Genomic DNA, 72,089 nt, shown 5'->3' with positions numbered 1-72,089 from the left:
AGTCCTCCCGTTAGCCCTATACTCAACACATCTGTTATTCCTACTGAAATGAATTACCTCACACTTCTCCACATTAAACTCCATCCGCCAACTCGCGGCCCAGCTCTGCAACCTTTCTAAGTCACCCTGCAAACTATGACACCCTTCCTCACAATCTACCACACCTCCGACTTTGGTGTCATCAGCAAACTTACTAATCCACCCAACTATACCCTCATCCAGATCATTAATAAAAATTACAAACAGCAGTGGCCCCAAAACAGATCCCTGAGGCACACCACTCGTAACCGAACTCCATGATGAATATTTACCATCAACCACCACCCTCTGTCTCCTATCTGCTAGCCAATTCCTGATCCAATTACCTAGATCACTCCCAATCCCATACATCTGCATTTTCTGCAGAAGCCTACCATGGTGAACCTTATCAAACGCCTTACTAAAATCCATATACACCACGTCAACTGCCTTACCCCTATCCACCTCTTTGGTCACTTTCTCAAAGAACTCGATAAGGTTAGTAAGGCACGACCTACCCGCTACAAAACCATGCTGACTGTCTCTAATCAATTCATTACTCTCCAAATAACTATAAATCCTGTCTCTAATAATCCTTTCCAAAACCTTACCCACCACAGAAGTAAGACTCACCGGTCTATAATTCCCAGGGAAGTCTCTGCTCCCCTTCTTAAACAATGGGACAACATTTGCTGTCCTCCAATCTTCCGGTACTATACCAGAGACCAACGACGACCTGAAGATCAGAGCCAGAGGCTCCGCAATCACCTCTCTTGCCTCCCAGAGAATCCTAGGGTAAATCCCATCCGGACCAGGGGACTTATCTATTTTCAAACCCTCTAAAATATCCAGCACATCCCCCGTATCAATTGCAATACTATCTAATTTACACCCCTGCACCCCAGTGTCCTCCTCAGCTACATTCATGTCCCCTTGCGTGAACACCGAAGAGAAATATTGGTTCAACGCCTCTCCAATCTCCTCCGGTTCCACACACAACTTCCCTCTACTGTCTGTAACTGGCCCTAATCTTGCCCTAACCAACCTTCTGTTCTTGACATACCTGTAAAACGCCTTAGGGTTCTCCTTAATCCTATCAGCCAAAGTCATCTCATGTCCTCTTTTAGCCCATCTTAACTCCCTCTTCAACTCCCTCCTAGCCAATCTAAAGCTTTCTAATGCACTACCTGAGCCCTCAAGCCTCATCCGAACATAAGCCTCCTTTTTCTTCCGAACCAACGAATCAACTTTTTTAGTGCACCACGGTTCCCTGGGCCTACCAAATCCTCCTTGCCTGACAGGGATATACCTATCACAGACCCGCAGTAGCTGCTCCTTGAAAAATCTCCACATCTCGGACGTTCCCAGTCCCTGTAATCTCCTAGTCCAACCAATGCTTCCTAATTCTCTCCTAATAGCCTCATAATTACCCTTCCCCCAGCTGAAACTACTGACCCGAGGTTCACGCCTATCCCTTTCCATCACTAAGGTGAACGTAATCGAATTGTGGTCACGATCCCCAAAATGCACACCAACTTCCAAGTCTAGCACCTGGTCTGGCTCATTACCCAGCACCAAATCCAATGTAGCCTCACCTCTAGTCGGCCTATCTACATACTGAGTCAAAAAACCTTCCTGCACACTTTGAACAAAAACTGACCCCTCTAACGAGCTAGAGCTATAGCAATTCCAATCAACATGAGTAAAGTTAAAGTCCCCCATAACAATTACCCTATTACTTTCACTCCTAATAAGGATCGTCTCCGCAATCCTTTCCTCAACCTCTCTAGAACTTTTTGGAGGTCTATAAAAGACTCCCAACAGGGTGACCTCTCCTCTCCTATTTCTAATCTCCGCCCATACTACCTCAACAGACAAGTCCTCATCAAAGTTCCTCTCTGACACTGTGATACAGTCCTTGACCAATAATGCTACCCCACCCCCCCTTCTACCTCCTTCTCTACTCCGGCTAAAGCATTTGTACCCCGGGACCTGCAACATCCATTCCTGACCCTGCTCTATCCAAGTCTCTGAAATGGCCACAACATCAAAGTCCCAGGTACTGGTCCACGCTGCAAGTTCATCCACTTTATTGCGAATACTCCTCATGTGCCTGTCTAAGTTACTCTTAAAGGACTCTAGCGTGTTTGCCTCCACCACCTTACTTGGCAGAGCATTCCATACCCCCACTACCCTCTGTGAGAAAAACCTCCCTCTAATATCTGTGTTCTACCTCTACCCCCTCACCTTAAGTCCATGGCCCCTTGTCCTACGTGACTCTATTATAGGAAATAGCCTACCTCTGTTTACTCTATCTATACCCTTCATAATCTTATATACCTCTATTAGATCCCCCCTCAGTCGGCGTCGTTCAAGGGAAAAGCGCCCCAATTTCTTCAATCTTTCCTCATACCCCAGTCCTTCCATACCAGGCAACATCCTGGTAAATCTCCTCTGCACTCTCTCCAGAGTCTCCACGTCCTTCTGGTAGTAAGGCGACCAGAACTGTACGCAGTACTCCAAATGCAGCCTAACCAACGTTCTATACATCTGCAACATTAGGCTCCAGCTCTTATATTCTATACCCCTTCCTATAAAGGCTAACATACCATAGGCTTTCTTCACCACACTCTCCACTTGCACTGCCACCTTCAAAGACTTGTGCACTTGCACCCCCAGGTCTCGCTTCGACTCTATACTCCTTACAGGCTTACCCTTTATCATATAACTTCCCCCTACATTATTCCGGCCAAAATGCATCACCTCACATTTATCCGGATTAAACTCCATTTGCCACATATCTGCCCAATCAACCAGCCTATCAATATCCCGCTGTGTTGCGAGACACTGCTCCTCACTGCCCGCCAATCCAGCCATCTTGGTGTCATCAGCAAATTTGCTGATCACACCACCGACTCCCCCTTCCAAATCATTTATATACACTACAAAGAGAAGGGGTCCCAGTACCGAGCCCTGCGGCACCCCACTAGTGACAGACCTCCAGCTAGAAAAAGACCCCTCCACAATTCCTCTCTGACTCCTCTTTGCAAGCCAGTTCTCTACCCATCTAGATACCTGACCATATATCCCATGAGCTTTAATCTTCTGTACCAACCTACCATGAGGGACTTTGTCAAACGCCTTACTGAAATCCATATAGACGACATCAACGGCTCGTCCTTCGTCAACCGTTTTTGTCACCTCCTCAAAGAATTCTACCAGATTCGTAAGGCAAGACTTCCCCTTGACAAAGCCATGCTGCGTATCCTTAATCAGATCGCAATGCTCCAAGTGCGCATACATCCTATCCCTAAGAATCCTCTCCATCAACTTACCTACCACTGGTGTTAAGCTCACTGGCCTATAGTTACCTGGGCTATCCCTCCTACCCTTTTTAAACAACGGTACCACATTCGCTATCCTCCAGTCCTCTGGGACCTCCCCTGTGTCCAAAGAAGAGACAAAGATTTGCGTCAGAGGCACAGCAATCTCATCCCTCGCCTCTCTAAGCAGCCTAGGATAAATGCAATCAGGCCCCGGAGATTTATTGGTTTTAATGCCCTCTAAAAGCCCTAACACTTCTTCCCTCGTTTGAAGGAACGAAGGAGTGAAATGCTAGATTCCTTTCTGGACGCCAACGAATGAAGACATTATTTTGGGAAACGCAGCAAAACGGCATCATCTTTTCAAACTATGGTGCGGGTAGTCAACTTCTGAGGTTAAGAAAACAATGTCAGATGCTCAGACGTTGCATCATCCAAACAAATACACAGGTTAAGGGAACATTATTCAAAGGCTCAGAGGAAGTACGGTCAATCTCACTCTGGAATTCTGGTTTATTGTAAGTGTTCATCCGTGTTTATTCGCTGATATTCAGATGGAGAATTCCAGAAAAGGAAGGGAAGTGTCACACATGAAAAGTGCAAATGTAGCTGGGGAAAATCAATTTGATGAAAAATAAATGACTAAAAATGGAGTTGGGGGTAAGGTGTTAGTGTGGATAGAGGATTGGTTGTCCAATAGGAGGCAGAGAGTTGGTATCGATGGGTGCTATTTTGATTGGCGGATGGTGACTTGTGGAGTGCCACAGGGATCAGTGCTGGGGCCTCAGCTATTTACCATTTATATAGATGATCTGGAGGAGGGGGCTGAGTTTAGGGTGACGACATTTGCTGGTGACACGAAGATGAGTGGAAAAGCAAATTGCGTGGAGGGTGTGGAAAGTCTGCAGAGGGATCTGGATAGGCTGAGCGAGTGGGCGAGGACCTGGCAGATGGAGTACAATGTTACTAAGTGTGAGGTTATCCACTTTGGCAGAAATAATAGTAGGAGGGATTACTATTTAAAGGGCGAAAAGCTGCAGCATGCTATGGTGCAGAGGAACCTGGGGGTCCTTGTCCATGAGTCGCTAAAACCCAGTCTGCAGGTGCAGCAGGTGATCAAGAAGGCGAATGGGATGCTGGCCTTTACAGCGAGGGGGATAGAATATAAAAGCAGGGAGGTCTTGCTGCAACTGTACAGGGCATTGGTGAGGCTGCAGCTGGAGTACTGTGTGAAGTTTTGGTCGCTGTACTTCCACAAGGATATTTTGGCCTTGGAGGGAGTGCAGAGGAGGTTCACTGCTGATACTGGAGATGAGGGGGTTAGACTATGAAGGGAGACTAAAGAGACTGGGTCTGTACTCGTTGGAGTTTAGAACGATGAGGGGGGATCTTATAGAGATGTACAAGATAATGAAAGGGATGGATAGGGTAGAAGTAGACAGATTCTTCCCGCTCAGAAAGGACAGCAGGACTAGAGGGCACAGCCTCAACATAAGGTTGGGAGGGGCGCGGTTTAGAGTGGAGTTGAGGAGGAACTTCTTCACTCAAAGGGTGGTGAATCTCTGGAATTCTCTGCCCGTTGAACTGGTTGAGGCCACCTCGCTAAATATTTTTAAAACACGGGTAGATAGATTTCTGATAGACAAGGGAATTAAGGGTTATGGGGAGAAAGCGGGAAAGTGGAACTGAGCCACTTCAGATCAGCCATGATCTTATTGAGTGGCGGGGCAGGCTGGAAGGGCTAGATGGCCTACTCCTGCTCCTATTTCTTATGTTCTTACGGCCTTACCCGTTAGCATCACCCTCCATCCTCCCCAGGCTACACACTGCGGCCATCCCCTCCGGGTTACACATCGTCTGATCTCACTGGCTCCATGCCCCCGAACTCAGTTTCCATCCTTCCCGGGTTACGCAATGTCTGAACTCGCTGCCTCCGTTTTCTCCAGTTTACACACTGTCTGATCGCCATGTCTCCATCCTGCCCGGATTGGACACTGTCTGTTCATATTGGTACCATCCTCTTGTGTTTACAGACAGATCTCACTGCCTCCATTCCCACCCTCCCCCCATTACACATTATCTGATCTCACTATCTCTATCTCCCTGGGATTACACTCTCTGATCTCACTATCTCTATCTCCCTGGGATTACACTCTCTGATCTCACTATCTCTATCTCCCTGGGATTACTCTCTCTGATTTCACTATCTCTATCTCCCTGGGATTACACTCTCTGATTTCACTATCTCTATCTCCCTGGGATTACTCTCTCTGATTTCACTATCTCTATCTCCCTGGGATTACACTCTCTGATCTCACTATCTCTCTCTCCCTGGGATTACACTCTCTGATCTCACTATCTCTATCTCCCTGGGATTACACTCTCTGATCTCACTATCTCTATCTCCCTGGGATTACTCTCTCTGATCTCACTATCTCTATCTCCCTGGGATTACTCTCTCTGATCTCACTATCTCTATCTCCCTGGGATTACTCTCTCTGATTTCACTATCTCTATCTCCCTGGGATTACACTCTCTGATTTCACTATCTCTATCTCCCTAGGATTACTCTCTCTGATCTCACTATCTCTATCTCCCTGGGATTACACTCTCTGATTTCACTATCTCTATCTCCCTGGGATTACTCTCTCTGATCTCACTATCTCTATCTCCCTGGGATTACACTGTCAGATTTCACTGTCTCTATCTCCCTGGGATTACACTCTCTGATTTCACTATCTCTATCTCCCTGGGATTACACTCTCTGATTTCACTATCTCTATCTCCCTGGGATTACACTCTCTGATCTCACTATCTCTATCTCCCTGGGATTACACTCTCTGATTTCACTATCTCTATCTCCCTGGGATTGCTCTCTCTGATCTCACTATCTCTATCTCCCTGGGATTACACTCTCTGATTTCACTATCTCTATCTCCCTGGGATTACTGTCTCTGATTTCACTATCTCTATCTCCCTGGGATTACACTGTTTGATTTCACTATCTCTATCTCCCTGGGATTACACTCTCTGATTTCACTATCTCTATCTCCCTGGGATTACTCTCTCTGATTTCACTATCTCTATCTCCCTGGGATTACACTGTCTGATTTCACTATCTCTATCTCCCTGGGATTACACTGTCTGATTTCACTATCTCTATCTCCCTGGGATTACACGCTCTGATTTCACTATCTCTATCTCCCTGGGATTCCTCTCTCTGATTTCACTATCTCTATCTCCCTGGGATTACTCTCTCTGATTTCACTATCTCTATCTCCCTGGGATTACACTGTTTGATTTCACTATCTCTATCTCCCTGGGATTACACTCTCTGATTTCACTATCTCTATCTCCCTGGGATTACTCTCTCTGATTTCACTATCTCTATCTCCCTGGGATTAATCTCTCTGATTTCACTATCTCCATCTCCCTGGGATTACACTGTCTGATTTCACTATCTCTATCTCCCTGGGATTACACTCTCTGAACTCACTATCTCTATCTCCCTGGGATTACTCTCTCTGATCTCACTATCTCTATCTCCCTGGGATTACACTCTCTGATCTCACTATCTCCATCTCCCTGGGATGACACTCTCTGATCTCACTATCTCTATCTCCCTGGGATTACACTCTCTGATTTCACTATCTCCATCTCCCTGGGATTACACTGTCTGATTTCACTATCTCTATCTCCCTGGGATTACACTCTCTGATTTCACTATCTCCATCTCCCTGGGATTACACTGTCTGATTTCACTATCTCTATCTCCCTGGGATTACACTCTCTGATTTCACTATCTCTATCTCCCTGGGATTACTCTCTCTGATCTCACTATCTCTATCTCCCTGGGATTACTCTCTCTGATCTCACTATCTCTATCTCCCTGGGATTACACTCTCTGATCTCACTATCTCTATCTCCCTGGGATTACTCTCTCTGATTTCACTATCTCTATCTCCCTGGGATTACTCTCTCTGATCTCACTATCTCTATCTCCCTGGGATTACTCTCTCTGATTTCACTATCTCTATCTCCCTGGGATTACTCTCTCTGATTTCACTATCTCTATCTCCCTGGGATTACACTGTCTGATTTCACTATCTCTATCTCCCTAGGATTACACTCTCTGATTTCACTATCTCTATCTCCCTGGGATTACTCTCTCTGATCTCACTATCTCTATCTCCCTGGGATTACTCTCTCTGATTTCACTATCTCTATCTCCCTGGGATTACACTCTCTGATTTCACTATCTCTATCTCCCTGGGATTACTCTCTCTGATCTCACTATCTCTATCTCCCTGGGATTACACTCTCTGATCTCACTATCTCTATCTCCCTGGGATTACTCTCTCTGATTTCACTATCTCTATCTCCCTGGGATTACTCTCTCTGATCTCACTATCTCTATCTCCCTGGGATTACTCTCTCTGATCTCACTATCTCTATCTCCCTGGGATTACTCTCTCTGATTTCACTATCTCTATCTCCCTGGGATTACACTCTCTGATTTCACTATCTCTATCTCCCTGGGATTACTCTCTCTGATTTCACTATCTCTATCTCCCTGGGATTTCACTCTCTGATCTCACTATCTCTATCTCCCTGGGATTACACTGTCTGATTTCACTATCTCTATCTCCCTGGGATTACACTGTCTGATCTCACTATCTCTATCTCCCTGGGATTACTCTCTCTGATCTCACTATCTCTATCTCCCTGGGATTACTCTCTCTGATCTCACTATCTCTATCTCCCTGGGATTACTCTCTCTGATTTCACTATCTCTATCTCCCTGGGATTACTCTCTCTGATTTCACTATCTCTATCCCCCTGGGATTACTCTCTCTGATCTCACTATCTCTATCTCCCTGGGATTACTCTCTCTGATCTCACTATCTCTATCTCCCTGGGATTACTCTCTCTGATCTCACTATCTCTATCTCCCTGGGATTACTCTCTCTGATTTCACTATCTCTATCTCCCTGGGATTACTCTCTCTGATCTCACTATCTCTATCTCCCTGGGATTACTCTCTCTGATTTCACTATCTCTATCTCCCTGGGATTACTCTCTCTGATCTCACTATCTCTATCTCCCTGGGATTACTCTCTCTGATTTCACTATCTCTATCTCCCTGGGATTACACTCTCTGATCTCACTATCTCTATCTCCCTGGGATTACTCTCTCTGATTTCACTATCTCTATCTCCCTGGGATTGCTCCCTCTGATTTCACTATCTCTATCTCCCTGGGATTACTCTCTCTGATCTCACTATCTCTATCTCCCTGGGATTACTCTCTCTGATTTCACTATCTCTATCTCCCTGGGATTACTCTCTCTGATCTCACTATCTCTATCTCCCTGGGATTACTCTCTCTGATTTCACTATCTCTATCTCCCTGGGATTACACTCTCTGATCTCACTATCTCTATCTCCCTGGGATTACTCTCTCTGATTTCACTATCTCTATCTCCCTGGGATTACTCTCTCTGATTTCACTATCTCCATCTTCACTCTCTTTGCTTTCTGGGAAAGTCGGAATTCGCCATTTTCTCCCCAGAATTGGTCCAGGAACCAGGCCGCTTCTTAAACACGATTAAAAAAGCTGAAAATCCTCCCTGCTCAGAACCGAGTATAAATATTTGCATCGCTTTCTCACCCGGACTTTCTACCGCCGAAACTTCTGGAAAGAAGCAACTCTGCGACTGCGCGTCGTTGTTTGTGAGGTATGACTGCACGCGCTCGAAGTGCCCGGCGCATGCGCATACGTAGAACTGCTTCTTCGTCCGCCCTCCCCTCCCCCGCTCACAACACGCAAAGGGCCTGCGCAGTGCGCGAGTCTTGGAGTTCCTTCCGTGCTGTCCGTCTCGCGCACAGGCGGTTACAACCCGAGCGCGCCGCTGCCTGGACAATGAAGAGGGCGGGGCTGCAATCTACACCCTCTCCCCATTTGTTGTAGCGGCTATCAATCACCTGCTCCCAGCCAATAGGAAGGTCCTTCTCATCAGTGTGCTGTCTTGACCCCAGTGAAAGGTTCTCATCAGTGTGGATGGAGCAGACTTTAAACAAGGAAGAATTAGCAATTGGTGCTCAGCTCCTAATAACACTCACATTGGCTGAAAAATGGCTTTCAAAAGAACTGGGGATACAATTCCTTTCCTTTACTGAACGCTGCTGTACATCCTGGCAGGTTAAATCTGTTTGTCACAGTCAAGAGTTTTTTTCTTTCCTCAACCATTGAATTGCTGTCCAGATGTTTCACGGTACTTCTGGGTGACAAAACCAGATCCTTCACAGAATATTTACCTCGGATTTACCCCACACATCTTCACTTGTACGTCACATTACGACTTTCAACTTGGTCCTGGTAGATTGATCAACACAGATGTCATCATCTACATTAGCGTGCAGGCTTAGATATTGAAGAGCTGCCTGCCAGTCACGAGACATGTCTTCACATATAGGAACCCAGGAAAGCAGTCAACAATATATTTCACCTTCACGCTACCAGCGCCAAGATGGAATTGGATATCACCCTGGTGGTCACAACAGTATCAAGGCCCCAAACTTGTTCACCCAGATGTATTTCTTGATAGAACCCTTGGCTAAAAGCAACACCTCCTCAGGACTGCAGAGGAAACCTCCAAAACACTCCTCTGTAAAGTCGTTCCTTCCTCATTGGGATCACATTTAGAGGAATTTAGAGTACCTAAGAGTAGTGGGCGAGAAGAGGATTGGGAGAGGTTTAAATGTCAACAAAGATTGACAAAGAAGTTGATAAGGAAGAGTAGGAGAAACTATGAAGCTGGGCTAGCGCTTAATATAAAAAAGGATAGCAAGAGTTTTTATAAATATATAAAAAGGAAGAGGATGGCTAGGGTGAATGTTGGTCCTTTAGAGGATGAGAAAGGGGACCTAGTGGTAGGGGATGGGGATATGGCTAAGGTATTGAATAACTTTTTTGTTTCTGTCTTCACGGAGGAGGACGTGAATAATTTGCCGGGTGTTAGCGATAGAAAGATGGTAGCACTGGAGGGTCTTACTGACATTACTGTTACTAGAAAGGCGGTGCTCGACAGACTGGAGGGGCTGATTGTGGACAAGTCCCCAGGACCGGATGGAATGCATCCAAGGGTTCTGAAAGAAATGGCGGTGGTGATAGTGGATGCCTTGGTGGTTATTTTCCAAACGTCGCTGGATTCCGGGGAAGTGCCGGATGATTGGAAAACAGCTAATGTTACGCCGTTGTTTAAGAAGGGTGCCAGGCAAAAGGCGGGGAATTATAGGCCGGTTAGTTTAACGTCTGTGGTAGGTAAAATGTTAGAATCTGTCATTAAGGAGGAAATTGCGAGGCATCTTGAAGGGAATTGCTTGATAGAGCAGACGCAGCACGGTTTCATTAAAGGGAAGTCGTGTCTGACAAATTTACTGGAGTTCTATGAGGATGTGTCTAGGGCGGTGGATAGAGGAGAGCCGGTGGATGTGGTCTTTCTAGATTTTCAGAAGGCGTTTCACAAAGTGCCTCACAAGAGGTTATTGCAGAAGGTCGAGGGACATGGAGTTGGGGGTAGGGTGTTAGCGTGGATAGAGGATTGGTTGTCAAATAGGAGGCAGAGAGTGGGGGTCAACGGGTGCTATTCGGATTGGCGGATGGTGACTAGTGGAGTGCCCCAGGGGTCGGTGCTGGGGCCTCAGCTTTTTACCATTTATATAGATGATCTGGAGGAGGGAACCGACTGAAGAGTGTCGAAATTTGCTGATGACACCAAGATTGGGGGAACGGCAAATTGTGCGGAGGGTGTGGAGAGTCTGCAGAAGGATCTAGATAGGCTGAGCGAATGGGCCAGGAAATGGCAAATGGAATTTAATGTTGGCAAGTGTGAGGTGGTCCACTTTGGTAGGAAAAATGGTAAGAAGGACTATTACTTACGAGGCGAAAAACTGCAGCAGGCGACGGTGCAGAGGGACCTCGGGGTCCTTGTGCATGAGTCGCAAAAACCCAGCTTGCAGGTGCAGCAGGTGGTCAGGAAGGCGAATGGGATGCTGGCCTTCATAGCGAGGGGGATTGAATATAAAAGTAGGGAGGTCTTGCTGCGGCTGTATAGGGCATTGGTGAGGCCGCAACTGGAGTACTGTGTGCATTTTTGGGCGCCGCACCTGCGCAAAGATATTTTGGCCTTGGAGGGAGTGCAGAGGAGGTTTACTAGGCTGATACCGGAGTTGAGGGGGTTGAGCTATGAGGAGAGGATGAATAAACTGGGCTTATACTCGTTAGAGTTTAGAAGAATGAGAGGAGATCTCATTGAGACGTATAAGATGATGAATGGGATGGATAGGATAGAGGTGGAAAGACTCTTCCCGCTCAAAAAAGACAATAGGACTAGGGGGCACAGCCTCAAGATAAAAGGGGGGCGGTTTAGAACGGAGTTGAGGAGGAACTTCTTCACTCAAAGGGTGGTGAATCTCTGAAATTCTCTGCCCGCTGAAGTGGTGGAGGCTGCCTCGCTAAATATTTTTAAGACGCGGGTTGATGGGTTTTTGATAGGAGAGGGGATTAAGGGTTATGGGGAGAGGGCGGGAAAGTGGAACTGAGCAGCGACAGATCAGCCATGATCTTATTGAATGGCAGGGCAGGCTCGAAGGGCTGGATGGCCTACTCCTGCTCCTATTTCTTATGTTCTTATGTTCTTACATGCCAACATCCTCAGGACCTCTGTTTTCGCGAGCACATGTGATTGTTGGAGGTCAGCCATCTCCGTTCCATGGCACTACAGCTGGAGTTTCTCATGTGCGTTTCTGAGGCCTACCCGCCTTTAGCTATTCTTACAAGTGGGGACATTCACTAATAACTGAACAATGCACAACACCATTCGCAAACCCTCAGATACTGAAGTCGACCATGTTCAAATGTAGTAAGAAGTAGACAATATCCACTTTTGGGTTGACAAATGACAAGTAGTGTTAGCGCCACACAAGTGTCAGGCAATGACTATCTCCAATAAGAGAAAATCTGATCATTCCTCCTTTGATATTCAATTGCATTACCATTGCCGAATTGTTCGTTACCGACACCCTGGGGTTTACTGTTGGCCTGAAACTGAACTGGATTACTCATATGCATACTCTTGCTCCAACAGCAGGTCAGGTGGGAGGGGAGGTAGTATACAGTCGGATTGTCATCAGTGCAATAATCCAAAGACATAGGGCCAGGCTGTTGAACTGAAGACCCGTGTTCAAACCCTATGAAACCGTTGTCAATTGTTGTGAAAACCCATCTGGTTCACTGATGTCCTTTACTCAAGTAAATCTATGATCCTTGCCTGGGCTGGCCTTTATGTAACCTCAGACTAAAAACAATATTGTTGTCTCTGAAAATGCCTTCTGAAATAACCTAACAAGCCATTCAGTTCAACGGAAATGGGAGAGGAACAATAAATGCTGGCCCAGCCAACGATGCTCAGATCCCATGATTAGAAATAACCAATGGCAAAATCTCATCTCCTGACTTTCGAAAACCAAGGAATCAGGTGTTTGATGGAGTACTCTGTTATTTCTTTTGGGATGAGTACAGCTTCAACAATGCTCAAGACACGTTATGCCGTCCAGGACATAGTAACCCATTTGATTGGCACCTCATCAAAAAATACCCACTCCCTCCATCATCAATGCGCATTGGTAGCAGTATGTGCAATCTAACAGTTGCACTACAGAATCTTATCAAGCCTTCTGAAGTAGCAAATTCCAAACCCACAACCACTGTCATCTAGAAAGAAAAAGGCAGTTGCCACATGGGAAAATCACCACCTGGAAATTTTCCTCAAAGTCACTCAACATACTGATCAGGAAATACATTGCCATTCCTTCACTGCCATTAGAGAGGAATCCTGGAACTGTTTCCCAAACAACAGTGTGTTTACATATATTACATGGACTGCAGCAGTTCAAAAAGGAAGATCACCACCGCCATCTCATGGAATTGGACAATAAATGCTGGCTAAGGCAACAAGCACTACATCTTATGAATTAATAATAAAAAAAAAGTGGATGGTGTCCAGCTGCCCAAATCAAATGGATCAACATGCAACTCAATTGAACAATGTCGATCTTCACAGGGTTCCTGGCCACTTTCTTTTGCTTCCAGTCCTAATCAATATTGCCAACTCCCTCCATGACATCAGTAAGGTAATTGCATCCAGAAAGTGGATGTCTACTCCAACCCAGCTACCTGGCTTCAAATTCTCATCAGCAGTTTCCCTTAAACTGAATTAACTTGAAATTCATTTTGCAACATGAATCATTATAGAGGACACAAGGAGCATATCAGAAGCAGTCATGAACTAGGAATGGAAGGCAGGGAGGAAATCAGCAAAATTGCATCAGTAAGGTGCTACTTAAGAAAAAAATGTTGCAGCTACGGGCTGGCATATGCTTCCTCCTGAGAAGCATCATTCTTGAGTCTTAAATGAAATTGCTGGTGAAATGATTGATGCATTGCTTTTAGTTTTCTGTAGTCCATAGTTCTGGGGAAGGTCATATTAGATTGGAAGATAATTGTCTTCACGGTTATGGGTCTGTGATTGGGTCGGTGGGCATGACGAGGTTCGAACTGGTTCCTCAAGAGTGATGGTCAAGTTTTGATGACAGTCAAAGAAAAAAGCACGGGAAACAGGCCCTTCGGCCCAACGAGCCCGCACCGCCATTTTAACATTGAGTCCCCTCTCCACCCATGACCCTTGTCTATGCTTATGGCGTTCCAGATTGAGGGAAGACTAATTTAGGGACAATTTGTTACACCAATCAGCCTAACAGCACATCTTTGGGGTGTGAGAGGAAACCGGAGCACCAGGAGAAAACTGACGCAAGCACGGGGAGAATGTGCAAATTCCTGCAGACACTGGCCCAAATCCATGTATCTGCACAGCAGTGATAGTCACTGATCTGTCGCGTTGTCCATCATCTGGTTCAGTTTAAGCGTACACTAACGACGTGAAGTACTAGGCTATTCTCGAAACAACCAACAGCAGCCCTCGTACGACCCGTCATTGTTCCCTGACCGCTCGACATTATCAATTACCTGTGGGACGATCCCACTAATTAAAGTTTGTTTGTTACTTCAGCTGATTCTTGTCAAGGTAAAATAATTTTCATGATATCGGCCTTACCAATTTGTTTAGATGGGAAAATATGTTGTCATGTTCCCATGATTAATATCGTGAGCTCCCAAACAGTGAACCTAAACTATTTGCAATATATATAATGTCTTAGATACAGGGATAGAAGGTATTATAGCCAAGTCTGCAGATGACACAAAAGTAGATGGGATACTAATTTGCAGTGAGGGAATATGAAACTTAAAAGATGGATGTAACTAGGCTAGATGAGCGTGCCAAAATGTGGCAGATAGAGTTTTACGTGGAGATGTGTAAGCTTATCTATTTTGACCAGAAAAGTAGAAAGGTAGCATTTCTCTTTCTCAATTGAAATGCAGTGGGATCTGGGTATCGTTGTGCGCAATTTGCGGGCAACTAGTATGCTGGTATGGAAGATAATAAGGACAGCAAATGGAACTTTGGCATTTATAGCTGAAAGAATTGAGTATAAAAATAACAAAGAGTTGCTGCTACTACATGGGGCATTGGTGAGACCAAGTCAGAATACTATGCAAAGTTTTGTTTCTCTTATTTGAAGAAGGATGCAGAGACATTAGAGTCAGTTCAGAGGCAATTCACTGCATTGATTCCAGAGACAAGGAGTTCTTTTACGAAGATAAGTTGAGAAGTTTAGGCTGATACTCTTTAGAATTGAGAATCATGAGTGGAGATGAAGTATACAATATGATAAAGAATATTTGGTTTAATTAATTTGGACCTGATTTGTCTGTAAAATTATCGCCACAGAAATGGAAACTGCAATATTCTGATTATAGTACGAATTACAGGATAATCAGAAGTCTTACTGAATAAGCCATTTGACTTATCTCAGTTGGCTGGACTGCTGGATAGCGATTTTAAAAAGTGATACCAAAAACGTAGATTTAATTCCCGTACTGACTAAAATTATTCATTAAGTCCCACCTTCTCAAATATGCCTGACGGTTGGTGATCATTGGGTTAAATCACCATCAGTCACAATTTATATTTAGCTGGGACGATGACGAATTTACCTTTTGCAAATAAGATAAGAAAAAGTTTTGACAAAATAAGTGAAAAATGGACATTTCCTCTTTTGGGGCAATTTAGAATGAGAGGTCATAACTTTAGGATGGAAGGTAGCTGATTTAAAACAGATGAGAAGAAAATACTTCTCTCAAATGTTACGAATCTGTGGAATTCACTTTCATCATTGAATTATTACACTGCACAATCATAGAAGGCCATTCAGCCCATTGATTGTTGTTCAGTTATTCTCTCCAATTAAGCATGGTTTTGATGTCTCAGTGAGACTTCTGCAGAATTTCATATTTTAAATATATATTCTCATATTTCATAGAACATAGAACACTACAGCACAAACAGGCCCTTTGGCCCACGAGTTGCGCCGATCACATCAACACCTACCAATCCATAGACCTATCTATAACCCCCAATCCCATTAAATCCCATATACTCATCCAGAAGTCTTTTAAAAGACCCCAGCGAGTTCGCCTCCACCACCACTGACGGCAGCCGATTCCATTCACTCACCACCCTCTGAGTGAAAAACTTACTCCTAACATCACTTCTGTACTTGCCTCCCTGCACCTTAAATCTGTGTCCTCTCATAGCGACCATTTCAACCCGGGGAAATAGCCTCTGAGAATCCACCCTATCTATTCCTCTCAACATTTTATAAACTTCTATCAGGTCGCCTCCCAACCTTCGTCTCTCCAGGGAAAAGAGTCCCAGCTCCCTCAACCTAACTTCATAAGGCATGCCTCCCAGTCCAGGCAACATCCTTGTAAATCTCCTCTGTACCCTTTCAATAGCTTCTACGTCCTTCCTATAGTGAGGCGACCAGAACTGCGCACAGTACTCCAAGTGAGGCCTGACAAGGGTTTTATAAAGTTGCAGTATTACCTCCCGATTCCTAAACTCAATCCCTCGATTAATGAAGGCCAGTACACCATACGCCTTCGTGACCACCTCCTCCACCTGCGGGCTGATTTAAGAGTCCTGTGGACCCGGACCCCAAGATCCTTCTGCTCTTCAACACTACTAAGACTCCTGCCCTTGATAGTGTACTCGTTCATCCCATTGGTCCTGCCAAAATGGACCACTACGCATTTATCCACGTTGAAGTCCATCTGCCACTTCTCCGCCCGGTCTTGCATCCTATTTATGTCCTGCTGCAACTTCTGACATCCTTCCAGACCATCCACAACACCACCGACCTTCGTGTCATCGGCAAACTTACTAACCCATCCCTCCACTTCCTCATCTTGGTCATTTATGAAAATGACAAACAGCAAGGGTCCTAGAACAGATCCCTGGGGCACTCCACTGGTGACTGACCTCCATGCAGAAAAAGACCCATCCACAACCACTCTCTGCCTTCTGCAGGCAAGCCAGTTCTGGATCCACAAGGCCAAAGCCCCTTGGATCCCATGCCCTCTCACCTTCTCAAGAAGTCTTGCATGGGGGACCTTATCAAACGCCTTGCTGAAGTCCATGTACACCACGTCCACTGCTCTTCCTTCGTCAATGTGTTCAGTTACATTTTCGAAGAACTCAACTAGGCTCGTAAGGCACGACCTGCCCTTGACAAAACCATGCTGACTATTTTTGATCATGCTAAACCTCTCCAAATGCTCATAAATCTTGTCCCGTAGAAGCCTCTCCATCAGCTTACCAACCACTGAGGTCAGACTCACCGGTCGGTAATTTCCTGGGCTATCTCTGTTCCCTTTCTTGAAAATAGGAACCACATCCGCAATCCTCCAATCCTCCGGAGCCTCTCCCGTCTCCATTGACTACGCAAAGATCATCACCAGGGGCTCTGCAATCACCTCCCTCACCTCCCACAGTAACCTGGGGTACATCCCATCTGGTCCCGGCGACTTGTCTATCTTGGTAGAATTCAAAAGTTCTAACACATCCTCCTCCTTAATATCCACATACTCAATCTTTTCCATCTGCTGCAAACCTGTAGCAAAATCTCCCAGATCAGTTTCCACCGTGAATACTGAGGCAAAGTACTCATTAAGCACCTCTGCCATTTCTTCTGGTTCCACACAGACCTTTCCCCCTTCACCTTTTATAGGTCCTATCCCTTCTCTTCTCATCCTTTTACTTTTCACATCTTTATAGAAGGCCTTGGGATTCTCCTTAATCTTACCCACCAAGGCATTCTCATGACCCCTTCTGGCTCTCCTAGTTTCCCTTTTAAGCTCCTTTCTCCAATCCTTATACTCCTCTAGATCCTTAACATCTCCACGTTCCGTGAACCTTTTGTACACCTTCCTTTTCTTCCTGACTAGGTTCACCACATCCTTCGTGCACCATGGTTCCCGCCACCTACCAAAACCTCCTTGTCTCATCGGAACGTTGTCGTGCAGAGCTCCAGACAAACATTCCTTGAATATCCGCCACCTTCCTTCGGTACTTTTCCCCAAGAACGCCTCCTTCCAGTTTATTTGTCCAAGTAACTGCCTGACATCTTCGTAGTTCCCCTTACTCCAGACAAACACCTTCCTAGCCTGCCTGATCCTATCTCGTTCCACTGTAATTGTGAAGGAGATAGAATTAGGATCACCATTCCCAAGATTCTCTCCTACCGAGAGATCCGTCACCTGTCCTGGTTCATTCGCCAGCACCAGGTCAAGTACAGCCTCTCCTCTCATCGGCTTATCCACGTACTGTGTCAGGAAACCTTCCTGAACACACCTAACAAACTCCTCCCCATCCAAACCCCTTACCCTTGGGATATTCCAATCAATGTTTGCGAAATTGAAGTCTCCCATCACGACAACTCTGTTATTACTACATCTCTCAAGAATCTGTTTCCCTATCTGCACCTCAACTTCCCTGTCACTATTGGGCAGCCTATAGAATACACCCAGCAAAGTTTTCGACCCTTTGCTGTTCCTAACTTCCACCCACAGAGACTCTGGAGACAGTCCCTCCACGGCATCCTCCTTCTCTGCAGCCATGACACTGTCCCTGATCAACAGAGCCACTCCACCACCTCTTTTGCCTCCCTCCCTGTCCTTCCTGAAGCATCTGAATCCTGGCACCTGGAGTACCCAGTCCTGTCCCTGAGACATCCAAGTCTCCGTAATGGCCACCACATCACATTCCCAAGCAGCAATCCACGCCCTAAGCTCATCTACCTTATTTACTACACTCCTGGCGTTAAAATAGATACACTTCAGCCCCTCAGTCTGGGCATTTCCCTTCTCCACCCCCTGTCTAACCTCCCTCTCATACTGCCTGCAGTCCTTCCCTACCTGGGAGCTAACCTCCTCGGTCCCAGTCTCCCCATCACAATTCCCTGCCCCCATCCTTTCTAGTTTAAAGTCCCCCCAGTAGCCTTAGCCAGTCTTCCCACCAAGATATTAGTCCCCCTGGGATTTAAGTGCCACCCGTCTTTACTGTACAGGTCACACCTGCCCCTAAAGAGGTCCCAATGATCTAGGAACTGAAATCCCTGCCCTCTGCTCCAGTCCCTCAGCCACGCATTCAGCCTCCACCTCATTCCATTCCTGCCCTCATTCTCCCGTGGCACAGGCAGCAATCCTGAGATTACTACCTTCGCTTTTCTCTTCCTCAGCTGCCTACCCAGTTCCCTATAATCCCTTTTCACCACTGCCTCCCTCTTCTTGCCTACGTCAGTAGTACCTATATGCACTACAACCTCTGGTTCCTCACCCACCCCCTTCAGGATGTCTGGGACATGCCCAGAGACATCCCGGATCCCAGCTCCAGGGAGACGAACCACCATCCACGACTCACGTCTACGTCCACAAAAATGCCTGTCCGCCCCCCTCACTGTGGAGACCCCTATTAATACTACCTTTCCGCTCTCTTTTTTAATTTTTTGACATACTGGCTCAGCTCCAGAGACCTGGCCACTGCTGCCTCCCTCAGATGAGCTGTCCCCCCCAGTAGTACTCAGGCAGGAGGACTTATTTTGAAGGGGGACATCCACCGGCGTGCTCTCCATCACCTGAGGTTTCCCCTTCCTAATAGTTACCCACGTGCCTTCTTCCCGTTGCTCTGGTGTGGCTACTTGCTGATAGCTCCTATCAATTATCTCCTCACTCTCTCTAATGAGCCGAAGGTCCTCGAGCTGCATTTGCAGCTCCTTAACCTGGTTCCGTAGGGTCTGCAGCTCCACACACCGAGCACAGGTGTGGATGTCTGGTAGACCAGGAGCCTCCAAGACCTCCCACATGTTGCACTGGCAACAACATACTGGCCTCACACCCATACTTGCCCCTTTTTAGTAACCCAGAGGAAAAAGTAAAAAAAAACTTATAGCTTCCCTTGCCTCACCCTTATCTCTTTGGCCCTGTGAGCCAAAGCCCTTACAGCACACTCAAAAACAAAAACAAACTTACCTGCTCTCAGTCAGAGCCCCTCTCTCTCTCTCTCTCTCTTTTTGAGGTTAGAGGAGGGGGGAGGGCTGGGATACTCTACCTATGTAGAGTATCGGGATTCCTCACCGCTCTAATTTATAGTAAGGTAGAAACAAAACTCTACCCGAGTGCCCTAGTAACTGATTCCAGTGCAAAACTTAAAGAAAGCAGCAAAAAAAAACAAATACAAAGTTAGTTTTAAAAAATCGCTGTACTCACCCACAAGCTCTCCACTCGCAAATCGCAGCCTCTCTTCAGTGCTCCCACGGAACAATGAAACATTTCAATGAAACATTTCAGAATTTTGTAATGTTTAATGCAACACATTTATTAGCCAATATGTTATAAACACAAAACTTTGATATCATGTTAATGTTTAACTTAACAGATGGTGCCAGCAGCTGCAACATGACATTTCACCGAACAATTTCCAAATTGTCAACGTTTCCAAATTTCTTGCAATAGAATATATTATTTTGCTCTAGCAAAGTGATTAACTAAATATTGTTTAATTGGCTAAGAACACAAGAACATAAGAAATAGGAGCAGGAGTAGGCCATCTAGCCCTTCGAGCCTGCCCCGCCGTTCAATAAGATCATGGCTGATCTGAAGTGGATCAGTTCCACTTTCCCGCTTTCTCCCCATAACCCTTAATTCCCTTGTCTGTCAGAAACCTATCTACCTGTGATTTAAATATATTTAGCGAGGCAGCCTCCACCACTTCAACGGGCAGAGAATTCCAGAGATTCACCACCCTTTGAGTGAAGAAGTTCCTCCTCAACTCCAATCTAAACTGACCCCCCCTCCCGCACCACCCCCCCCCCCCCCCCCCCCCCCCCCCCCCCCCCACCAACCTTGAGGCTGTGCCCTATAGTCCTGCTGTCCTTTCTAAGCGGGAAAAATCTCTCTGCTTCTAGCCTATCCATCCCTTTCATTATCTTATACATCTCTATAAGATTCCCCCTCATCCTTCTAAACTCCAACGAGTACAGACCCAATCTATTCAGTCTCTCTTCATAGTCCAACCTCCTCATCTCCGGTATCAGCCGAGTGAACCTCCTCTGCACTCCCCGCAAGGCCAAAATATCCTTGCGCAAGTGCAACGACCGAAACTGCACACAGTACTCCAGCTGCAGCCTCACCAGTGCCCTGCCCCCTCACTATAAAGGCCAGCATCCCATTCGCCTTCTTGATCACCTGTTGCACCTGCAGACTGGGTTTTTGTGACTCATGCACAAGGACCCCCAGGTCCCTCTGCACCGAAGCATGCTGCAGCTTTTCGCCCTTTAAATAGTAATCCCTCCTACTATTATTTCTGCCAAAGTGGATAACCTCACACTTGCTAACATTGTACTCCATCTGCCAGGTCCTCACCCACTTGCTCAGCCTATCCAGATCCCTCTGCAGACTTTCCACACCCTCCACGCAATTTGCTTTTCCACTCATCTTCGTGTCATCAGCAAATTTCGTCACCCTACACTCAGCCCCCTTCTCCAGATCATCGATATAAATGGTAAATAGCTGAGGCCCCAGCACCAATCCCTGCGGCACTCCACTAGCCACCAACTGCCAATCAGAATAGCACCCATCGATACCAACTCTCTGCTTCCTATTAGACAACCAATCCTCTATCCACGCTAACACCTTACCCCCAACTCTGTGCTCCCTAACCTTCTGTAGCAACCTTTTATGAGGCACCTTATCAAATGCCTTTTGAAAATCTAAATAGAGTTCCAATAAATTTGACAAACACGACTTCCTCTTAACAAATCCATGCTGCATCTGCTCTATCAAACGATTCCTTTCTAGGTGCCTCGCTATTTCTTCTCTGATGACAGATTCGAGCATTTTTCCAACAACAGACGTTAAACTAACTGGCCTATAATTCCTTGCCTTTTGTCTGCTACCTTTTTCAAACAGTGGCGTAACGTTAGCCGTTTTCCAATCTTCCGGCATTTCCCCGGAATCCAGTGAATTTTGGTAAATAATTACTAAGGCATCCGCTATCACCTCTGCCATTTCCTTCAGAACCCTGGGATGCATTCCATCCGGTCCTGGGGACTTGTCCACCTTCAGTCCCATTCGTCTATCAAGCACTACCTCTCTAGTGACAGTAATCGCATTCAGGCCCTCAACTCCTACCATCCTTCTATCTTTAATATCCGGCAAACTATTCATGTCCTCCTCCGTGAAGACCGAGGCAAAAAAACTTATTTAAGGCCTCAGCCATTTCCTCATCTCCCACCACTAAATCCCCCCTCTCATCCTCTAAGGGTCCAACATTCGCTCCAGCCAGCCTCGTCTTCTTTCTGAATTTGTAAAAACTCTTACTGTCCTTTTTCATATTTAGTGCTAGGTTAGCTTCATAGTCTATCCTTCCTTTCTTTATCAACTTCTAAGTCATTCTTTGTTGATTTTTAAATCTTTTCCCAATCTTCTAATCTCCCACTACTTTTAGCCACTCTGAACGCATCAGCTTTTAATTTAATACTCTCCTTTATGCCCTTTGATAACCACGGCTGGTTATCCCTTCTCCTACATTCCTTCTTTATATTTCTGCTGAGTACCGAAAGAGATCTCCTTAAAAACCCTCCACTGTTCCTCAGCCATCCGACCAACCAATCTGCGTCCCCAGTCTATATTTGCCAATTCCTCTCTCATCCTACCATACTCCCCTCTGTTCAAACAGAGGACACAGGTTCGGGACCCTCCTTTCTCATCCTCCATCTGCATCAAAAACTCAACCATACAATGATCGCTCGTCCCAAGAGGATCCCTCACAAGAAGATCCCTAATTCTACCTGCCTCATTACACAACACCAGATCTAAGATAGCTTGCTCCCTCATAGGTTCCATCACACACTGTTCAAGGAAACTATCCTGACAGCATTCCAAGAACTCTTCCTCGAGCCCACCGTGTCCGACTTGGGTCAACCAATCAATATGCAGATTAAAATCCCCCATAATTATCGCCATTCCATTTCTGCATGCATCATTTATTTGCTTGTTTATAGCCCGCCCCACCTCTAAGTTATTGTTTGGGGGCCTATAGACCACACCCACCAGCGTCTTCCTCCCCTTACTATTCCTTATCTCCACCCACAACGATTCAACGTTTTGCTCTTTGGAGCCTATATCTTCCCTAACTACCGCCCTGATATTATCCTTAATTATCAGAGCTACCCCACCCCCTTTTTCCTTCCATCTATCCTTCCTAAACACCTGATATCCCTGGACTTTCAGCTCCCAGTCCCTGTCACCCTGCAACCACATTTCCGTAATGGCCATCAGATCATATACATTTGTGCTGATCTGCGCCATCAGCTCATTCTCTTTGTTCCGAATGCTTCGTGCGTTCAGTCAAAGTGTGTTTATACCAGCCTTTATCCGGACCTTATTTGAAGGAACACTACTAATCTTTCTCATGCCCCCTACTCCTTTTATTATTGGGACATCCTCAACATTTTCCCATGCCCATACCCTCTCTCTTTTACTTTAGATATTGTAATTTCTCCCACACCTTCACCCACCCATCCCCCACAATCTCCCGCCCCACACACACACACACACACAATTAGTTTAACGCCCTATCTACAGTCCTAGTTATACGATTTGCCAGGACTCTGGTCCCAGCACGGTTCAGACTAAGACCATCCCATCTGAACAGGTCCCATCTGCCCCAATACTGGTGCCAATGCCCCATAAATTCAAACCCATTCCTCCCACACCAATCCCTGACCCACCCATTCATCTCTTTAATCCTATTTACCCTGCGCCCATCTGCATGTGGTTCAGGTAGTAATCCAGAGATAACCACCTTGTTGGTTCTGCTTTTTAATTTGATTGCCAGCTTTGCAAACTCCCTCTGCAGATCCTTAGTTCCCATTTGGCCTATGTCGTTGGCACCCACATGTACCACAATGACCAGATTCTCACCCTCCCACTCCAGGTTCCTCTGCAGCCCAGATGAGACATCCTGGACCCGAGCACCAGGCAGACAACACACCCTTCTGTATTCTTTATCATTGTCACAAAGGACAGTGCCTATACCCCTAACTACACTATCCCCAATTACCACTACATTTCTCTTCTTCCTCTTTGTCATGTGCCTGCACCACTGTACGGTGGGCAGTTTGCTCATCAACCTTACAGCCCTCATTCTTGTCCACACTGGGAGCAAGAACCTTAAACCTGTTGTGCAGATTCAGGGGCTGAGGCCTTTGGGTCTCCCCCCACCACCCCCCCCACCCCCGCCCCCCCCCGCCCCCGCCCCCCCCCCACCCCCGCCCCCCCGCCCCCGCCCCCCCCCCCACCCCCGCCCCCCCCCGCCCCCGCTCTCCGTCCTCCCCACTCCCCCCTCCGTCTCCTTCCTCTCACCATTATTCCCCTCAGCAGCACCACCTTGTTCCTGACCCTCAGAGTTAGCCAGTCTAGGGGGTGTGAATCTCTCTCGTACCCCATTATCCAGTTTACACTCCCTCTCCCTGATGAGCCTCAGTGGCTGAAGCTCAGAATTCAGTTTGTCTACTTTGAGCTGGAGCTCTTCAAGCAACCAGCACTTACTGTAGACATGGTCATTGGGAAGGACCTTGGGGTCCACCAGCTCCCACATCAGACAGAAACAGCACATCACATGCCCCTCCATCCCAGTCTCCAAGTGATTTCTAAACACAGTTAAGAATTTAAACTTCCCCTGCCCTTTTCTGCCAAGCCCTGTGATCCAAAGCCCTTCCCGCTCACTCTGCTGCCCGCTCCCGACGCTGTCCGCTGGCTACAGCAATCCTCCTTTTATACTTTGCGCGGTAAAGTAAAATCCCTTCCCACAAAGGCCCACGGCCCACTTCCTGTCTAACTTTTAAAACAGAAATACCGTTAAAAAGCCCGCGAAAATCTTTACAAAGGTAATATGATGCAAACGCCTTCTTAATGAGTCTTGCATGTGAGAATTTGCAAAAGGCTTTGCTAAAATTCACGAAAATTACATCAACTGCACTACCCTCATTCGTTCACTTGGTTCCATGCTCAAAACGTCAGTTAAATTTGTTATGTATGTCCTGTCTCTGGCAAAACCATGCTGGCTATCCCTGATAAAACCTTGCTTTTACAAATAGAGATAGATTCTCACCTTCAGAATTTTCTCCAATAGTTTTCCAATCACAGACATGAGACTCACTGGTCTGTAGCTCCCTTGCTTGTTTCTACAACCTTTCATAAATGGTAGGACCACATTAGGTGTGCTCCAGTTCTCTGACACCTCCCCGGTGCCAAGGAGGAATTAAAAAATTGGGTCAGAGCCCCTGCAATTTCCTCCCTTGCTTTCCACAACAGCCTGGTCCACATCTCATCCGAACCCTGGATATTTGTCCACTTTTAATGCCCGCCCCTCCCTATGATTTTGTTTCTAGAGCCTTTCAGTCTCTCTCGCTGAATTCCAAAACTACGTCCTCATTGTCATGAGTGACGATATGTGTGAAATATTTGTTTAACACCGTACCAATCTCCTTTGTGCCCACCTCAGATTTTCCCTTTTGTGATTAATGGGCTCTAGTCTTTCCCTGGTTTCTCCTTCCCAAAAATGTAGTTTTATAGAATATCTTAGTATTTTGCCTACTTTTACCAACTAGTATTTTCTCGAATTTCCTCTTTGCTCTCCTGATTCAAAGAATCATTGCATCTCTACAGCACAGAAGGAGGTCATTCGGCCCATCGATTCTGTACTGACCACGGTCCCACCCAGGCTTATTCCCATAACCCCACACATTTACTCTGCTAATCCCCCTGACATTAGGGTTAATTTTTTGTGCCCAATCAACGTAACCCACAGATCTTTGGCCTATGGGAGGAAACTGGAGCACCCGGAGGAAACCCACGCAGACAGGGGGAGATTGTACAAACTCCACACAGACAGTGACCCAACGCTCGGATTGAAACTGGGACCCTGGCGCTGTGAGATAGCAGTGCTAACCACATTGATTTCTTAAGCTCCATCCTGCATTTTCCATATTCTACTATTGCTTCCGCAGACTTACTCCTCATACTTATTAAAACAAAACTTTTCTTTCTCATTATATCTTGAATATCCCTGGTTACCTTTCATAACCATTATGTCTGCATGCCGTGGCAGAGACATACCTCACATTTAGTTGATCTTTATCTACAACCTAGCTATGCCTGCAACAATACATTCTTCATTCTGTCCTTTCCTTCTCTATGAATGGTATGCTTTGTCTGTTTAGTGCGCAGTAAAATCACCTTTTTTTTCCTGTATACTAATTGATGTAGCAATAATAAATCAATTCAAATCAAATCAAACATTATATTACCCAGCTGCACTTCCATGGTTTATCTCGTCATTCTGCACATTTACCATGCTTACTCCAATCGACACATATTTTGTCACTAAGAGGCAATTTAGCACGGCCAATCCACCTAAGCATCAGGTCATTAGGACTTTCATTGTTTCTCCGGAATATCAGAGTTGATGCTTGTAATGTCCGAACATTCAAGCACGATAACAAGTTGAACTTTCTTGAGAAATTTCAAGTTAAACATGATAGATTGTTTCAATAATCTTAAATCTTACAGCTTCTTTAAAATAAATTTTGTACACATTCCAGGAAATTTAAAAAAAAAATGTGTTGACTGAATTGTTGGCCAGAATGTACACTTGCAACCAGCAGGGGGACACTCTAAAAATAGTAAATTGCTGTATGAAAGTCAGATGGTACGCACAGCATGATTGTATGTTTTTTTCCCCCCTGTTTTTCAGAATAATATGCCATCAAATATATATTTCCCAAATGGAAAACATGTCCTGCTCAGTACTAAAATGAGGTCATTGCATATTGTGGATGTAAGATTATACTTTCTGAAAATGGCCTCAAGATGGATTAATATCTCTGGAATGTAACATGAGACAGCAGATAATTAAGTGTGCAGAGCTTTTGATAGTGTGGCGAAAATTTGTTCAACATGGGTCCGAATAAAGAAGTTCATAGTCACCTATGATATTTTACCATCTTGGAATAATAATTCAGCACTTGAAGGACATGTGATCAGGTGGTAAAGGAGCAGGGCTTTTAAAGCTCTTGATTCCAAGTAAATCTGTTGGATTGAAATGGTGGTTTGAGACTTCTGACTGGTTTGAAACTGGGGGCTAAGATAAAACTGAAATAATTTTGTCAACTGCTATTTTACTGTGCTGATCTGCAACCAGCATGTTAACCCTGTATTCATAGATTCAAACATAATAACCCGGAACAGCAGCGTGATGCAAACTGAATAAAGCAAATCATGTGTGTGGAACACATTTGACCAAAAGAAAACACCTGGAGCAGTTGAACCATTGTTGCTGAAAGTCTACAAATGCAGACGAAATGTTCACATTGTTCCAGCTTTCAAGTTTACAGAGATCCAACTTCCAGGCTACTCGTCTTGAAGGGGCTTTAAAGTTTCGTGAGAACTTTCATTTCTACACTAGGATTGAAGAATGACCTCAGCCAAGACATCATCGGGCCTACATTTATATAGAACCCGAGTCACACGTTTTAGTTTCGTAATTACAATTTCAACTTCATTGGTGTCTAATCTTTGTGTGTGTGTGTGTGTGTGTGATTGGCAAGTGAGTTAAGTGAATGAGGCTTTGCCTTGGAAACATTTGGGGCACGTGTGTGTGTGATAATTAATAACTTTTATGGTCATTTTGTATTCTAGAGGATAATGCAGTGAGGGTGAGTTAACACACACAATTTACTTATTTAAAACAAAAATCCTGATTAAGAACTTGAAGGGACTACATAAAATCCTTTCTGGAAAACCATTGAGCCGTTGATCATGATGTAGAGGTTCATTGAACTTCAGAGGACTTTTTTTTGGAAGAACAAGTAAGTCATTCAACCGCTTGACTGGGAGAAAAGAACGGGCGGGCAGCCATATCACCATCCATCCAGTTACACGCGACAGCAGGAAGTAATTATTTTCTAAAACGTGCGAAACAAAAAACGGAAGAAGGCTATTCAGTCCTTTTCTTTACTTTTCAAGATAGACAGTGAAATCAGCGCCTGCGTGCACCCAGTTTCATTGTACGGATTGCAAAATTCATTTAAATCATGACTAATTTACAACTTAATAGCAAACGATATATTTTATTTTTGTTTAATTCATTCTGTGGATATGAGAGTTGCTGATTCCTAACTACCCTCCATTCCAGAGCACATTTGAGAACCAATCACACAGCTATGCATCTGGAGTCACATATAGGCCAGGCCACATAAGGAAGATAATTAATCCATAAAATTAACCAAATGGTTTTTTAAAATAATCGGCAACAGTTTTATGGTCAACATTAGACTTTTAAAACTGGAGTAGTAGTTACTGGAGGCAAATTCCACCATCTATCATGGTGAGATTCAAACCCAGGTCCCTGGATCTTCTCCTGTGTCTCTAGATTACAATGCGGTGACAACATCACGACGCTACTGCCTCTCTCTTTACGGGGCTAGTCTCATTACTTATTCTGATTGGCAATAACACATTCATCCATTACACTCACATCTCTTACGTTGAACAAAATATCAATATAGTCAACTGACATGTCCCCATAATTGAACTCCTTTAGCACCAGCTCTAACCATGTTCCAACTATATTCAGCCAATGCCTATGGGGCATTTAATTCCACAAGGAATTGTTGGAGGCTGTCGTTTGTCATGTTCCACAGGAGACCATTCAGATTTTCATGTCATTCTCTTTTCCCAACCTCACTGTCATCTGTCGCAGACTTCCCGGGACCCGGCTGGTTCCGCTCCGATCCACTCCCTTCCCCTTGATTACTAGAAAAGGAGCTGGAAGAGAACAAGCTTGAAAAGTTAAATTTGAAGTGAATGGGAACACCCGCAGCATCTCTGCGGAAGTTAATTTCCGAGTTCTGAAGTGCCTGAAGTACAGCTGGTGTTTGACCATCACACGACGTGACCATGAGCTGGGGAATGAATCTGCTATCCTTAAAATAGGGTTTAATATGATTGAGGTTCACATTCTCCAGCGAAGAAACTGCTGACGATTTTGCCATTACACACAGACAATTACATTGTTTAATACTGGTGTGATCTTCGAAAAGTACATCGGAGTAGTGCAGTAATTCTTCATTGAATTCCACAATGGTGAGAGAATATGGAACTCGGAAACCCTCTTGGTGATTGATTTCATATTGAATCATTGAATACTCATTATTGCTACCTGCACTCTGATCCTCAGAACTGCCAGCGACTTTGAACCTGATCTGGTCCATCCACTCCACACCCAGGATGTAATTGATCAGTCCATTGATTAGGTCATATTTCCCTGAATCCCTTTTCCCAGTGACAATGATGGTCCGAGAATTGGCCGAGTTCCTGGCTTCACCAAATATACACTTTCTCCAGCATTTCAATGTCGGCGACAGGATCAGATTAACAATCCCATTGCTACACGAAGAGTCGGATAAATAGATAGGGAGATAATACTCATTCTCCATTTTCTCTGTCAAGGGGAGCTGGTAGACTTCTGGACACCCATCATTTATCAGTTTGCTCATTTTGCGTGCACGTTCTACCAATTGATTTGGGACCCTCTGTCTGGAAGTTACAATCACCGTCTTCTGACTTGAAGCACCTATGCCAGCTTTTCCACAAAGAGCGGACACCTGGACCCTGTAGGAAGTATCAGCGTCAAGGTTGCTCAATGTACATCTACAAACCGGACCTTCGTTACTTTGCTCCGTCCATGAGTCCTGCTGACAATTCTGTTTCTGATATTTGATTAAGTAACATTCAATATTCACACCATCAGCGACCCGCACTGGAGGGGCCCAGGTAATGGTTAGTGATGTTGGTTGAACTTTGGATACGGAAATGTCAGTCGGCGGAGCAGCAGGAAGAGTGAGGGTACAGGCAGTGGGATCACTGAGCAAACCTACCCATGCCTTATAAATATAGACCGACCTGAACTGGTACTGATGGTATGGTTGCAAACCAGACACGGTAAAGGTCTCACTACAATCCACCGTGTTCTCCACAGACCAATCCTCATCTTGTTCACACCTGTATTCTACCCTAAACATTAGCACTGGCTCAGCATTACCTACAGGGGCCTTGAGATGTAGCGTGACAGTGGAATCGCTTGTCCCGACAATCTGTGGAATCTCAGATTTTTGTGGTTTAAACGCCTTATTTACCAACATTCCCTGTTCATACAGGAAAATTGATGCCCCAGTGCAATTTTTATCATCTATTGAAGTTATTGCGATCTTGCAGCTCTCAGTGCGCATATTTCCTCCACCAGACATGTTGGGTTTGGCGAATTTCAGGAACAATCTCGCCAGTTTCCTCATTTGTTGGGAGACTGAAATGACATCGAACCAATCCTCATTGGGCTGACATGTGTCATCTTGCGTTGTGTGACCTGGCTCTTTTGAAGTTAGTGCGTCTTTCAAATAATTGCTTAAAACCTGTAGATATGTATCTTTATCATGCAGTGAAGTGAAGGTAAAACAGACAACGTTTTCAACCATTGGATTCACCAAGAAACTGTCCAGCTGGCTCCTTGTTAGAATATCCACTCCTCCCAACCTAGCCAGATATGCATTCACTGTGTTAATGTCCTTCTCTCTCTTCCCAATCCAAGTCGTCAGTGAATGGTTGTTGAATGGAGATCGCTCCTTCGTTAGCTGATGGGGAGTTCTGATCACAAACACGACATGCGCATGAGAACACCATCCGCCACGTACACAGTACATACTTTTGCAACTCGGCCAACGTTGTCTACCGGATACGCTGCAGGAAAAGATGTCCCGAGGCTTGGTACATTGGGGAAACCATGCAGACGCTACGCTAATGGATGAATGAACACAGCTCGACAATCGCCAGGCAAGGCTGTTCTCTTCCTGTTGGGGAAGACTTCAGAGGTCACGGGCATATGGCATTCTCCATGAGCATTTTCCAAGGCGGCCTTCACGACACACGACATGCAGAGTCGTTGAGCAGAGACTGATAGCCAAGATCCGCACACGTGAGATGCCCTCAAGCAGGATTTTGGTTTCATGTCACACTATTTGTAACTCCCATGACTTGCCTGGGCTTGCAATATCTCACTGTCCTGTCTGGAGACAATACACATTACTTTAACCTATGCTTAATGCTATCTCCAATCACATTGTCTGCATCTTTAAGACTTGATTAACTGTAAAGACTCAAATTCTAATCAGTATTTTGTAAACTGGGTGTCTTTATATGCCTGCTTGTGATCAGAACTCCCCACTCACCTGACAAAGAGGCAGAGCTCTGAAAGCTAGTGGTGTTTGCTACCAAATAAACCTGTTGGACTTTAACCTGATATTGTGAGACTTCTTACTGTGTGTACCTCTCCAGTGGCCAAGGAGGAATCAACAATTTGTGTCTGTGCCCCTGCAGTTTCCACTCAGACAACATGCTCGGTCACATTTCTTCTGAACCTATACACCTGTCCACTTTTAAGCCCACCAATACCCCTAATACCTCATCCCTCCCCACGGTAAATTTCTCTGGAACCTTCCAGTCTCTCTCCCCGAGTTCCAAATCTACCTCCTCATTCTCATGGCCGAAGACATATGTGAAATATTCGTTTAACACCCTACCAATTTTCTCTGCGTCCACCCACAGATTTTCTCTTTGGTCCTGAATGGACCCTATTCTTTCCTTGGTTAGCCTCTTCCCATTGATATAGAATATCTTAGTATTTTGCCACTTTTACCAGCCAGAGTTTTGTCATATCCTGTCTTTGCTCTCCAAAATCATAGAATCCCTATATTACAAGAAGGCTATTCGGCTCATTGAGTCTGTACCATCCACGATTCCATCCAGGCATATTTCCGTAATCCCACACATTTACTCTGCTAATCCACCTGAAATTAGGCTCAATTTAGCATGGCCAATCAACTTAACCTGCACTTGTTTGATCTGTAGGATGAAACCTGAGCACCCAGAGGAAACCCACGCAGACAGTGTGTAAATTCCACACAAACAGTCATCCAAGACCAGATTTGAAACTGTGATCCTGGCGCTGTGAGGCAGCAGTGCTGACCACTGTGCCAGCATGCCACCAGATTGATTTCTTAAGCTCCATCCTGCACTTTCTATACTCCACTATTGCCTCTGCAATCTTACTCCTCTTATCTTTGTTCAAAAAAATACTTTCTTTTCTTTTCATTGTATCCTGAAAATTCTGGTTATTGTCATAATCACTGTGTCGCAATGCCGTGAGGTGGAGCTATCTTGCATTTAGTTGATTTTTTTTTTCTCTACAACCTAGTTATGGTTACAACACAAGATTCTCCATTCTCTCCTTTCCTTCTCAATTGTATGGTATGCTTTGTCTGTTTAGTGCACAACAAAAACACGTTTTACTGTATACTAATTGATGTACAAAAATTAATCAGGTTAAATCAAGTCGAATAGTGTATTATCCAGATACACTTCCATTGCTTACCCCCGTCACCCTGCATACTTACCATGCCTAATCAACCTAACCTATATATATTTCCTCACTATAATGCAATCTAGCACGAGCAATCTACCTAATCATCAAGCCATTAGGGTTTTTATTATTTCTCCAGAATTTCAGGGTCAATGGTAGCAATAAACATGAAGAGGGCCTAAAACTCACGTACGATAACAATTTGAAATTTCTTGAGAAATTTGAAGTTACCAATGCCAGGTTGTTTCAATAGACCTTAGTCTTACAGCCTCTTTAAAATACACATTATACACATTGCAGGAAATAAAAATGTTTTGGCTGAATTGTTAGTGAGAACATGAGGGGTACGTCCTGCCTCACAAATCTGATTGAATTCTTTGAGGAGGTAACAAATTGTGTGGACGAAGGTAGAGCCGTTGATGTTGTATACATGGATTTTAAGAACATAAGAACATAAGAAATAGGAGCAAGAGTAGGCCATTTGGCCCTTTGAGCCTGCCCTGCCATTCAATAAGATCATGGCTGATCTGTCGTGGCTCAGTTCCACATTCCCGCCCTCTCCCCATAACCCTTAATCCCCTCTCTTATCAAAAACCCATCAACCCGCGTCTTAAAAATATTTAGCGAGGCAGCCTCCACCACTTCAACGGGCAGAGAATTCCAGAGATTCACCACCCTTTGAGTGAAGAAGTTCTTCCTCAACTCCGTTCTAAACCACCCCACCTTTATCTTGAGGCTGTGCCCCCTAGTCCTACTGTCCTTTCTGAGCGGGAAGAGTCTCTCCATCTCTATCCTATCCATCCCATTCATCTTGTACGTCTCAATGAGATCTCCCCTCATTCTTCTAAACTCCAATGAGTACAAGCCTAGTTTATTCAGCCTCTCCTCATAGCTCAACCCCCTCAACTCCGGTATCAGCCTAGTAAACCTCCTCTGCACTCCCTCCAAGGCCAAAATATCCTTGCGTAAGTACGGTGCCCAAAACTGCACACAGTACTCCAGCTGTGGCCTCACCAATGCCCTATACAGCCGCAGCAAGACCTCCCTACTTTTATATTCAATCTCCCTCGCTATGAAGGCTAGCATCCCATTCGCCTTCCTGACCACCTGCTGCACCTGCAAGCTGGGTTTTTGCGACTAAGTTCCCCATGGTAGGCTCATGAAGAAAGTAAGGAGGTGTGGGATAGAAGGAAATTTGGCCGATTGGATAAGTAACTAGCTGTCTCATGGAAGACAGAGGGTAGGGAAAATTTTCAGACTGGAGACCAGTTACCAGCATTATACTACAAGGATCAGTGTTGGGTCCTCTGCTATTTGTGATTTTTATCAATGACTTGAAAGAGGGGGCCGAAGGGTGGGTTAGTAAATTTGCTGATGACACCAAGATTGGTGGAGTAGTAGATGAGATGGAGGACTCTTGTAGGCTGCAAAGAGACATTGATAGGATGCAGAGCTGGGCAGAAAAGTGACAGATGGAGTTTAACCCTGACAAGTGTGAGGTGAATCATTTTGGTAGAACAAACTTGAATGCGGATTAGAGGGTCAACGGCAGGGCTCTGATGAATGTGGAGGAACAGAGAGATCCTTGGAGTTCATATCCACAGATCTCTTGAAGGTTGCCACTCAAGTAGATAGAGCCGTGAAGAAGGCTTATAGTGTGTTAGTGTTTATTAACAGGGTGTTTGAGTCTAAGGGCCGTGGAGTTATGCTGCAACTATACCAGACACTGGTGAGACCACATTTTGCAATATTGTGTGCAGTTCTGGTCACTTCACTATAAGGCGGATGTGGAAGCATTGGACAGAATGCAGAGGAGATTTACCAGGATGTTGCCTGGTTTGGAGGGTAGGGTCTTGTGAGGAAAATTTGAGGAAGCTGGGGCTTTTCTGTTTAGTGCAGAGGAGGATAACAAACGGCTTAATAGAGATTTATAAGATGATGAGGGGGATAGATAGAATGGACATGCAGAGACTATTTCCTCGGATGGATGTAGCTGTTACTAGGGGGCATAACTTTAAGGATCATGGTGGGAGATGTAGGAGGGATGCCTGAGTTAGATTCTTTACTCAGAGAGTGGTTGGGGTGTGGAATAGACTGCCTGCGCTTTTGGAACTTTCAAGCCGTTATTGAATAGGCACATGGAGAACACCAGAATGATGGGGAGTGGAATAGCTTGATCTTGCATTCGGACATAGCTCGGCACAACATTGAGGGCCAAAGGGCCTGTACATTGCTATGTTCTATGTTCTATCATATGCTTGCTGCAGTTTGCCACCATCAGGGAAACTGTAAATATAGTAGATTGCTGTATGAAGGTCAGAAGGTGTCCACAGAACGATTGTATGCTTTTTTTTTCCTATTTTACAAGATAATCAAGAAAATGTATTAACAAATATATATTTCCAGTGGGGAAACATTTTATACTCATTACAAGCATGAGGTCATTGCATATTGTGCACGGTAATTTCTTACTTTCTGCAAATGGCCTCAAAATGTATTAATATCTCTGGAATTTAACATGGAACAGTGGATATTTAAACTGTGGAGATCATTTGATGGTGCGGCAAAATTTTTATTCAACATGGGTTGGAATAAAAGAGTTCACAGCCATTTTTGATGCCTTACCATCTTGGAAAAAACAGTTCAGTTCTTGAGGAATATATGAACACATGATGAAGGAGCAACACTCTGAAAGTTTGTGGTTACAAATAAATCTGTTGGACTTTAAACTGGTGTTGTGTGACTTCTAACTGAATTAAAATTGGAGGCTAAGAGTAAAATCACTTTGTCAACTGCTATTTTATTGTGCTGGTTTGCAGCCAGAATGTTAACACTGTGGTCACATATAAAAAAACTAGTCAGCACGATGCAAACTGAATAAAGCGAATCATGTGTGCGAAACACATCTGAACCATAATAAAAAAAACAGAAGCAGCTGAACCATTATAACTGAAAGTTTATTAATACAAATGAAGGATTGTTCCAGCTTTCAAGTCTACCTGATCCAACTTTCTGGCTATTTGTCTTGAAGTGGCTTTGAATATTGGTGAGTCTTTGTTTCTAAAAGACCTGCACTTGGACTGAAGTATCAATTCAACTAAGAAGTCATTTATACAGAACCTGAGTCACAATTTTATTTTTCAAATTACAGTTTTAACTTCATCGGTGTCTAATCTTTGTGTGTGATTGGCGAGTGAGATGAGTGAATGGGTTTTTTGCCTTGGAAACATTTGGGGCATGTGTGAGAAACAACTAATAACTTTTTTTGTTACAAAATCAATACAACGTCTGTTTATGGATTTTTTTAATTCTGGAGCATAATATTCTGAGGGTTAGTTAATACACACAACTTACTTACAAATATCCTGATTAAAAACTTGAAGGGGCTACAAAAAATCCTTTATGGAAAACCATTCAGCTCCTGATCATAATACACGAGGATATGAAGTTGTCACTGAACAGAGGAGAGCGGCTTTGTGGAAGAATGAGTAAGGCATTCAACCACTTGACTCCCAGGAAGGATCAGGAGGGCAGTCATATCCCCATCAGTCCAGTTGCACGCGACAACAGGATTGATTCATTTCCTTATAGTGTTCAACAAAAACGGAAGAAGGCTATTCAGTTCTTTGTCTTTGCTTTACAAGGTGGGCAGGTAAATCAGCGTCCTGAATGCATCATTGAACGGGTTGCATAATTCATTTAAAGTGAGATTAATTCACATCTAAAGAGCAAACAATACATTTTATTTTTGGAAAATTCATTAGGTGGGACATTGGCTGGGCCAGTATTTATTACCTATCCCTAATAACCCTCCATTCTAAAGTACATTTGTGAACCCATCACATTGCTGTGCACCTGGAGTCCCATGTAGGCCAGACCACGTAAGGACGAAAATTAATCCCTCAAATTAATTAGTGAAATAGTTGGGTTTTTACAACAATGGTTTCATGGTCAACATTAGACATTCAATCTAGGAATAGTGATTGGAGTCAAATTCTGCCATTTTGGAATTCGAAATCATGTCCCTGGATGTTGTTCAGGGCCTCTGGATTACAAGTGCAGTGGCAACGCTACGACGCTACTGTCTCTCTCTTTATTTGGTCTATCTCATCATTTATTCTGTTTGGCATCACACTTTGATCCAGAACAACTGAATCTCTTACGTTGAACAACCTACTAACATAGTCAATTAACATGTCCCCACAATTGAACTCCTTTTATCACCGGTTCTAACCACGTTCCAACTATATTCACTTCATGCCTATAGTATTTAATTCCAAGAGGAATCGTTTGAGGTTGTCATTCGTCATGTCCCAAAGGAGACTCTTCAGTTTTTCATCCAATGCACTATTTCCAACCTCATTGTCAGCTGTTGCGGATTTCCCGCTCCGTCTGGGACCCGGCTGGTTCCCCTCCAAACCACTCCCCTTAACTTGATTTCCAGAAGAGCAGCTGGCAGAGAACAAGCTTGAAAAGTTAAATTTGAAGTGAATGGGAACACCTGCCTCATCTCTGCGGAAGTTAATTTCCGAGTTCTGAAGTGCTTCAAGTACAGCTGGTGTTTGACCATCACACGATGTGACCATGAACTGGGGAATGATTCTGCTATCCTCAAAATAAGGTTTAATATCATTGAGGTTTACACGGTTCAGTAAAGAAACTGCTGACGATTTTGTCGTTATACACAGACATTTACACTGCCTAATACTGAGGTGCTTTGTGAACAATAATTTGAAGAAAGACAGTAAACCTTCCGCGAATTCGACAATGACCAGAGAATATGGGACTCAGAAACCCTCTTGGTGATTGATTTCGTATTGAATCATTGAATACTCATTTTCATACCCTGCACTCTGATTCTCAGAGCTGCTAACTATTTGGAACCTGATCTTATCCCTCCACTCCACACCTAGGATGTAATTGATCAGTCCATTGATTAGGTCATATTTCCCTGAATCCTTTTTCCCAGTGACAATGATGGTCCGAGAATTGGCCGAGTTCCTGGCTTCACCAAAGATACTTTCTCCAGCACTTTAGAGGCCGTCTTAATTTGGAGAATGCAATTCTAAGTACATCAGACGGATCTGTAAACTCATTGGATATAAAGGAAGGGACATCATACTCATTCTCTAGTTCCTCTGTCAAGGGGAGCTCCTCAATAAAGCGGCACACGCTTTGCGAGCACGTTCTATCGATTGAGTTGGGACCCCTTCTCTAGAAGTTACAATAACCTTGTCCTGACTTGAAGTACCTACGCCCGCTTCGCCACAAACCGCGGACACGTGGACCCTGTAGGAAGTATCAGCGTCAAGATTGTCCAATGTACATTTACAAAACGGACCTTCATTTTTGTGCTCAGTCCATGAGTCCTGCTGGCTACTCTGTTTCTGATATTTGATTAAGTAGCATTCAATATTCACACCATCACCGACCCGCACTGGAGGGGCCCAGGTAATAGTTAGTGATGTTGGTTGAACATTGGATACGGAAACCTCAGTCGGCGAAGCAGCAGGAAGAGTGAGGGTACAGACAGTGGGATCACTGAGCAAACCTACCCATGCCTTATAAATATAGGCCGACCTGAACTGGTACCGATGGTATGGTTGCAAACCAGATACTGTAAAGGTGTCAGTACTATCCCCCGTGTTCTCCACAGACCAATCCTCATCTTGGTCACACTTGTATTCTATCCGAAACATTAGCACTGGCTCAGCATTACCTACAGGGGCCTTGAGGTGTAACGTGACAGTGGAATCGCTTGTCCCTATAATCTGTGGTATCTCAGACTTTTGTGGTTTAAACGCCTTATTTACCAACATTCCCTGTTCATACAGGAAAATTGATGCCCCAGTGCAATTTTTATCATCTATTGAAGTTATTGCGATCTTGCAGCTCTCAGTGCGCATATTTCCTCCACCAGACATGTTGGATTTGGCGAATTCGCCAAACAACCGCGCCAGTTTCCTCATTTGTTGTGACACTGAAATGACATCGAACCAATCCTCACTCTGTTGAATTGTGTCACCTTGCAACGTGTGATCTGGCTCCATTGAAGTTTTTGAGCCCTTCAGGTAATTGCACAGTGCCTGTAAATATAGATCGTTTCCATACAGTGAAGTGAAGGTAAAACAGACAATGTTTTCAACCATTGGGTTCACCAATAAATTATCCAACTGGTAGCTTGTCAGAATATCCACTCCTCCCAACATAGCCAGATGTGCGTTCACTGTGTTAATCTCCTTCTCTCTCTTCCCAATCCAAGTCGTCAGTGAATGGTTGTTGAATGGAGATCGCTCTTTCTTTGCCAATAGATCGGCCAGACTGCTTTCCCCCTGTCCTGTTCCACGGATGGCTGGCAGAATCTTTCCCAGATCTTTCTGAAATACAATTATGTATTCCATACACATCGCCTTGAAAGCTTGAATTTTTGTTTCTAACTCGGGGAATTCTTTGGCGGCTGTGCTCTTAATTAGATCATTGCATCTTATTTCTATGTCATGGAGCTGGTCCAGAAGCAGCTGGGAACGATTGACCAGGCCGATGCTGATCTCCCGCACTAGTTGGGCAGCTTTTGAATCTAGCTTCTTAAGAGGATACAACCATACCCTGAGGGGCACAGCATTCTCCCCGTTTTCGCCCAATAATTTGGGGAGTGACGTGTAAACACGGAAAGCATCTTCATAGCTCACCGGATTACTGTCGAGTAGAAAATCCCCATGAAATGTACAATTGAACTTCTCGACAGTTTTCTTTTCATTATCCGATAGTTTCAAAGAACCCTTTCCCTCGATGCTGATGAGTGGGATTTTTTTAATCATCACCTCCAGATTGCCTTCAATTTCCTGCTTATTGTCGCTGGAAGAAAATTCTCGGTCGAAAACGAAGAAAGCCTGTGCGCCGTACATCACAGCCGTGACAACGTGAGTTGCTGAGCCCTGATCAAAGACATAGGGGTAAGTAATATTACTGGGTCCCAGTTGACTCATGGTTAACTGCTCGAAACGAGTTGTTGCTCGGTAGTTGAGGGTGACTCGCGCTTGCTGCTTCGATTTCTTGCTATCATTCAGATATTTGGCAGAGCCGCTCACCTCCACCAGACCCCCTAGAAAACTAGCCTTCAGTGAGGCTTCTACATCTAAACAGGACGCTTTCTCGTCCATGGCGTCTGAACAGATTATGTTAAAGTTTGTGTTAGGTTTAGGCTGAATGTCGAGGTTCTTCTGGAGCTCATCCAAATCCCACAAGGTGACGCCTGAAACAATAGAAGAGAAAATAACAATAGAAATCTTACATTGGCTAAAAAGCATTACTAATGGACGGTATTATTGAATGGATTGTACTGAGTGAGTACTAAACTAGCCGACAGATGACATTGAGAGAATTGTGTCTTGAAAGTAGGCCCCTTCTGAGGGATTGATGAAGGAACAGCGTTGAGGGTGTCATGCACGTCCGACTGGTCACTACTAGCAAAGATATACACTGTCAAACCACAATAGTATTGTGTTGCAATGTTGCGAGGTTGTACACTGGATTATTAAAATGTCAGGGAGTAATACTTGGATGGTAGGGTATAGGTAGATAGATAGGGTAGAGGTAGAGAGATTCTTCCCTCTTAGAAAGGATAGCAGGTCTAAAGGGCACAACCTCAAAATAAGGGTGGGCAGTTTAGATCAGAGCTGAGGAGTAACTTCTTCACTCATAGGGTGGAGAATCTCTGGAATTCTCTGCCTGTTGAAGTGGTAGAGGCTATCTCGCTGAATATATTTAAGTCACAGGTGGATAGGTTTCCGATAGGGGAATTAAGGGTTATGGGGAGAAAGCGGAGAAGTGGAACTGATCCACTACAGATCAGCCATGATCTTATTGAATGGCGGGGCAGGCTCGAAGAGCTAGATGGCCTACTCCTGCTCTTGTTTTTTTTATGTTCTTATGTTCTTATGATCTGAACTGGCTACTGTCAATAGTCAGAAGTGCAGCACTTGGAGTGAAATTATTGAGGGAGTGCAATTTTTCATTCTTGTGGATAACATTTCCTGGATGATAATAACTGATGTTTTTTAGTTTATTTATGTCTTCATAAATGATAAACATGTTCAAAGAGAGAAACAGCTACAGCTAAACGTAAGAACATAAGAACATAAGAAATAGGAGCAGGAGTAGGCCATCTAGCCCTTCGAGCCTGCCCCGCCATTCAATAAGATCATGGCTGATCTGCCGTGGCTCAGTTCCACTTTCCCGCCCTCTCCCCATAACCCTTAATCCCCTCTCTTATCAAAAACCCATCAACCCGCGTCTTAAAAATATTTAGTGAGGCAGCCTCCACCACTTCAACGGGCAGAGAATTCCAGAGATTCACCACCCTTTGAGTGAAGAAGTTCCTCTCCCCAGATAACAGGATTGAAATTTCTGCTATTAGATGGGTAAGAGCAGACGGGTAAGCTGACACATAAAGGAAGACTTATAAAATATTGCAGAGGAATGAAGTGCTTAAGACTGGGGATTGGTAAGTGAAGTAGATTTAAGATTGATTTATTTTTAAAATCGAGTCAAGTTTGCATTTGGCATTAAAATTAACTTCAACAGTTAATTGTAGTTCTTTTTTTCCCAAATCTTGGTGAACAATCAATGATCGGAGAGCAGTGATTGACTCAGTTTAATGGAATTTAAGGAATTAGAAATACAGGAGGTTCAGCAGATGCACAAACAAATTGCACAAACCTGACAGTTTAATAATGCGTGCAACAAATGCCTAACTCTAGAAATTTCCTAAGTGGTGCAGGAGGTGCAGTGGGGATGGAGTCTTCATGACATTTCGCAAATTAAAAGCGACCCAAGAAATGGAGTGAAAGCAAATTAGAAGCAACAGCTAAAACCCAGAGACAATAACTCGGTGAAAATTAATGGCTTAGTGAGATTAATATTTATCTTCTCTGAAACCTTAGGCATTATTTCAAACCGGTGCTGGAGTGGTTAAAGCACTGTATGAAATTTATGACATGGTTACTTAAAACGCCACAATATTAACATGGGAAATCCTTGAGTGAAATTTCTAAAATAAGAACATATTTAATTAAGTGAACATATTAAAGATGACTGGCAGCTGATGCGTTGCAGCCACAGCTTGCAGATTGAGAGAGTGTTATTCAGTGCTGTATGATTTTGCAACTCAACTCAGAACTGATGGAATGTAGAACAAATAGTAGACAGTGCGATGCATCATGGAGTGGCAAAGCTACCTGAATACTTCGTTCCTGGAGCAGTTACAACCCTTATGTAATGTAAATCAGATTATTCTGTGGTACTGGAGAGTGTGGCTTCGTAGAATCATATATCTAGATTCATAGATCATAGATCATAGAAGATCATAGATCATAGAACCCTACAGTGCAGAAAGAGGCCCTTCGGCCCATCAAGTCTGCACCAAACACAATCCCACCCAGGCCCTACCCCCATACCCCTACATACAACACCCATTAATCCTCTAACCTACACTCCCCTAGACACTAAGGGCAACGTCTTAGCATGGCCAATCAACCTAACCCGCACATCTTTGGACTGTGGGAGGAAACCGGAGCACCCGGAGGAAACCCACGCAGACACAAGGAGAATGTGCAAACTCCACACAGACAGTGACCCAAGCCGGGAATCGAACCCAAGTCCCTGGAGCTGTGAAGCAGCAGTGCTAACCACTGTGCTACCATGCCGCCTCATTCAAAAATTAGAAATCGATAATCTCCAGGCCTTGCATTGTTGGAGACGATTAGATGTCTTGCAGTTTACGGGATGAGAGAAGGACCCATAGGGAGAGGCAAACTGACCTCAGTACCATTGGCAGGGCTCTATTCAAGTATGGACGTTACATTAATTGTAGCTGTGTTCGGGCACAGGAGTGTAATTGGGGGGATTGCTATTGTTCTCTGCAAGAACCAATGAGTTGGCTGTGTTTGTCCGGTGTCAGCGTTAAAGGCTGGAAACGAAGCTGGGATGGGAAAAGACTCATCCAGTTTTTGGGGTCCACGTGACCATCAATAACATAAGTATAACTAATCAAGGGATACTACTGATCGAATATGGGCAGCTTGGGAATAAATTAGAAATCACAATCATAAAGGTAAAATCTCTGGATTACAATCTTATCCAAAAGCAAATTGCCATAGGATTAAAGAATGCAACCCAAGGCCCAATCCTTGCTGTGGGAGAAATGGATTTTGATTCAGAGTGCACTGGCACAAATATTGCTGACTGAAGAATCTGTCCAGTTATATCGACCTTCATCCAAACCATGCTAAGAACAACGACCTTGCAAATAATGCCATGGACACCATAGAGAATTATAAACTAAATGGTAAAATAGGAGTAGGTTTTTACAAAGGAAAGTTTGAAAGTTTAGAGAACAAGGAGAAACCATAGCGCAGGACTGAGATAGGTGGGATGACAACAAAAGCAAGGGAAGGTGTGAAGATTTTAAGACATTGACAATATACAAGCACATAATTTCAGAACGGTATTAGGTGATAAAATGAAACAGAATAAAGTGTTTTTTTGGCATGCATACACCATTTTTAACAACGTTGATGAGTTGATAGACAAATAGAAACAAATTAATAAGAATGAATAACCATGAACAAAGAACAAAGAACTAAAACAGCCCGGGAAACAGGCCCTTCGGCCCAATGAGCCCGCGCCACCATTTTAACACTACCAGTCCCCCCCTCCACCCATGACCCTTATCTATTGTTTTATGGGAAACCACACTGGGGCAAACTAATTTAGGGACAATTTATTACTTCCAATCAGCCTAACAGCACATCTTTGGGGTGTGGGAGGGAACCAGAGCACCCAGAGAAAACCCACGCAAGCAAACTCCCACAGACACCGGCCCAAATCCATGTGTCTGCACAGCAAACAGTGATAGTCACTGAGCTGTCGTCTTGTCCAGTATCTTGTCCAGTTTAGGCACACACTAACGACATGAAGCACTAGGCTAATCTCGAACAATCAAGAGCAGCCCCAGTATGACCCATCGCGTGTATGCCCCTCGTTGGACACGAGGTGGACCGACTTCAAACCTGTGAATGAAAAGAGGAAAAACATTATTATCATACCATATCCATTTACCTTACCAGGGATGCCCCAATGCTAATGAACCTTATTTAAAACAATCTCCTATATCCACCCATCTCCAACCCACTCATGTGCCTGTCTAAGTCACTCCTAAACAACTCTAGCGTGCTTGCCTCCACCACCTTACTTGGCAGAGCATTCCATATCCCCACTACCCTCTGTGTGAAAAACCTCCCTCTAATATCTGTGTTATTCCTCTCCCCCCTCACCTTAAGCCCATGGCCCCTCATACTGTATGTCTCTAACATAGGAAATAGCTTACCTCTGTTTACTCTATCTATACCCTTCATAATCTTATATACCTCTATTAGATCCCCCCTCAGTCGCTGTCTTTCAAGGGAAAACAGCCCCAATTTGTTCAATCTTTCCTCATAACCCAGTCCTTCCATATCAGGCAACATCCTGGTAAATCTCCTCTGCACTCTCTCCAGAGTCTCCACGACCTTCTGGTAGTAAGGCGACCAGAACTGTACACAGTACTCTAAATGCAGCCTAACTAACATTCTATACAACTGCAACATTAGACTCCAGCTCTTATATTCTATACCCCGTCCTATAAAGGCTAACATACCATAGGCTTTCTTCACAACCTTCACCACTTGTACTGCCACCTTCAAAGACTTGTGCACTTGCATCCCCAGGTCTTGCTGCAATTTTATACTCCTTATGGGCTTACCCTTTAACATATAACTTCCCCCTACATTATTCCGGCCAAAATGCATCACCTCACATTTATCCGGATTAAACTCCATTTGCCATATATCTGCCCAATATACCAGCCTATCTATATTCCGTTGTATTGCCAGACACTGCTCCTCACTGACTGCCAATCCAGCCATCTTGGTGTCATCAGCAAATTTGCTGATCACACCACTTACTCCCTCTTTCAAGTCATTTATATACACTACAAAGAGAAGAGGTCCCAGTACTGAGCCCTGCGGCACACCACTAGTGACAGACCTCCAGCTAGAAAAGGACACCTCCACTACTACTCTCTGTCTTCCTCTTAGCAAGCCAGTTCTCTACCCATCTAGATACCTGGCCACGTATCCCATGAGCCTTAATCTTTTCTACCAACCTACCATGAGGGACTTTGGTTGAAAAGTAACCATGCCTAGAACTTGAATATTCAAGGATATTTAACATTTCTGCTCAGTAGGCAGAAAGTAAAATGAAGCGGTATAGCTACTATATCACAAATTAAATCAGTATCATCATGAGAAGTGGTCATAGCTCAAAGGGTGTAGAACTGCTACGAATGTAGAAATAGTTTGGGTGGAGATAAGAAATAATGAGGGAGAATGCTCACTGATGGTAACAGTTTCTGGTCCCCTTGGCAGTAACTGCATTGCAGTACAGAATATAATGGAATGATGTGATCTTGAAAGAAATGTGCTGTATAATCACAATGAATTCAAACATTCATGTACCATAGATAAGTCTCATTGAGAAAGTTAGCTTGAAGGATGAATTTATTAAATGCGTCTATGATCGTTTCACCTTAGAACAACACATTATCAACTCAATTGGAGAACAATCTATTTTAGATCTGTGCAATGAGACAGAGTTAATTAACGACCTCATAGAAAAATACGTCGTCGACATAGAAGTGATAATAATATGATTGAATTTTACATCCAACTGTCAAAGGAGGCTTGGTAACTTATCTCCTGACCCTTTCCAAAACACCCCACACCCATTCCCAAAGAGTGTCCACAATCAACAAGGCACAAGTTAAGAGTATAATGTGATGCTCTTCAGTTCTCTAGATGACTTCAGCTCCATCTAAATTCAAGAAAGTTTGGCACTATTCAAGACAATGCAGCCCGTTTGATCAGCAGCCCGCCTACTAGTTTCAACATTCAGTCCTTCCATCTCTGACGGCAGGGTGTACTATTTAAATATACACAGCAGGAACTCACCAAGACATTGCCATGAGTGATCATCGCCCACTATTTACATATTCAACCGATTAACAGAGTGGGAAATCCACCAGCACTTCATTTCAGCTCTATTCAACATCTAATGGAAAGCAGGTCTGGCAATAACAAATCGAACAAAGACCGTACGGACATACACATACTGATCCCCGAGTAGAGAAATACACCGACTGAAGGAACGGGAAGTAGGCCAGGCCACAATTTAGGATCACCCTGCGCCCAAACTTCTCTTCCAACAGCAAAAAACAAACGTGAAGCATGAGGTAACAATAAATGCGATTGCATATCTCATGGTGAAAGACCAGAAAGCTAACATTTCACTCTGATGAGACTGGCAAACTATTTCCAGTATTAAGCATTGCAAAGCGAGGAACGATACAAACCTTTATGCTCTCACCTAAATCTGCCCATGTGGCAATCTGGGACTTTCATGGAAAAACTGTCATCCCATTTCTACAGTTCTACAAGCAAATATACTGGCATAACATTCGGTGTCTACAGATAATGAAAAAAAAACTGTTCTCTCTCAATGGGCGGCTGAACAGGACAATGGATCTCATCAGTTGCACATAATACAGAACGACTTTCACTCCAAAAGGTCTAATTGTTCCCAACAATCGAAATGAAACAACAGAAGAATGCAAGCCAAAAACTAGAGGCATGCGAATGATACTCTCCGGATAGAACTCTCCGGATAGAAAATATTACCCACTCAATGGGGCGACACAGGGCACAGTGGTTAGTACTGCTGCCTCACAACAACAGGAACACAGTTTTGATTCCCAGCCTGGGTCACTTTCTGTGCAGAGTCCGCACATTCTCCCCATGTCTGCACGAGATTCCTCCGGTGTTTCGGTTTCTTTCCACAGCCCGAAGACGTGCTGCTTAGATGGATTAGCCATGTTAAATTCTCCCTCAGTGTATCCGAACAGACACCTGAGTGTAGCGACTGGGGCATTTTCACAGTAAATTCATTGCAATGTTAATGTCAGCCTACTTGTGACACCAATGTATCAACTTTAAACTTAAAAAAAAACACAGTAAATAAAAATCCACAGAAGTATCATTCAGAGATTGATGGATTTAACGACATTGTATGCAAAGCATGTGCAGGAACTGACGAGAATAAGAAACAGTTTGGAAAGCATGGGGCTAGTGGAGCGATAGGGGGTAAGTAGCATAATCTGGTTACATATGATAGCGCATTTAAATATGCCTTATGTACATTGTGATGAAATAGTTTGGGATTGAAATACAGAGCAGTAGTAACATTCATGTCCGGCTTGCCGTAGTCATGTGACCTCTATCACGTGGCGAGAGCCCGGGGTTGGCTCTGTTATAAGCAGTTCGACCCAGTACATTTTTTACTGGAAGCACAACACTCTTTGAGCTCGTAGCAGGGATGGATAAGGGAAATTACGGAGAATAGTTCATGGTGGATGTGCAAAGAGGACAGTTTGGGGAAGGCGATAGATGAAATGAGGGGGTATTAGGCTAAAAGGGGCGGATGAACTGGGAGCTACGGTTATGGGAACATGTGGGGTGAAGGTGAGGGGGGGCGGTGGGGAGGGAAGTGGCAATGTAGAAAGTTTTAAAGTTTATTATTAGTGTAGGTTTACATTAACACAACAATGAAGTTTCTGTAAGAATCTGCAAGTCGCCACACTTGGTGCCTGTTCGGGTACATGACGGAGAATTTAGTGTGGACAAAACACCTGGCAACACGTCTGTCAGAGTCTGGGAGCAAACCGGAGCATCTGGAGGAAACCCACACAGGTACGTGTAAACCGTGCAGACTCCACACAGACAGTGGCCTAAGCCGGGAATTCAACCTGGTTCTGCTCTCAGCAAGCAGTGCTAATCTCTGTAATGAGTGAAACACTCGTTGAGAAAGGGTGAAGTGAAAGAGAATCATCTTTTCCAAGAGTGGAGGGAGCGGGGAGAAGCGGCCGTTGTGGAATGGATGGACTGAGTCTAATTTACTATTGTCACGCTTCGGAGTTCATATCTGTTTTGATTTTTGTGCGCAATTGAACAGCACCATGTTTGTTATAGGTAGCTGCGTGTTATGTCAGGAGCAGTGGGGTCGGCGCTCACACTGGCGCAGCACTCACTGCATTTGCGAGTGGGTGAGTGCTCCGCTATCTAGTGGTTTCCTTGCCAATCAGTGCTGAATTCCAATTTTCTCTTCTGATTCTCACAAGCCACTGATCTAATTCTCATTGGCTGTTGGTTGCACTTACTCCCTCATCTCTTCTCATCTTCACATTTCCACCCTTAATGTCAATTTCCATTCTTTTGAGTTCCCTGCTCTGTCTCTCATTTCCATCCATTCTCCAGAAAACCTCAGCTCCTGTTCTTTTACATAATAACAACATTACCAATTATTCACAAATCCTCCGAAGCTGCCCTGAAGCCAGAAGTAACGATGGGATATCCCAGTATGTTCTGGACTTCATTGGAGTTAAATCATGTCTGATGTTGGTATCATTTCTTGGATGGATGGCGTCGTCTGGAATTATATTTGTTTTGCATCTTGGGCAATTATTGTCGTTATGACATGTACGGAAATAACATTTACTAGTGGATGACATTGGCTTTATATTTTGGGCAATATTTAAGATATACCGCGAAGACGTTTTGTGATATATCTTCAGTGGTATTGGGATTATTTGCTGAATTATGTTGAGGTTATTTCCTGTTTGACCTTAGCATTACCTGGGATGAAAGTGTCACTCCGTCGATCATATAACATCCCTATGCGAAGGGGCCTTCCAAGAGTTGGCATTTCGAATATGTCATTGCTTCCTTCAGCCATTGTAGCAGAGCTGTTCACTGAAATGAAGAAAAAATATTGACTCTCACCCTTACAATTCAATGACTGTATAAAAAAAACATCAGTTGTGAGGTGTATGATTGCTCTGAATTAACTAAAACAAATATTACCATGCTGTTGAACCATCACAGACACACAAAACTGTTACGCTGCAAAGGAGACCATTTGGCCCGTTGTATCTTCACTGGTTCTCTAAACGAACAGCATGACTTCATGTGATCCCCTGCCTTTCACACTACCTGTGCACATTGTTTCAAATAATCATCTCATGCGCTCTTGAATATCTCGATGGCACCTGCTTCACACAGTCGTCCAGGCCGTGTACTCCAGAAAAGGTCCACACATTGTGTGAAAATGGTTTTCTTTTCTCCCACCACATTTGCTTCTTTTGAGTGTATGAAGGCTTGTTTCTTTGAGCAACATGCCATGAAGCCAACCACAGAATTGGCTATTTTAGATTTAGCATTACGCAGCGTGGAAGGATTGATAAATACTCTGGTAGACAATGTTCCTCTTGGAAAGAGTGATCATTACATCCCAGAGTTTCAGTCTATGATAGAAAGAGTGAAGATAGCGACGCATGCTAGAACTTTAGCATGGGGCAAAGGTACAGCTCTGAGGCAGGAGTTGGCCATCATGGACTAAGCAAGAATATTAAAGGGCAGGACAATGGCCAGGGACAATGGGCACAACATCAATTTAAATGTCTTTACATACCTCACCATATCAGCAGTGAATTCAGCAAGCAGTTTACTCCTCCCTTAAATTTCCACCGCTCCCCACCACCCCCACCAATTCCCACAGAGATGTCGTTTAAAGCTGCTACATAAAAGTCTGCCCTTGACGTGCCAGTAGTGAAATGGACTGAGGAACGAATTTCCATCGAGCTTCAGTCCATGGAGTGTGGGAAGGGGAGAGTGGGAAAACTGGAGATACCTAAACACTGAAAGTTGCTGGGTGAGTTGGTGGACTTGCATGGACACTGCATTTTTTTTGGGGTGGGGGTGGGAGGAGGGGCCATGTTGCTCTCAGACTCTGCGGGTGGTGGTTGCCACTCGCACCAGATTCATGGTGAGTGCACAGTCCTGGCAGCAGATAGGACGCTGAGAGTGCGACTGAGTTCCATCAATAACCTCATGACAAATGATGAACTTCTGTGTTACCGTCTTCTGGAACTATACAGTGGCTGACTCCAGACATTAGATCCCAGCCCCCATTGACTGCAATGTGCAGCAGCAGTGTTGCACAATCAAATGAGTTCACCAGGTGTAAAAACAGATCCTCTTACTGCATTGACTCTATGGTGCTGCCTTTGTTGGGTACCCGTCTCCTGACAGTCAAGAGCTTACCCTTCTCCTGAGTCTGAACTACAACTCGTACCTGCAAGGCAATGCGATGTTTGCACCATACCCATGCCTCAAGTGTCCGCATTGAGCATCCCTGCATAGTTACACATACGCTGTCTCTGCATGTGGTGGCCAGTATGTCAACAATAGAGAAACCATTCAGATGATGCATGGCATTCACGATGGCATTGGGTTGGCAGCATCCGCTCGACTTTGGAAGTGTGTGGGCAGCCTGGGATGTTCAGCCATAGGAAATGTTTCTCTCCACTTCCCTAACCCTGCCATCCCCACCCGCTTCCCCCCACTGGTGATACGGATTTAGGATTGTTAGTCAATGTGACAGCCGTCGTTGTGGAGGTCGCTGAGGAGGAGGGAGTCATCCGGCCACTGCAAGGCAGGGCAGTGCTCAATGCCAAATCAGAAGGGTAGGGAACTGACAGCAAGGATCAAGGTGAGATCGTGGCAGTGAATCCTTCCAAGTGGTGAGAGGCAGGGGAAGTAAGAGGCAGAGACTAATGGTCTACAGAATACAAGATTATTGGATGCATGACAGAAGCTATGTGCCAGTGTAGGCTCTGGGTAAGTAAGGAGACAACGACACACCCGTGCCAGCCCTCCCAGACCTGGCACCTCGAGTACTGTTGGGCAAACGCTCCCAGTGGAGTTGAAGGTGAAGGCCACCGGCTCTTACAAAACATGTAGTGAGGAAATCCGTGGCATATCGCAAGTACCTACGCACAGATGTATCTGTCAGGTTACGGATGCCCTTTATGGCCAGGTCGGCCATTACAGACAGTCTGACGTGGCCCAGTCCCAACTGGAAGGCCTGGCTACAGGCTTTGGCGCTACTGTTGACTCACCCTATGTGCAGGCTGTTATAGATGGCACACACCTCACCCTGTGTCCCCGCTCAGTCAGAGGGTGTAGATTATTAATAGGAAAGGGTTCCACTCTCTGAATGTGCCGATTGTGTGCGACTGCACACCATCCGGGGGGCATAGGGGGTGGGGTGCATATTCTCCGAGTTCAGATTTACTTGTGGTCTTTGGGAACCAGCCCAGGCTGTTAGCTGGGGGGACGAGGGATACCCACTGAGGGCTTGGCTGATGACACCTGTGCGGAGGCCAGAGTCCGAAGCAGAGACCCACTGCAATAATACCCACGTTGCCACCCAGTCCATCATGGAGCAGTGCGTCAGGCTTCTGAAGATAGGGACCCTGGAACTCTCTAGGTGCTCTCAAATACAGCCCTGTGCCAGTCTCCAGCATCACTGTGCGGCGGAATCAACAACAGAGCTGTGGAGTGCAACAAAATTTAAGAAGTGACAATTTTCAAACTGATAACTTACAAAACCCACCTTGTGCTGCTGGGCATGCAGCAATAGCCGTAAATGGCACCAGTTCATGGGCTCCCCAGAAAATTGGCCGCTTTATGATTTCACGGAGTCTGTGGGCCATGTCTATGTACAATGTAATAGGCTGCGCTCCTTTTTTTTGTTATCTCAAAACCCTTTTCCATGTTCTGTTTGGACTTCAGTCCAATGCTCCTTATTAATGGGTACTTGGTGTGGAATGGGATGGGAAAGGCAGAGGACCAATTTGTGAATCTGCTCCTGGATCCAGTAGTTCAAACGAACTACGAACAGATCCATCAGCGGGCGACCGAAGGGGGAATATGGGTAGTCGTCCGACCCGCTATCTATATTCACAGCCGAGTGTCATTGAAGAGGGAGCCTGTATGGTCTGAAGGCACAATTTCAGGTCTGCGGTGCTGGGTGGGCACTTCAGGGACTGGGCTGTGCTGTCGACGCCCTTAATCATATGTTGAGTGAGTGTTTTAAGTTTGCTTTTTATTTTGTCTTTTGCTTTGGGCGGTTCCCTTTTTGGCGGTGCCCTTCTTGATTTTTCGATGAGCTTATTTAATACAGTTTCTTCGGTCGGCAAAAAGAAATGCCATCTTGCTGCATGAGGAAATTGGAAATACCTGAACCCTGTTGATCGCTGCAGTTTGCGACTGAAACTTGAGTAGTTTGCTGTTTTTGTTTGCAGCTGTTCTGCTGCTGTGTCCTGTTGCTGTGAGATTGTTTGTTTGCCTTTGCAACTGCTGCTGTGGGAGTTTGGAGCATTTTGCTGTTGCTGGAGTTTTCCATTCAATAAATATTGGAGATAGAGAGGAGCTGAAAATGCTACGTGTGTGGAAGAGAGGGAGATAGTGAGGGGGAGGGGCGGATAGCACAGGCCGAGGTTGTGGAGGCTAAAAGGATTGAAATACCTACAGGAGGGAGGAAAGAACAGAGACTTTGGACTGTGTGTTGTGTTTGCCTCCCCATCGAATAAAGGTTGGTCTCAGTTGCTGCGGTGTACGGGGCTGGGGAGCGGGGGTCTGGAGCGTGCTTGTGTAACAACAACTACAGAGGAGGGAGGTGGAAAACATAACTGGACTTGTAGCCAGGCACCTCCTGGGCCGCAAATTCCAAATTACCCACTATCCGTTGATGAAAGAACACGGTCCAGGTCACCCCAACCCACCTCGCCTCCTGATCTGGAGCAGTCACCCACGGAGGTGCCCCATTCCTCATTTTCTCTTGTGCCTCTCTCTCTTTCTTCGCCACAACGAGCTTCCACCAGGCTATAGCACCTCCGCTCCATTTACTCCCTATTTCCCTAAAACACGTACAAGGGAAAACTTGGGGTGGGTGCAGCACAACCCAATGGTGAAGACAACATTTTTTTGCCAGTCGCAGGGCACCCCAAGGCTGCCTATGTGGGATTGGCGGCATCTTTAACGTCCGCGACTCCCACAGTATTGCTACCTTTCATGGCTATTAACCAAGCGCCTCCTGTGGGCGGCACTGTAGCACAGTGGTTAGCACTGCTGCTTCACAGCTCCAGGGTCCTGGGTTCGATTCCCGGCTCCGGTTACTGTCTGTGTGGAGTTTGCACATTCCCCTCGTGTCTGCGTGAGTTTCCTCCGGGTACTCTGGTTTCCTCCCACAGTCCAAAGGTGTGTGGGTTAGGTTGATTGGCCACGCTTAAAAAATTGCCCCTTAGTGTCCAGGGATGCGTAGGTCAGAGGGATTAATGGGTATAATATTTGGGGGTAGGGCCTGGGTGGGATTGTGCTCGGTGCAGACTCAGTGCATCATTCTGCACTGTAGGGTTCTATGATTCTACGGTGATGTTCTACACTAACCCCATCATGACCATTGAGTCTGTAAAGGTCATGGCTGTGCAAACGTCTTTGGTGCGCGTACAGCGTGCGGTGCCTGTAAAGAGGAAGGACGTGCACTGAGGTATTGCCCCAGCTTCAAGGCCATGATACAATTGTGCAGCCGCAGTTAGCACCGCCGCCCCCACTTCCTCCACAACACTCGATCTGCTTACCCACAAGGGGGGAAGTTGCCAGTGGCAACTACAACATCGATTGCCATGAGGAGGGTAGAGGGTGAGGGGGCAGAAGTTCGGTGTTCGCATAGCTGAATGGTGCGTCCAAAACAAAAGGGGACACTGACACTCCCAATCGAAAATCCCCATTCACGGCAATTGCTTTACACTGCATTGCTCGCTGAACTCGCTGGAAAAAAAGGCTGACTGAACCTTCTAAGTGTTCTTGGCCGTTTGACACTTGCATTTACGAGGGAAAGTTCTGCCCACATTTTCTAAATTTATTGCTAACGCCAAATTGTGCGGCTGGAGGAGGGGCAGATCTAGAGTAAAGCGGTCTGCAACAATTGGCAGGAGGACATTAACAAATTTGCAGAAGGAGCAGCTGATTTTCAAGATCAGTACAGTCAGATGGATCTAAAATGATACATTTTGGTGTTATAAGCTGGCATACAACTAATTGGGTGGCACAGTGGCTAGCATCACAGCACAAGGGACCTGGGTTCGCTTCTAGCTTCTGAGTTTGCACATTCTCCCCGTGTCTGTGTTGGTTTCCTTTGGGTGTGCTGGTTTCCTCCCACAGTCCAACCATGTGCAGGTTGGGATCACCAGCCATGGTAAATTGTCTATTAGTGTCTCAAGATGGCTAGGTTAGCTGGATTAGCCATGCTCAGTGTGTGGCGTTATGGAGATAGGGTGGGGGAGAGGGCTTTGGTAAGATTTTTGTCAGAGCAACAGTGCAGAATTAAAGGGCTGACTGAGGAAGTGACAAATATGATTGAGGGTAGGACAGTGGATATTGTCTACATGGACTTTAATAAGACCTTTGATAAGGTCCTTCATGGAAGACTTTTGCAGCAGGTGACGTTACATGGGTTTAGAGGTGAGCTGGCACGGTGAATACAGAACTGGCTCTGTCTTCAAAGACATGGGGTAGCAATGGAAGGGTGTGTTTCTGAATGCAGGATGTGACAGGTGGCGTTCCTCAGGAATCAGTGCTAGGACCTTTGCTGTATATAAATACTAGAAGAAAATGTAACAGGTTTGATTAGTAAGTTTGCAGATGACACAGCCTTTGGTGGATTTGCTGATAGCGATGAGGACCATCACAGGATACAGCAGGATATATAGATCAGTTGGACGTTTGGGTGGAGAGATGGCAGATGGCGTTTAATCCAGACAATTGTGATGTAATGTATTTTGGAAGGTCTAATACAGATAGGAAATATACAGTAAATGGCAGAACACAAGAGTATTGATAGGCAGAGGAATCTATGGGTGCAGGTACATAGGTCAATGAAAGTGGTAATGCAGGTGGAGAGGGTAGTCAAGAAGACATACGACATGCTTGTCTTCCTTGGCCGGAGCACTAAGTTCAAAAATCGGCAAGTCATGTTCCAGATTTACGGCATTTAGTTAGGTCGCACTTGGAATATAGTGTTCAATTCTGGTCGCCACATACCAGGAAGATGTGGAGGCTTTGGGCAGGGTACAACAATGTTATTGTCCAGGATATTGTCTGGTGTGGAAGTCATTAGCTATGAAGAGTGTTGGGCACACTTGGTATGTTGTCACTCGAATGATGGAGGTTGAGGTGTAACCTGATAGAAGTCTACAAAATTATGAGGAGCATTGACAGAGTGGATAGTCAGAAGATTTTTCTTTTCCCAGGGTGGAAGAATCAAATTCTAGGAGGCATGAATTATAAAGCAGATGTACGAGGGAACTTTTTACACCGAGGGTGGTGGGGGCATGGGGAGGTAGTGGAAGCAGATACACCAGTGAGTTATCAGGGTTGTCTGGACGAATACATGAATAGGATGGGAATAGAGAGATATGGTCCCTGGAAGGGTAGAGAGTTTTAGTTAGTCGGGCAACATGGTCGGTGGAGGTTTGGAGAGCCGAAGGGCCTATTCCTGTGCTGTAATTTTCTTTGTTTTTTGTTCTTTGGCCTCCTTCTGCTGTGCCTGGAGTTTGTGAATTAGACAGACGGTTTATGTCTAGTTTGGGCAGGGGAATATACAAATTGTAGTCGTCTATTTAAATCATTTACGTCATATATGAAGGGGATTTGAGGAACGGTGATTATTGGGGAAAGGGAGTGATGGGGAGCAATGAGGACCAGCAGTACATTCCAGCGATGGACATCATAGGATCGAGGAGGCAAAATGTTGAAAGTAAACAATTATAAATGCAGCTGGAAATAGTCTTTAATCTGAGGTTGCATGACCTGGTTGATATTGGATGTTGTTCCCTCGAAGCTTGGAGCTGGAGCTATCTCCTTTACCCCCACCATCTCCCTAGATGTTCCTCGGCAGATAATTCCTTAATTTTATTCTGACTCATCTGATCAAAATGAGTGGTATGCTTTCCACTCTCACAGAATCCATTTTCCCCGGGATACAGTGTCCATTTCATTGGTTCTACCTCAGCTGCTTACACACACCTACTTTCAATGGCTCCATTCTTCCCGAGATACGCGTAGCCCGATCCCACTGGCGCCATCCTGCCGGGCTATACTGATCTCACTGGCTCTATCCTTCCCAGGATAGCAAAGAAGAAAATATAAAGAGAAGGAGGCTCTTAGAGCCTGCTCCGCCATTCATTATGATCGTGGCTGATCAACCACTTCAATAGCCGGATCCCACCTTCCCCCCCCCCATATCCTTTAACCCCCTGTGCCCCAAGAGCAATATCTAACTGCTTCTTGAAAACATAATGTTTTGGCCTTAACTACTACATTTGGTAGCAAATTCCACGTGCTGACCTCTCCCTGGGTGAAGACTTTGTTCTCTTCATCTCTATCCTGAATGGTGTAACCTGTATCCTCAGACTGTGGCCCCTGTTTTATGCGTCCCCCTCAGCGGGAACATCATTCTTGTCTTTTCCCTGCCTAGTCCTGTTAGAATTGCATAGTTTTCTTTTGAGATTCCTCCTCATTCTTATGATTTGACTCAACATAACCCCACTGACACAATCTCCAGGCATATGTCAGACCTGCCATCCCAGCAATCAATCTGGTTGACCTTCTCTTCCCCACCACACCCCCGCCCCCCCACCCCTCCCCATAGTAAGGACATTCTTCCTCAGATATGGAGACTAATGGACACATTATTCCAGATGTGCCCTCACCAAGGCACTCTATAATTGCAGCAAGACACCCTTCTTCTGTGCTCGAATCCTTTTCGTAATGAAAGTCAACGTAACATTTGTCTTTTTTTACAGCCTGCTGCACTTACATGCTTACCTTTAGTGACTGCTGGACAAGGACATACAAGTTTCGTTGTATGATCCCCTTTCCTAATGCCCATTCTGCCTTTCCGTTTTTGCTTTGAAACTAGATCACTTCACATTTATCCAAATTGTACTGCATCTCTCATTTAATTTGCCCAATAATTTAACTTGTCCAAATTGTATTGCACCCTTGACATAACTCACCCTCTCAGTTTTATCCATCTCAAAACACTACCTCCAATTCCATGCACTTTAATTTTACACGCTTATGTGGGATTTTGTTGAAAGCCTTCTGAAAGTATAATAAACCACATTATTGCCTCATCCTTATTAACTCTTCTAGTTACATCTTCGAAGAATTTCAGTTCATACATGAAGCATGATTTCCCTTTCGTAAACCTATGCTGTGTTCAAACGAACCCTTGTTTTCAAAATGTTTTGCTCAAAATTTGATAATGGGATAATGACCAGAAATGACCAATGATGGTCTCAGTGGCTCAGTCTACTTCAAGTACTCAGGGATGTAAGTTATCTGTCCCTTAAAAAAAATCTTCAAAAACATAAGGTTCCCCAAAAACTTTTCTCCACGATCTCCTTCAGCTGTTCCCTCTCCCTAAGCTCTGTGCTGGCCACAATTCTGATATATTATTTGTCCTCCGCTGTGAAGACAGAACCAACGCGTGTATTCAGCTGATCAGCACGTCTCTTTGTTGTCAATTAAAAATCCCCCCCCTTATCTGACAATAAGGGTCCTTCATTTGTTTTCAGCAGACTTTGTTTCTATACATATGTGAGAAGAATAATCAGTTTCTACGGTCTCCCCAAACTTACTCACGTACTCTCCATCCCCCTTACTAAGCAGTTCCCTGGCCCTCTTTTGCTGAATTCAAAGCTGTTCCCAATCGTGATTTTTTTTTTAATATGCATTGTGTATGCCTCTTCCTTGGATTTAATATTTTATAAAATTTCCCTTGGAAACCATGGTTTTTATATCCATGCATAAGACAGGAATAAATAATTCTTGCAGTTCAACCACTAGCCTTGACTGTTAGCAACTGCCTATACAGCACCATCCTTTTAAGCAACATTTCCTGACTTTTCTGGCTCCATCCTCCCTGGTTATAGCTGTCCAATCTCACTGGTTCCATCATTCTGGGGATAGACTGTCTGATCTCACAGGCTCCATGCTCACTGGGTTAAACACTGGTTGGTCTCATTGGCTCCATCCTCCCTAGGATATGCACTGTGATGATTTCAATAGCTCCAACCTCCCTGCATTGCACACTATGTAATCTTACAGCCTCCCTACTCACTGGCTGACATACTAGTGCCCTGTTGGTGTGCTTTGTGTCTGGATCTGTCCCCAAAACTGAGCACATGCATTTATGGTGAAACACAATTACAGATTGCAATTTTAAACCAAACTGCAATGAATGTTTAGCTTTGGATTGCATTGAATATATGCATGCTAGAAGATTATTTAAATAATATTTTCAAAGGACAATTGGACAAATACAGTAAAGTGAAATAGTTGTATATGGTAGAAGTGAGGAAAGGATGAACTAAGATTGCTCTCATAGCGACCCAGCAAAGATTTGACAAGCTGAATGCCCGCCTTTATTCCTGCAAATGTTCTAAGAACATAGAACATAAGAAATAGGAGCAGGAGTAGGCCATCTAGCCCCTCGAGCCTGCCCCGCCATTCAATAAGATCATGGCTGATCTGTCGTATCTCAGTTCCACATTCCTGCCCTCTCCCCATAACCCTTAATCCCCTCTCTTATCAAAAACCCATCAAACCATGTCTTAAAAATATTTAGCGAGGCAGCCTCCACCACTTCAACGGGCAGAGAATTCCAGAGATTCACCACCCTTTGAGTGAAGAAGTTCCTCCTCAACTCTGTTCTAAACCTTTATTTTGAGGCTGTGCCCCCTTGTCCTACCGTCCTTTCTGAGCGGGAAGAGCCTCTCCACCTTTATCCTATCCATCCCATTCATCATCTTATATGTCTCAATGAGATCTCCCCTCATTCTTCTATACTCTAACGAGTACAAGCCTAGTTTATTCAGCCTCTCCTCATAGCTCAACCCCCTCAACTCCGGTATCAGCCTAGTAAACCTCCTCTGCACTCCCTCCAAGGCCAAAATATCCTTGCATAAATGCGGCGCCCAAAACTGCACACAGTACTCCAGCTGCAGCCTCACCAGTGCCCTATACAGCTGCAGCAAGACCTCCCTACTTTTATATTCAATCCCCCTCGCTATGAAGGCCAGCATCCCATTCGCCTTCCTGACCACCTGCTGCACCTGCAAGCTGGGTTTTTGCGACTCATGCACAAGGACCCCGAGGTCCCTCTGCACCGTCGCCTGCTGCAGTTTTTCGCCATGTAAGTAATAGATATAATTCTACGATATAATTCTTTCAATATTACTTTACTACATACAATCTAAGACTGGTCTGTTAGCAGTATTAAAACATGGTAACAGTGGTCACTGTCTTCTAGGTCCTACCTTATATTTGTGCACCAGATTCCGAGAGAAGGGATAGTGTTGATTCTGTAGTTTACGGAACACACCCTATGTAAAGTTCAATTACACATCAGAATCATTATGGTGACCTTTAATTGAACAGTACAACTCGCTCAACCCTATTCTCTGGTACAGAGGTTGATGCGAATGAGACATAGCATTCTTTATGTTGAAATTTTCTGATTGCTGATATTTTTGACACACCAATTAATCCCGTGTGCGGTAAATCTCCTTCTCTTCAAATTCTGGTTCAGTAGGCCTTGTAGAGAAATCATGCCCTGTGTGCAGGTATGGCCTAAAACCTTAGTTTCATTGAATGTAACTATGTTCTTGGTTATCTCATTAAACTGGAATGCTTGGAGGGTGTTTAAATTAATAGCCAAGCAATAACCTGAAACACCAACTGTTCACTCTCCACAGAAGCTGTCTGACCTGTTGAGTAATTCCAGCATTTTATTTTCATTGCCAAGGACAGTACTTGCTTATTGGGTTCAGATACAGTAGGAAATACAAAAAAAAAGTCTAATATGTCTCATTCATTGCCTCATCCTTATTAATTCTGCTAGTTACATCTTCGAAGAATTTCAGTTCATACGTGAAGCATGATTTCCCTTTCATAAACCTATGCAGACTGAGTTCAAACCAACCACTGTTTTCAAAATGTTTTGCTCTAAAATTTTTGATAATGTGCTCTAGAATTTTCTGCACCACTGAATTTTCAATATCAGGTTTACTAGATTATATTCCCCTTCTTTCTCTCTACCACCCTTTTTAATTAATGGGTTTAGATAACCTCACCTCCAATCTGTAGGAACTGTCCCAGACCTCGTAGAATCTTGCAAGATGACCAGAAATGACCAGTGATGATCTCAGTGGCTCGGGCTGCTTCCTTAAATACTCGGGATGTAAGTTATCCTTCCCTAAAAAAAAAAAGTCAATCTGCAAACTCAAGAGGTTCCCCAAAAACACTTCTCTACTGATACTGATCTCCTTCAGCTCTTCCCTTTCTCTAAGCCCTGTGCTGGCCCACAATTCTGATATGCTATTTGTGTCCCCCGCTGTGAAGATGGAACCAACACGTGTATTCAGTTGGTCAGCACATTTCTTTGTTGTTAATTAAAAATTACCCTTTTTCTGACAGTAAGTGTCCTTCATTTGTTTTCAGCAGACTGTTTCTATGTGTATGTGAAAAGAAATAATCAGTTTTTATGTTTCCCCCCACCTCCCAAACTTACTCACGTACTCTCTTTTCCCTTACTAAGCAGTTCCCTGTCCCTCTTTTGCTGAATTCAAAACTGTTCCCAATCGTGATTTTTTTCAGTGTGCATTGTTTATGCCTGTCCCTTGGATCTAATATTTTATAAAATTTCCCTTGGAAGCCATGGTTTTGATATTCTTGCATAAGACAGGAATAAATAATTCTTGCAGTTCAACCATGAACCTTGACCGTTATCAATTGCCTATACAACGTCACCATTTTAAGGAACATTTCCTGACTTTTCTGGCTCCATCCTCCCTGGTTATACGCTATTTGATCTCACTGGTTCCTTCATTTTGGGGATAGACTGTCTGGTCTCACAGGCTCCATGCTCCCTGGGTTAAACACTGGTTGGTCTCATTGGCACAATCTCCCTGGGATACGCACTATGATCATTTCAATAGCTCCAATCTCCCTGCATTGCACAATATGTAATCTTATAGCCTCCATACACATTGGCTTACATATTAGTGCATTGTTGTTTGGCTTTGGATCTGGATCTGTCCTCAAAAACGAGGACATATATTTATGGTGAAATAAAATTACGGATTAAGATTTTAAACCAAACTGCAATGAATGTGTAGCTTTGGATTTCATTGAATATGAGCCTGCTAGAAGTTTATTTAAATAATGTTTTCAAAAGAGAATTGGAAAGATACAGGAAAGGGAAATAATTGCATATAGTAGAAGTGAGGGAGAGATGAAATAGGATTGCTCTCATGGAGACTCAGCAAAGATTTGACAAGCTGAATGGCTGTCTTTATTCCTGCAAATGTTCCATGATATATTTCTTTCAATATTACTTAACTACTACATACAATCTAAGACTGGTCTGTTTACAATATTAAAACATGGTAACAGTGGTCAATATTTTGTAGGTCTTACCTTATTCCTATGCACCAAATTCTGAGAGAACAGATCATGTTGTAGATTCTGTAGTTTATGGAACAAACCCCGTGTGACCTTTTTAATTGAACAGTACAATGCTCTTAACCCTATTCCTTGGTACAAAGGTTAATCTGATTGAGATACAGCATTATTTATGTTGAACGTTTCTGATAGATTGTTGATTTTTTTGACACCACCAATTAATCCCATGTGTGGTACATCCCCTTTTCTTCAACCTGTGGTTCAGTGGACCTTGTAGAGAAATCATGTCCTGTGTTCGGGTATGGCTATAATACCTTAGTTACACTAAATGTAACTATGTAACCTGATTATTATAAGAACATAAGAACATAAGAAATAGGAGCAGGAGTAGGCCATCTAGCCCTTCGAGCCTGCCCCGCCATTCAATAAGATCATGGCTGATCTGTCGTGGCTCAGTTCCACTTTCCCGCCCTCTCCCCATAACCCTTAATCCCCTCTCTTATCAAGAACCCATCAACCCGCTTCTTAAAAATACTTAGCGAGGCAGCCTCCACCACTTCAACGGGCAGAGAATTCCAGAGATTCACCACCCTTTGAGTGAAGAAGTTCCTCCTCAACTCCGTTCTAAACCGCCTCCCCTTTATCTTGAGGCCATGCCCCCTAGTCCTACTGTCTTTTTTGAGCGGGAAGAGTCTCTCCACCTCTATCCTATCCATCCCATTCATCATCTTATACGTCTCAATGAGATCTCCCCTCATTCTTCTAAACTCTAACGAGTACAAGCCTAGTTTATTCAGCGTCTCCTCATAGCTCAATCCCCTCAACTCTGGTATCAGCCTAGTAAACCTCCTCTGCACTCCCTCCAGGGCCAAAATATCCTTGCGCAGGTGCGGCGCCCAAAACTGCACACAGTACTCCAGCTGCGGCCTCTAAATACAAAAAAAAACAGATATCATGATATCAACAATCGATAACAAACTATCACAGATGCTAGAAACTGAAAACAGAGGACGCTGGAAATGCTCACAACGTGTTCGGCAGTATCTGCGGTGAAGGGGCATAACGAGTTCTGATGAAAGATGATCGAGGTTGTTGACAGAGAAAGAACGAATGCCAGAATGATTTTAACAACAATAATGGCCATATTGGCTTTAAAAGGGCTATTCTGGCGAGGACTGAGCACGCTGAAATTTTTGGTGAAATTAAAGTTAAGACCAATTGCAGTTTGTAAATTTGCTGTGAAGTATGATTTGGCCTGGGAACTGTGATCCTGTGTTGACCTCGTATGGAAAGTTGTGTATTTTAGGGTAGACTGGTGACAGGGAGTTTTATGGGTTTACGTGTAATCTGAACCAAGCATAATAGTGTCATTTCAAGTAATTTGATTGTCTGTCCAAGTCATATAATCGGTTTCCGCTTACACAGTTGGCTGAATGCATGTGAAATAATCTGCAGCCTTTGTCTTCAGCAATATCTCCATGACGATCACCATCATAAGAAATGTGCCCTAAAGGAACTTCTTTAGAGAAGACTACGAAGATAAGTTTTCTATATCAGAAATGGCCTTGACCAATGTATGTTATAAACCTAAAACTGGTAGAGTCTATGTTCAGTTTAGTTATTAGAGTTAATATTCACTTAAATGTTAATGTTTAGTAAGACAGTCAAACGTATTGAAGCTGTTTGAATTGATGACTAAAGTGTTGAAAAAAACAGAGATTACTGAGCAAATTTAGGGTGTTCTTGTTTATCTACTTAAACTGGAATGCTTGGAGGTGTTTAAAATAATAGCCAAGCAATAGCCTGAAACACCAACTTCACTTTCTGCAGAAGCTGCTTGACCTGCTCAGCATTTCCAGCATTTTGTTTTCATTGCCAAGAACAGTATTTGTTTATTGGGTTCAGATACAAAAGGAAATATTGGGTTCAGATAGAAAGTGGAAGAGTACAATGAACTCTGAGTTCAAAAGTCTTCGATCTTGATCACCAGCTGTTTTTTTCGGTGTCTTAATTCTAACTCTGTGATGACTTTACAGCTTTTGGGCATAACTCTATTAGTTTCAGTTTCTTGATTACTTTGCCTTAAATTTGGATAATTTGCATCATTAGTTATTTCCCCGTTGGTAACAGAACATTGATAATCTCCGACATTGATGTTTAGTTAATGAGTATCAATCTAGTCTGCACTAGAATGTACTCACCCTTAAAAAGTTGCAAAATTGAGAAAGTTAATGAAATTAGAAAATATTGAAAATACTTAACTCAGCAACATGTAACTTCTGCGACAGTCTTCTGTTCGTGGTGTCCAGGTTTCAATTCCTGGAATTGAATTAGAAAATAGGTTATGAAAGAAGGAACTGGCTTGTTTCTAATTTGTTAATTTTCTGTCCTGCTAAAGCATTTCATCTTGCAATGTAACCTTTCTCTTCACAGTTTGTCAGTAGATTCAAGTTATTGAAAGAAGTTCTGAGCATGAAACATTGGCAGTTTGGTCGCTCAAAGTCTATCTGTATGGCCCTATTCACTCGTATTCTAGTACATGCCAATCAGAAGTTCGTTAATATCCACTGCTGTAATGAAAATTGATGTTTCTATGTCTATCGTCTATCATTCTCCCAATATTTCACAACATCACAGTGCAGCGAGGTTTATTGATTTTCTGTGCCCTTCTTATCATTACCCTCCTTATAAGGTGGAAGCCATGATATGCAAATGTTACAAATTCCTGAAAATTTATACAGTTCTATTGGCTATTAAACCCTCATTTTATATTCCATTGTTTATATTGGGTTCTCATTAGATTTTCATGTCCATTTGAACTCAAATGCTGCTTTGGAATCTTACAGAACAATATACTTAATCTTGTTTGCCATTATCACTGATCCCGGTGCAGAATGGCAGCTGGATCTCCCTCCACTGCCAGCGATTCCCCTTCTTGCCCAGAGGCCCTGACTCCTATAGATTCTGATCCTGTTTGGAATGCCCATTGGGCAGTGCCAGGGGTCAGGCTGACACTGCCAAGCTGGCAATGCCCAGGGGGCACCTCCTTACTCCAGTTCGGGGCCTGCTAATGCAATGGAAACACTAATTTAAATAATTTATTCAGCTTTGTGCTGATTTCTGGTGCAGAGCTGATGACTCCGGAAATCTTGCAGCCGGAGACACACAGAGCCTGTTGTGCCCTGTAGGCAGTCTGCTCAAGTCTCCCGCCCCTCCACCCCAAGTGTTTATAGTGTCAGTGTTTCCTTCTAGGAAGGGGTCAGTTGGTTACTGGCAGCCTCCTGGCTGTCCCAGTCTCCCATGTCTTTAGACTGTCTTCCGCCTAAGAGAGGGGACATTTCCTGCGTTCTTGGTGCCCACTCATCATTGGACACCTGGAAGGTCATGATGAAAAGAGCACTCAGCCTAACCCCTTGGAGCTGAGGTCACTGGGGTCTCATTTTGTAAATCAGTGTTGGCCCATAATTTACTGAGGGGACAGTAAGCCAATGGAATGCTTCACAAATCAGAAGCTAACACAGTTAATAACATATAAAAACTTTAACATTCCTGATGTTTTGGGTGGGAAACTTGGTATGTTACAGCTGAGGGGCACGGAAAATTGTGAAATGGGATCTCGCCGGTGAGCATTCTGTTCCCTGATTCAGATTTTGCAGCTTTCTCATTTTTAAGCTAATGTCTAACGTGGGCTCAGAATTCCATCTGTGGAAAAATTTTCATGAACTAATAGAAAATTAGCCATTGTTTCCAGTTAACAAATTCAGATCTTACTAATAAACTTACTAATAAATGCCATAAATATTATTATCTTACAGATAAGAGGAAAATCATAGAATCTACGGTGCAGAAGGGGGCGATTTTGCTCATTGAGTCTGCACAGTCCACAATCCCACCCAGGTCCTGTCCTGTAACTCCTGCTATTTACCCTGCTAATCCCCCTGACACTAAAGGGCAATTTAGCATGGTCAATCAGCGTAACCGGCAGCATCACACTGGCTCCATCGTTCCTGGGTTACACACTGTATGATCTTACTGGCTCAATCCGCCCCGGATTACACACAGTCTGATCTCACTAGATCCATCAACACCAGTTTACACGCTGTATGATCTCACTGGCACCATTCTCCCAGGGTTACACAGTCTAGATCACTGGCTCAATTCTACCTGGGTCATACACTGTTTGAAATCAAAGGCTCTTTCCTCCCCAGGATAAGCAATATCTAGCTCCAATTTCCCTGGGTTACATACTATCTAATCTTACTGGCTCAATCCACATTGGCTTCCACCCTGGCTACTTCAATCCTCCATGGACCTGCTCTTGGGAAAGGAGGTTCATTGGTTTTTTGGTCTTGGTCTGGCTCCAAAAATAAGAACATCCATTTATGATTAACCATGCATTGCAGGTTGAACTATTTAATCTGAACTGCAATGAGAGGTTGGATTTTGGACTACACTGCCATGATTCTGTTGGAAACTGGTTTGTTATCTTCAAATTGGATAACAAAGGAAAGGAAGTAACTGTGTTATGACGAATGGGAGTAGGAATGGAAGTATGAGCATTGTTGTTTTAGAAAGCCAGCACAGATTTGATAAGCCGAGTGGCTGTTTTTTTTTCTCTCTCTGGAAACATTCCAGTATTCGAAAATTGGAAAATATTCCCTAACTAATACAGCAAAACCATAACGGATCTGTTTGAAATACTAAAAATGGTAATACTGGTCACAATTTTCTAGCTCCCTACGTTACGCTGTTTCTTCTGAGTCTGAGAAAATGGGTAGCATTATGGATTCTGTAGTACATAAGAACATAAGAACATAAGAAATAGGAGCAGGAGTAGGCCATCTAGCCCTTCGAGCCTGCCCCGCCATTCAATAAGATCATGGCTGATCTGTTGTGGCTCAGTTCCACTTTCCCGCCCTCTCCCCATAACCCTTAATCCCCTCTCTTATCAAGAACCCATCAACCCGCTTCTTAAAAATATTTAGCGAGGCAGCCTCCACCACTTCAACGGGCAGAGAATTCCAGAGATTCACCACCCTTTGAGTGAAGAAGTTCCTCCTCAACTCCGTTCTAAACCGCCTCCCCTTTATCTTGAGGCTGTGCCCCCTAGTCCTACTGTCTTTTTTGAGCGGGAAGAGTCTCTCCACCTCTATCCTATCCATCCCATTCATCATCTTATACGTCTCAATGAGATCTCCCCTCATTCTTCTAAACTCTAACGAGTACAAGCCTAGTTTATTCAGCCTCTCCTCATAGCTCAATCCCCTCAACTCCGGTATCAGCCTAGTAAACCTCCTCTGCACTCCCTCCAGGGCCAAAATATCCTTGCGCAGGTGCGGCGCCCAAAACTGCACACAGTACTCCAGCTGCGGCCTCACCAATGCCCTATACAGCTGCAGCAAGACCTCCCTACTTTTATATTCAATCCCCCTCGCTATGAAGGCCAGCATCCCATTCGCCTTCCTGACCACCTGCTGCACCTGCAAGCTGGGTTTTTGCGACTCATGCACAAGGACCCCGAGGTCCCTCTGCACCATCGCCTGCTGCAGTTTTTCGCCACGTAAGTAATAGTCCTTCCTACCATTCTTCCTACCAAAGTGGACCACCTCACACTTGCCAACATTAAATTCCATTTGCCATTTCCTGGCCCATTCGCCCAGCCTATCTAGATCCTTCTGCAGACTCTCCACACCCTCCGCACAATTTGCCTTTCCCCCAATCTTGGTGTCATCAGCAAATTTCGACACCCTGCACTTGGTTCCCTCCTCCAGATCATCTATATAAATGGTAAATAGCTGAGGCCCCAGCACCGACCCCTGGGGCACCCCACTAGTCACCAACCGCCAATCCGAATAGCACCCATTGACCCCCACTCTCTGCCTCCTATTTGACAACCAATCCTCTATCCACGCTAACACCCTACCCCCAACTCCATGTCCCCTGACCTTCTGCAATAACCTCTTGTGAGGTACCTTGTCAAACGCCTTCTGAAAATCCAGAAAGACCACATCCACCGGCTCTCCTCTATCCACTGCCCTAGACACATCCTCATAGAACTCCAGTAAATTTGTCAGACACGACTTCCCTTTAATGAAACCGTGTTGCGTCCGCCCTATCAAGCAATTCCCTTCAAGATGCCTCGCAATTTCCTCCTTAATGACGGATTCTAACATTTTACCTACCACAGACGTTAAACACCCTGGGAAAAATCAACTAAACGTCATAATCATACAGATAACTTTCAATTGTGGAGTACAATCGTTTTCACCTTGTTCTCTGGTGTAAAGCTCAATCTGAATTGCAAGTATTGTTTATTCTGAACTGTTTGGATACATTAATGATATTTTCAGAAAAAAAACACATTAGTCCTGTATGTGGTACCAGTGATATTACATCTTTCCCTTCAATTTGCAGTTCAGAGGACCCAATAGAGAAATCAAGTCTAGTGGGCAAGTGTGGTTGTGTAACCTCGGTTTAGTTTTAAAGTAATCTGATTTATATCAAAATAAAAAAAGACACCAGGAGGTAACGATTACCAATCAAAAGCAAAAATAATGCAGATAATGGAAACCTGAAATAGAAACGGAGAATATTGTAAATACTGACAACAGGTCAGGCAGCATCTGTAAAGAGGGAACACAATGAATTTTGATGAAAAATCATCCACCCGAAGCATTAACTCCACTCTCCAAAGAAGCTGCTTGACCTGCTCAGCACTTTTTTTTATTGCAAAGATCAATGTTTGTTTGTTGGGTTCAGACATAATCAGAAACAGTAGTGAGTTCTGAGTTCAGAGAGAGATGTCTTTGAACTTGGATCACTACCTGTTCTCACCTTTCTTAATATTAACTCTGTGCTAACATAATAGTTTTGAACATTTGTTTATTCATCTCAGGAGCCAGTTTCCTGTGCCTTGAATTTGGATAACTTCCATCATTGGTTATTTTCCAATTGGCAGGAGATCACTGATTATGGTCTCCTTGATTAATCCTTAGTTAATGTTTAGCTGCCTGGGCTGAACTAGAATGTTCGCATCAATGAACTAGTTGAAAAAGTATAGAAATCTAATGGAATTAGAAAATGCTGGAAATATTCAAGTCAGCAATTTGCAACGTCTGCAGCATTTTGCAATTGTGTTGTTTCTTGGTTCCACTTCCTGGAACTGAACTAGAAAATAGGTTATGCGAATAAGGGGCATGTTTTTGTTCCCAGTTTGTTCATTTTCAGTCTGTTAACGTTTCTCCCACTATTATGCAATCTTTTTCTTCACAGCCTGTCACTGGATTCAAATTGGGCAGCACGGTAGCACAGTGGTTAGCACTGCTGCTGCACAGCTCTAGGGACCTGGGTTCGAATCCTGGCTTGGGACACTGTCTGTGTGGAGATTGCACATTCTCCCTGTGTCTGCGTGGGTTTCCTCAGGGTTCTCCAGTTTCCTCCCACAGTCCAGAGATGTATGGGCTAGGTTGGTTGGCCATTCTAAATTGTCCCTTAGTGTCCCCTGTGATGCATAGGTTAGAGAGACTGAGTTCGGAGAGTGTGTAATTCGGGGGCATGGAGCCAGTGAGATCAGATGGTGTGTAACCCGGAGGGTAAATATGTAGGGATATGGGGATAGGCCTGGGTGGGATTCTGGTTGGTGCTGAATGGCCAGGAACCCTGTGAAGATCGACATTGTTCAATTGAGTTGCATGTTGATCCATTTGATTTGGGCAGCTGGGCAACATCCACTTTTTTTTAATTATTAATTCATAAGATGTAGTGCTTGCTGCCTTAGCCAGCATTTATTGTCCAATTCCATGAGATGGCGGTGGTGATCTTCCTTTTTGAACTGCTGCAGTCCATGTAATATATGTAAACACACCGTGTTGTTTGGGAAACAGTTCCAGGATTCCTCTCTAATGGCAGTGAAGGAATGGCAATGTATTTCCCAATCAGTATGTTGAGTGACTTCGAGGAAAATTTCCAGGCAGTGATTTTCCCATGTGTCAACTGCCTTTTTCTTTCTAGATGACAGTCGTTGTGGGTTTGGAATTTGCTACTTCAGAAGGCTTGATAAGATTCTGTAGTGCAACTGTTAGATTGCACATACTGCTACCAATGCGCATTGATGATGGAGGGAGTGGGTATTTTTTGATGAGATGCCAATCAAATGGGTTACTATGTCCTGGACGGCATAACGTGAGCATTGTTGAAGCTGTACTCATCCCGAAAGAAATAACAGAGTACTCCATCAAATGCCTGATTCCTTGGCTTTCGAAAGTCAGGAGATGAGATTTTGCCATTGGTTATTTCTAATCATGGGATCTGAGCATCGTTGGCTGGGCCAGCATTTATTGTTCCTCTCCCCTTTCCGTTGAACTGAATGGCTTGTTAGGTTATTTCAGAAGGCATTTTCAGAGACAACAATATTGTTTTTAGTCTGAGGTTACATAAAGGCCAGCCCAGGCAAGGATCATAGATTTACTTGAGTAAAGGACATCAGTGAACCAGATGGGTTTTCACAACAATTGACAACGGTTTCATAGGGTTTGAACACGGGTCTTCAGTTCAACAGCCTGGCCCTATGTCTTTGGATTATTGCACTGATGACAATCCGACTGTATACTACCTCCCCTCCCACCTGACCTGCTGTTGGAGCAATAGTATGCATATGAGTAATCCAGTTCAGTTTCAGGCCAACAGTAAACCCCAGGGTGTCGGTAACGGACAATTCGGCGATGGTAATGCAATTGAATATGAAAGGAGGAATGATCAGATTTTCTCTTATTGGAGATAGTCATTGCCTGACACTTTTGTGTGGCGCTAACACTACTTGTCATTTGTCAACCCAAAAGTGGATATTGTCTATTTCTTACTACATTTGAACATGGTCGACAGCAGTATCTGTGGGTTTGCGAATGGTGTTGTGCATTGTTCAGTTATTAGTGAATGTCCCCACTTGGAAGAATAGCTAAAGGTGGGTAGGCCTCAGAAACGCACATGAGAAACTCCAGCTGTAGTGCCATGGAACGGAGATGGCTGACCTCCAACAATTACATGTGCTCGCGAAAACAGAGGTCCTGAGGATGTTGGCATGTGATCCCAATGAGGAAGGAACGAGTTTACAGAGGAGTGTTTTGGAGGTTTCCTCTGCAGTCCTGAGGAGGTGATGCTTTTAGCCAAGGGTTCTATCAAGAAATACATCTGGGTGAACAAGTTTGGGGCCTTGATACTGTTGTGACCACCAGGGTGATATCCAATTCCATCTTGGCGCTGGTAGCGTGATGGTGAAATATATTGTTGACTGCTTTCCTGGGTTCCTATATGTGAAGACATGTCTCGTGACTGGCAGGCAGCTCTTCAATATCTAAGCCTGCACGCTAATGTAGATGATGACATCTGTGTTGATAAATCTACCAGGACCAAGTTGAAAGTCGTAATGTGACGTACAAGTGAAGATGTGTGGGGTAAATCCGAGGTAAATATTCTGTGAAGGATCTGGTTTTGTCACCCAGAAGTACCGTGAAACATCTGGACAGCAATTCAATGGTTGAGGAAAGAAAAAAACTCTTGACTGTGACAAACAGATTTAACCTGCCAGGATGTACAGCAGCGTTCAGTAAAGGAAAGGAATTGTATCCCCAGTTCTTTTGAAAGCCATTTTTCAGCCAATGTGAGTGTTATTAGGAGCTGAGCACCAATTGCTAATTCTTCCTTGTTTAAAGTCTGCTCCATCCACACTGATGAGAACCTTTCACTGGGGTCAAGACAGCACACTGATGAGAAGGACCTTCCTATTGGCTGGGAGCAGGTGATTGATAGCCGCTACAACAAATGGGGAGAGGGTGTAGATTGCAGCCCCGCCCTCTTCATTGTCCAGGCAGCGGCGCGCTCGGGTTGTAACCGTCTGTGCGCGAGACGGACAGCACGGAAGGAACTCCAAGACTCGCGCACTGCGCAGGCCCTTTGTGAGTTGTTATCTGGGGAGGTGGGGAGGGGGGGGTGAGAAGGGGGAGAGGGGGAAGGAAGAAGCAGTTGTCCGTATGCGCATGCGCCGGGCTCTTTGAGCGAGTGCAGTTTTACATTACAAACAACGACGCGCAGTCGCAGAGTTGCTTCTTTCCAGAAGTTTCGGCGGTAGAAAGTCCGGGTGAGAAAGCGATGCAAATATTTATACTCGGTTCTGAGCAGGGAGGATTTTCAGCTTTTTTAATCGTGTTTAAGAAGCGGCCTGGTTCCTGGACCAATTCTGGGGAGAAAATGGCGAATTCCGACTTTCCCAGAAAGCAAAGAGAGTGAAGATGGAGATAGTGAAATCAGAGAGAGTAATCCCAGGGAGATAGAGATAGTGAAATCAGAGAGAGTAATCCCAGGGAGATAGAGATAGTGAAATCAGAGAGAGTAATCCCAGGGAGATAGAGATAGTGAAATCAGAGAGAGTAATCCCAGGGAGATAGAGATAGTGAGATCAGAGAGAGTAATCCCAGGGAGATAGAGATAGTGAGATCAGAGAGAGTAATCCCAGGGAGATAGAGATAGTGAGATCAGAGAGAGTAATCCCAGGGAGATAGAGATAGTGAAATCAGAGAGAGTAATCCCAGGGAGATAGAGATAGTGAAATCAGAGAGAGTAATCCCAGGGAGATAGAGATAGTGAGATCAGAGAGAGTAATCCCAGGGAGATAGAGATAGTGAGATCAGAGAGAGTAATCCCAGGGAGATAGAGATAGTGAGATCAGACAGTGTAATCCCAGGGAGATGGAGCAGTGAAATCAGACAGTGTAATCCCAGGGAGATAGAGATAGTGAGATCCGACAGTGTAATCCCAGGGAGATAGAGATAGCGAAATCAGACAGCGTAATCCCAGGGAGATAGAGCTAGCGAAATCAGACAGCGTAATCCCAGGGAGATAGAGCTAGCGAAATCAGACAGCGTAATCCCAGGGAGATAGAGCTAGCGAAATCAGACAGTGTAATCCCAGGGAGATAGAGCTAGCGAAATCAGACAGTGTAATCCCAGGGAGATAGAGATAGTGAGATCAGATAATGTGTAATGGGGGGAGGGTGGGAATGGAGGCAGTGAGATCTGTCTGTAAACACAAGAGGATGGTACCAATATGAACAGACAGTGTCCAATCCAGGCAGGATGGAGACATGGCGATCAGACAGTGTGTAAACTGGAGAAAATGGAGGCA

General features: G+C 44.4%; 2 protein-coding genes across 2 annotated transcripts; both read right to left on the bottom strand.

The window, feature by feature from the left end:
• Positions 1 to 28,645: 28,645 nt before the first annotated feature.
• On the bottom strand, positions 28,646 to 31,276 carry LOC145337348 (uncharacterized). Its single transcript, XM_080182139.1, has one exon. The coding sequence runs from the start codon at positions 30,677 to 30,679 to the stop codon at positions 28,646 to 28,648; it is 2,034 nt and encodes a 677-aa protein (XP_080038265.1). The 5' UTR covers positions 30,680 to 31,276.
• Positions 31,277 to 36,644: 5,368 nt separating this feature from the next.
• Positions 36,645 to 58,822, bottom strand: LOC145337347 (stonustoxin subunit alpha-like). The gene is made up of 4 exons (XM_080182138.1): positions 58,769 to 58,822; positions 48,177 to 48,293; positions 37,646 to 39,646; positions 36,645 to 37,054 (listed from the first exon to the last, which is right to left on the bottom strand). The coding sequence occupies exons 2-4, from the start codon at positions 48,274 to 48,276 to the stop codon at positions 36,645 to 36,647; spliced, it is 2,511 nt and encodes an 836-aa protein (XP_080038264.1). The 5' UTR covers positions 48,277 to 48,293; positions 58,769 to 58,822.
• Positions 58,823 to 72,089: the final 13,267 nt, after the last annotated feature.

This window comes from Carcharhinus amblyrhynchos, unplaced genomic scaffold, assembly GCF_965287045.1.
Source record: "Carcharhinus amblyrhynchos unplaced genomic scaffold, sCarAmb.v2.hapA scaffold_47, whole genome shotgun sequence".
NCBI lineage: Eukaryota > Metazoa > Chordata > Chondrichthyes > Carcharhiniformes > Carcharhinidae > Carcharhinus > Carcharhinus amblyrhynchos.
The sequence above is the reverse complement of the archived record's forward strand: the minus strand, read 5'-3'. Positions and strand labels throughout refer to the sequence as shown.

Coding starts and splice junctions, on each gene's coding strand:
- LOC145337348 (XM_080182139.1), bottom strand. CDS start 30,679: ATGTACTGTGTACGTGGCGGATGGTGTTCTCATGCGCATGTCGTGTTT.
- LOC145337347 (XM_080182138.1), bottom strand. CDS start 48,276: ATGGCTGAAGGAAGCAATGACATATTCGAAATGCCAACTCTTGGAAGG. Junction 39,647..48,176: donor GAGTGACACTTTCATCCCAG/GTAATGCTAAGG, acceptor CTATTGTTTCAG/GCGTCACCTTGTGGGATTTG. Junction 37,055..37,645: donor TTGTGGCGAAGCGGGCGTAG/GTACTTCAAGTC, acceptor AATCGTCAGCAG/TTTCTTTACTGAACCGTGTA.